Consider the following 72089-nt stretch of genomic DNA (forward strand, 5'->3'; position numbering starts at 1 on the left):
TGGTTTTCATGTTTAAATGTCCGACTACGCCACCCGTGGATTGCGGTCAGAGTGAACCGCCGCTACAGGGCAGACCACTGAGGCTGGTGTTGTGGGTGCAGCAGAGCATAGCATAACTCCCCACGGGAGGAGTATAGCCTCAGGGCAGTGTATGCGGAGGATGGGGGTGATGGTGCAGGGCAGCAGCAGTAACGACACGGAGTCAGTGATGCAGTTCAGGGCCTTTACTCACAGTTCTTATTATCCAGACCACGTCTGCAGGTAACGGCTGCCCACGTCGTACTGTGCTCACCAGGTGAGGGGCTCAGACAACTCCCAGATAACTTTGGAGCACTTCACAGGACCCCCTTTGTGTGTCCTTTGTCTGGCCTTTCTTACCAACACTTCTGTCCGGCTGCCTCGGGCCTCCTCTTGGTAAACTTGGCGCCAATTTCCCTGACCCTATGTGGTGCCTTCCTAGCGGGTGTAGCGAGGGGCTGCGCCACATAAAATGTCAGAGCCTCCGGTTTCTAGCTGAGGGTCGTTTCCTGCCTCCACTAGTTCGGGGACCGGTCTCCCCCTTTGGCCTGACCCCTCCACGCAGGTGGATTCGGGCGTGCGGTGGCGACTCGCCTGTCCGCACCCCTGGGATCCCTTCATTCCTCGTTCCTGGAGCCTTCTCCACTCCTCTTCCTTCCTTCTCCCTCTTCCAGGCCTGGGCCTCTGTTACTAGGCCCGCCTCCGGAGCAGAGCTCATGCAGAGCCCCTGCTCCCTGCCACTTCTGCTCAGACTTCTCTGCACTGAACTAAGATGGTGCCCACCTTTTATACTCCCTTCTCAATGCACCCAGGAACTGCTTCCTCCCTGCTCCTGCACTACAGGGTTCCCCTTCCTCAGTGTTCCCTCCCCCCACTCCAGCCAGGGACAGGGACTGTCGTGCCCATCTCAGGGGCATATTGGTCTCCCTGCCCCACGGCAATGTGGTGTAATGCATGCAGGTGTCGGGTCCTGATCCACACTCCATCCTTACCTGAGAGTGAGATATCACACCTCTGGGTGAGGTGCAATACGTCTGTAGCAACCGAGCCCTCAGGGTGCTACAGTTCCATTTATCTTCAGCCTAGGTGACGTATTGCGATACAGGGCCGTGATTTTGGCTATAAAAGGGTCCCCTAGACCCCTACCCCAAGCTTTTTAAGAGAATCATATATGGCGTGCCAGGAGACTCTATGGAATGCTTTCTCAGCATCCAACGAGAGTATCTAATTACAAATTTTTAACTGCATCTAGCCCAGGAAATACTTTGTGCCTAGTAGCAGTGTCTGCTAGTGAGCGGATTATCCCGGCTGTTAAGCAAGCTGCACCACCTGTAGTTTAGACACTTAATTTTTTCAAAGGAAATGCTTCGGGACCATGGGATACTTAGTGAAGAGCATCAGGAGGCACCCCAAGGCATAGGGGCTGGGACTGGCAGTAGGATGCCTTGCGGTGGACAGCCGAGCTCGATCCTTATAAAAGCTTTTTAACTGCAGCAGCTTTAGTGGACGCTACTGGAGCTGGAATTACCGCGGCTGCTGGCATGAGACTTGCCCTCCAATAGATCCTTGTAAATGGATTTAAAGTGTATTCATTCAAATTAGAGAGACAATTTAAATTAAAAAGCTTAGAGCTGCCTCCACCACAGGGGGGCTCGCTCGACCCACCAGCGGACAGGCACCAGTATTGGGAGAGGGGGGCTGGCCGTCAGGGTTCACCGCGGCTCTGGCACAAACCCGGCGACACGGAGGTGGCACGGGCAGGAGCGGACTGGCCGTGTCGGCTTCTCACTTTTTGGATTTTAGAAGGGCATGACATGCCTATATCTGTGTCTCCCCCTCCTTTTACTCCTCCACCTCTTTTATTTTCGCATGACTATATGTACTTGTCACTTTTCCATGTGTTAGTTATGTCTTCTGAGCAGTTTGTCAGCTTTTGGACACCTTTGAAGGTGTTTTCTATTTGTTTCTATGTGTTTTTGTTTGCCTGCCATTGGTTTTAACGGTGTTCGAAGGTGTTCGACGAACAGTTCGACGAACAGTTCGGAGAACACACGGGTGTTCGACGAACCGAAACGAACTCGAACACTACGGGGGTGGCTCAACACTAGTCACAAAAACACTGAACTTCAGGAGGGCAAAGTTTGATCAGCTAAGAGATGCCCTTCACCTTATAGACTGGGATAGTATCTTTAGTAATAGGAGCACGGATAGAAAATGGGAAATTTTCAAAACAGTCCTACATAGTCACTGTAGAAGGTACATACCTTATGGGAATAAAAGGGCTAGGAATAGGAGGAAGCCAATCTGGCTAAATAAGGAAGTCAAGAAGGCAATGAAAACCAAAAAACGGGCTTTTGGTAAACTTAAACAAGAAGGCAGCGAGGAAGCGCTAATATCTTATAGGGAAAAAAACGAAATCTGTAAGAAACAAATAAGAATAGCAAAAGAGGAGACAGAGAGACTAATTGCCAAGGAAAGTAAAACGAATCCCAAACTGTTCTTTAACTATATAAACAGTAAAAGGATTAAAACTGATGGAGTTGGCCCATTGAAAAATAACCTCGGTAAAATCATAGAAGGCGATGAGGGTAAAGCAAACCTACTCAATAGCTTCTTCTCCACTGTTTTCACAAAAGAAAACAATTTATCGGAGGAAATGCAGAGTGATAAAGTAAACCCTTCGCAAAATATCACCCACCTAACCCAGGAGGAAGTTCAGAAACGCCTAAATAATGTCAAAATAGACAAGTCACCAGGCCCAGATGGCATACACCCCCAGGTACTAAAAGAATTAAGTAATGTGATAGACAGACCGCTGTATCTTATATTCATGCACTCTTTATGGACAGGGACTGTCCCACTAGACAGGCGCCAAGCAAATGTGGTACCAATATTCAAAAAGGTGTGTAAAAGTGACCCTGGGAACTATAGACCAGTAAGCTTAACGTCTGTTATGGGTAAATTGTTTGAAGGATTTCTTAGAGATGCTATTGTAGAATATCTTAATGATAATAACTGTCTAACTCCATATCAACTTGGATTCATGAGGGATCGCTCCTGCCAAACAAACCTGATGGCCTTCTACGAGGAGGTGAGCTCACAGCTGGACCGGGGAGAGTCAGTGGATGTTGTATACCTTGACTTCTCCAAAGCGTTTGATACCGTGCCACACAAAAGGTTGGTATATAAAATGAGAATGCTTGGTCTGGCGGATAATGTGTGCAAGTGGGTAAATAGCTGGCTGAGTGATAGAAAGCAGAGGGTGGTTATCAATGGAGTAAGCTCAGGGTGTGTCAGGGTTACTAGCGGGGTGCCTCAAGGGTCTGTCTTGGGCCCTATATTATTTAATATATTTATTAATGATCTAGTGGAAGGGTTGCATAGTAAAATAGCAATATTTGCAGATGATACTAAACTTTGTAAAGTAGTTAATACAGATGAGGATAGGGCACAGCTACAGGAGGATTTAGATAAATTGGGGAGTTGGGCCAAAAAATGGCAAATGGGGTTCAATGCCGATAAATGTAAGGTTATGCACATGGGAATGAAAAACAGCAGTCACCCATACATATTAAATGGGAAACCGTTGGGGAAATCTGACATGGAGAAGGACCTGGGCATCTTGGTTAATAGCAAATTAAATTGGAGTGCCCAGTGTCAGGCAGCAGCTGCGAAGGCAAATAGAGTCATGGCATGCATCAGAAGAGGAATAGGGGCATATTATGAGAACATTGTTCTTCCTCTGTATAAAGCGCTGGTAAGGCCGCACTTAGAATATTGTGCACAGTTCTGGGCTCCGGTGCTCAGGAAAGACATATTGGAGCTAGAGAGGGTACAAAGGAGGGCGACTAAGGTAATAAAGGGAATGGAGGGACTAGAATACCCAGAGAGGTTGTCAAAATTAGGCCTATTTACGTTGGAAAAGAGAAGGCTTAGGGGAGACCTCATAATCATGTATAAATACATCAGGGGGCAGTACAGAGATCTCTCCCATGACCTGTTTATACCAAGGATGGTGACAAAGACGAGGGGGCACACTATGCGTCTGGAGGAAAGGAGGTTCCTGCACCAGCATAGAAGGGGATTCTTTACGGTCAGAGCCGTGAGACTCTGGAACTCTCTGGGAGAGGAAGTGGTGATGTCCAACTCACTTAATGAGTTCAAGAGAGGCCTGGACGCCTTTCTTGAGAACAATAAAATTACATCTTATGCTTAGTGATAGTTAATTAATCCAGGGATTTAATTTGACTGCCAGATTGGTGTCGGGAAGTGAATTTTTCCTCAATGATGTAAATTGGCCTATACCGCATGGTTTTTTTTTGCCTTCCCCTGGATCAACGCTGCGGAATAGCTGCAGTGCACAAGAAATAGGCTGAACTGGATGGACGCTTGTCTTTTTTCGGCCTTATAAACTATGTAACTATGTAACTATGTAGAATATTTTCAGTGAAATAAAAGAGAAAATAAAACAGTTGGCAAAATGCTCTAATAGTCATTTTTATATTTAAATATATACAATTTTAATTAACCAAAGCAAATCATGGCTACTCCTTCACAGCATATCAGTTGCCTGCAAGTGACCAATGAATGTGAACCAGCCAAAGCAGAAATAGAAAAATTGAATATTAATCACAATATCACAATACTTAAATAGTATCTCCAACATTGAAAGCTGTCAAGTTTCCATCCATTATGGATTCATTCTCCATGAAACTGCCAGAGGAAGGCAAGCGCAGGGTTCGCCTTTCTCACAGTCCCATGGGGAATGAATATAGTGGTGGCACCCATATGCATCACACGCTTCATTCACCCAAGTCTTTTCAAACCCTTGATCTTCAGATTATTATTACAGGTAAAAGCAGTTGAATCTTCTTCAATGAGAAATGTATCACATATTATGCAAAAAGATTATGTTTCAATTTTGGGAACAACGTTATTAGACAGGATATATAAGATAATATGAAATCTGCCATATAGTTTTCCTTACCTTTTATTTGATGCCAGTATTTTTTTCTGACAATCAATTAAAGAGGTTGTCTACTACTTTCACATTGATGACCTAGCCTTTGATTGACACCCGGCACCCCCGCGGATCAGCTACTATCATCAGCGGTGGAGGTGGCCACTGGCTGAAAGTACTTCTTTGCCGAGCTGCTCCGTCTTCTGGTATTGGCCGAGGCTTGGAACTACACATCGGCCTACTATTCAAATCAATAGGAGGCGAATGTGCAGTACCATGATGGCTACTATCAGAAGATTGCCAGCTACGCAAGTGAGTCACCGCCATCAACGCTCATAACAGCTGGTCGGCGGGGGTGCCGAGTGTCGGACCCCGGCCGATCAGACATTGATGACCTATCCTAAGGATCGGTCATCAATGTAAAAGTAGTGGACAACGTCTTTAATTATATGCATTTTTGATTTGCACAATTCAAAGTGACTATAATAAAGGATAACCAACAAGATATGAAATTTGCAATAAACAGTTAATAATTTAAGATATACTGTAGTTTTCAATTATCTGTTGCTAAAGCAAAACCTCCAGCAATACTGATCATACAAAGACATTGTAGAATGGGTACACTTGAAATCTGAAATGTTCCAATAGGGATAAAGCCAGAGTAAAATCCAAAAATAGAAAACACATTGGTTTCAGATTGGCAAAAGAGTGAGATGATTCTTTTTACTTCAAATGCAACGGGAGTCACAGAGTACATCAATGCAAGTATGACAGTTACCTGTTATGATTGGATTGAAAAATTCACAATAAACACCATATTCATGAAGGTCCTTCATGAATTTTACAGACACTTACATTTTTTTCACAAAGATTACAGATTTAATTTTTTTGGGGCTACAGAATTTTGTAATAAGTAATTGAAAGAGATCAAGAGCAACCAAGATGCCTTTCCTATAATGCTGCATATTCCCTTAGAAAACTCGAAATGAGTCATAATAAAGATGTTTATTCGATCCAATATTGGGCAATACAATCTTCACTGTACCATCACCTAGATCAGTATTCCACTCAGACGATATTCCTTAGTGAAGCAGCATTGGGAAAAGATAATAATATTATCAGGAGTGGTGTTAGAAAGGTCACCAATGTGGACATCTTTACTACACTCTTAGCAGAAATGAATAAAAGTTGAAAGATCTTAAATGGAAATATAAAAAGGAGATGATATGATGTAGTAAGTGAGAAACACAATTACGACAAGCACACAAAAGAAGAACCACTATGTTATAGTGAAAATATGGAGATATTTGATAACAAATACTCATAAAGCACATTCATTTCAGGAACAAAATAATCTTGGAGTGGTTGAAGTACAAAGAGAATAGAGAGCAAATGCATAACTAGATTATAAAAAATAAAAAGATTATACAAGTAATAATATTTGTCACCTGAATGTAATAAAAATAGTTTAAGAAGCACTCCCATGAATATATATTTTTTCATTAAATGTGTGAACATGTGTTGGGTGCGCAGTGTGAGTGTTTAATATACTCGCCTACCGCTGTCTTCTCCGGGATCCTGGGCAGTTTGGCTGTGATGTCACCGCCCCTCAGACTATCCAGATCACTCTTTGCTCTATGCGTGAGAAGGAAGTCTCTTTTACAATGCAAGCCTTGGAGTCTCATTCTGTCGCTCTACAGGCTTACAATGTAGAAGCCACTTCAGGTTCATGTGGAGTGCAGTGTGAACCAGCCATTCTGCAGAGCTGTGACGTCACTGAGAAGAGGAGAAGAACGGTGCTGATATTAATACACTCACACTACACACCAAACACATATGCAAACATTTAATGAAAGAAAATATCTATGGGAGTGATTCTTTAATAAATGCATCCTAAATATTTGCTTATTTTTGTATTTCATCCTTATTTCAACCAATAGTGGAATAGTCACAACAATAAAGCCACTGACATGTATTGTGAATAATATTAATAATCTTTCTGTAAAGGGTGAAATATAATAGAGAGAAAGTATACAGCCAGTTTTTAAAGAGAACCTGTCAGCTATGATAATGCTATTAACCTGCAGATATGGGGTCAATATGCTGGGTTAATCTGCAGGTTAATAGAGTTATGAAGGTGCCCGGTTGCTGTAGTGAAAGTACGTTACCCAGGAGAAAATTAAATGTATTCCTCCCAGGAGCTGCCAGCTTTCAGTCATACAAGAATGCCAGTGTGGCTTCAGGCATCAGTCACTATACTGAGTGGTGGCTATAAACACGTCCCAGCACCATGACTGACAGCTGGGGCATACTTTCAGTTGCCGCTTACAGTCACCGCTGACACTTACATGGCTAAAAACTAGTGGCTCTAGGAAGGAATAAAGTTTGCTTACTCCCTAGTCCCGCACTTTCAGTGCAGCAACCAGGTACCTTGATAATGCTATTGACCTGCAGATTAACCTTATAGCTGAAGGTTAATAGTGTTATCTGACCTGATTGGTTCCATTTAAAGTCAATGTATTAACATCATGAAAAATGGGAAACATTAAACATTAATCAGACCTAAACAATTGAGAGAGAATATCTCCAAAACAGTCTAATGAATTATTCTCGGCATGCAGTGGTATGTTGCTGCCAATATTGGTCCAAGGGAAGGCGAATTATCCATATAGTCCGATCTCACAAAAGCTAATGTAGAGTCCCCATGTTAAACACCATTCATGTCCAAAAGGGCCTAAAATTGGAAAGTTTCATCAGCATCAGATCTTGATCATGTAGCAATGTACCTAGTTAAATTACACTTCACCATCACATGGATGGCACAGTTTGTGAATAGCTTATCTGACGAAGAGATGGCATCAGTATGCAATATGGAAAGAAGGTAAGCTGGTGGAGACAGTGTGATGCTCTGAACAATGTTCAACTATTTTAACATTTCCCCATATTATTTGAAAATGAATGTATATGAATATTTTAAAATGAGCAACAGGAAAAGTTTTTGTAGTGAAAGCAGAAATAAAACAGCAAGATGTAGCATAACATCAACAGTAAAAAAAAGTACCATCAAAAATCAAATTTTTAAAAAAATAATTAGTGTAACACGCAATAAACAAAGCAATACAATGGTAAGCAGCTTTAGTTCCAACTTCTTGTAGGCAGAATGGAGGAATTACAGTAGAAGACATTTCAGAATGTACTTGTATTTTTGGATTTCCATTTTTGAAATTTGTTTTTGCAAAGTAGTTATTGATTTCAGCATAAACAAAGATGACATTCTTGATCTTAACCAGAGATGTTTTAAAGCTTTCCTGTGACATCAACATCCTGTACTGTACATAAATGTCCGGTGCTGTAAATTGTATTTGTCAGACATTGTTCAAGTGATAGAATAATGATAATAACCATCAAACATTCTACATACATTTTGCCTGAGGCAGTACATTTGACATATGCATGAAACTTCACAAAACAAACAGAATAAAGAAAAATAATGGATGCTGTACAGCAAATGCCAAATAAAAGTTTTTATCAATATTGTATTTACGCTGCTTAACTACCTTATAACTTGGTATTATAGCAGACAACCTGCGCAGATAGCGTAGAGCACCACAATGCAAAATACATTTTTCAATGAATGTTTGTTTGATGCTTGCTACGTCTATATGCACAGAATATAAATATACAATCTTTGCATATAATAAACAACTTCAGTCGATAAAATAGACTATTTCATTGTAATAGTAATGACAAACAAAAGATACATTTTCAGTTCATTGAGGTAAACAGTTCAAATAATTAAAAAGTTGTCAGGGATTCCATGAAATTTTAGAAAGTTAAAAATGTAATATATTGTCCATAACTTGCCTACCAAGTCACCCACCATTTCTATGTTACTGCTCCGATGGCCCCTTTTGGTCTTCTCTTTGGTCATGTGCTGTTCACCTTTCATGAGACTGCGCCATCTAATCACTGGTCTTAGCATTCATATGTTATACATTGTTGTACCTACAAACATCACTACTTAGACCAATGATTGACTACAGCAGTCAATTGAACTATGTATAGAACATCATCACAGCACTACCAACATGGACCAAAGGAGCGGTGGTTAGGAAACGGCAACGTATTTGAAAGGTGAGTTGTGATTATTTAGTTATTCTCACATTACTTAAAAATCTCCCAATCCACTATGTGTAAACATTATACAGTTATGTACTACAATATCATGGGTGGTGTCCATTTTTCCCATTTTAAGACATCAAAAGCTTAGAAAAAAGGCATTGCTGGAGTTCAACTGAATTTGCTTTGGCCACTTTGGTGATGCTGGACAGGGGTGTAAATGTCAAAGGCTGCAATATTTTTGTGCAACTTTGTGTTGTGCAAACATTTTTCTGACTTTTTAAAGTATTTTACATCAAGTAACTAGCATAGACCACTTTGAGTAATCAGCCCTTATCTGATTTGTCTGGCATTATCAATGATAATGATACTATCCAATCATGTGTCAAAAGCAGGAAGATAGGGTCACGGTGGTTTTCTGACAATGACAACTACTGTGAAGTCATTCTGCATTCATCTCTTTTAAAATAATCTATGCAAGAGCAGGAAGATAGGGTCAACGTTTTTAGTTATTCAGAGTAAACACTAGCATTGATAAGAAATGTAATATGAATGACTTTGACTGTAGAATTATTGTTGGTGACACTTTTGGTGGTTTGCGTGAAGTGTTGATCTAGAATTTTCATGTAAAACAGTATCTAAAAGGCTTGTAACAACACATTGGTTTACTAAAACTACATGGTGTGCCATGTATATGGATACACCTAAATTAAATGGGAATGGTTGGTGATATCAACTTCCTGTTTGTGGTATATTAGCATATGGGAGGGGGAAAACTTTTCCAAATGGGTGGTAACCATGGTGGCCATTTTGGATCCAACTTTATTTTTTTCAATGGGAAGAGGGTGATATGACACATCAAACTTATTGAGAATTTCATAAGAAAAACAATGGTGTGCTTGGTTTTAACATAACTTTATTCTTTCATGAGTTTTTTCAAGTTTTTGACCACTTATAAAATGTGTTCAAAGTGCTGCCCATTGTGTTGGATTGTCAATGCAACCCTCTTCTCCCACTCTTGACACACTGATAGCAACACCGCAGAGGAAATGCTAGCACTGGCTTCCAGTATCCGTTGTTTCAGGTGCTGCACATCTCATATCTTGATGGTATGGTGTGGTATATGGAGTACAAAGATATTGGGGCCATTCTTCATCAATGGAAACCTCAATGTCACTGGATATCTGAAATTGCTACATGATGATGTGTTGCCCTCTTTATGCACTGAAGATGGCACATTCCATGAGTTTTTACAACAAGATGGTGCACCACCACATTATGGGTGTCAGGTCCGAGCATTCCTACATGAACAGTTTCCTGGAAAGTGGATTGGTCATCGTGGGCCAGTTGAATGGCCAACATGGTCTCCCGATGTGACCCCCTAAGACTTTTATCTTTGGGGTCATCTGAAGGCAATTGTCTGTGCTGTGAAGATACGAGATGTGCAGCATCTGAAACAATGGATACTGGAAGCCTCTGATAGCATTTCTTCTGCGGTGTTGCTATCAGTGTGTCAAGAGTGGGAGAAGAGGGTAACATTGACAATCCAAAACAATGGGCAGCACTTTAAACACATTTTATAAGTGGTCATAAACTTGTAAAAAACTCACGAAACAATAAAGTTACGCTAAAACCAAGCACACCATTGTTTTTCTTATGAAATTCTCAATAAGTTTGATGTGTCAAATGACCCTCTTCCCATTGAAAAATATAAAGTTGGATCCAAAATGGCAAATTTCAAAATGGCCACCATGGTCACGACCCATCTGGAAAAGTTTTCCCCCTCCAATATACTAATGTGCCACAAATATGAAGTTGCTATCACCAACCATTCCCATTTAATTTAGGTGTATCCATATAAATGGCCCACCCTGTAGACAGTTTAACACTGAAAAGGTGATTTGGAAGAATCTGGAGTTTTTTTGCATCATGTAAATGTAAAAGTTGGTTGAACAGAATAATTGGCTCCCCCTTTTTCCCTTTTTATAGCGTCCTCAGAATAAGTTGGACATAAAGAAACATTGGCCAGCATGGTAGATAACATTAAATACACTAATTCATGTATAAAGCTTTGGTATTTTGCAATGGTAACTCAAAAGAAGTGAGGGATGTTAACATATTGGGTACCTCAATGAATGTTAGACATAAAACAAGCATATACATACACGTCACTGTTTACAATTGCAAGGCATCTTAATTGCATGCCTTCATTATACAATTTCTATACATTTAATTTCTATAAAGGTACAATCTTTAGATGCCAAAAGCACTGAAATTAATTACTCCATTCATGCTTGAATAATCCAAACAGTTTGCATATAAATATGATCGTTAAATCCATACTCTTTCGAATATATGAAAGTTATATTTGGCAAGTAAATGTAGTACTTCATGGAATAAGTGTACTTCTGAAGATCTTGTTCAGTAAGAGCATCATTTCCTAATCAAGAATTTTAAGAACTGTGAAATTTGCTGGTCCCCTAAGGCTCATCCACACTATTGTTTTGTTACACTTTGCAAAATCAATTTACTATGTCGATGAATTATATGTATGTCTAAAGGAAAAAAATCTGTGTCAACAGTGAATTAATTTACAGTTATCAAAAATCATAGTGAAAATAAACCATCTATAATAAATAAGTGGATGGATAGATGAAAGAAAGAAAGAAAGAAAGAAAGAAAGAAAGAAAGAAAGAAAGAAAGAAAGAAAGAAAGAAAATATAAATACAGGGTATACATGAGATTTCAATAAACCTCCCTTGTTATTGTAATCAATAAGTTAAGTCTTGTAGCGAGATTATTGGCATTTAAAATACTACTACAGAATGTTATGAAGTTAATTCATCTTTCTAACTCTTATTGATTCCCCTTAATAAATCCCTTAACACTAGTTACCTCATCGTTTTATATCTGCATCTTCCCTTTTTTACGATGGTTATATTTAATGTTAGTGCTGAAAATCGTGTTTTAATAAGAGCCACAAATACAGAAGTTGTTATAGTGATACATACAAGCTCTGAAATATTGTCACCACTTATTTGAATTATTGTGTTAATGTGTTTTATATATATATATATATATATATATATATATATATATATATATATATATATATATATAGTACAGACCAAAAGTTTGGACACACCTTCTCATTTAATGATTTTTCTGTAGTTTCTTGACTATGAAAATTGTACATTCACACTGAAGGCATCAAAACCATGAATTAACACATGTGGAATAATATACTTAACAAAAAAGTGTGAAACAACAGAAAATATGTCTTATATTCAAGGTTCTTCAAAGTAGCCACCTTTTGCTTTGATGACTGCTTTGCACACTCTTGGCATTCTCTTGATGAGCTTCAAGAGGTAGTCACCGCAAATGGTTTTCACTTCAAAGGTGTGCCCTGTCAGGTTTAATAAGTGGGATTTCTTGCCTTATAAATGGGGTTGGGACCATCAGTTGTGTTGTGCAGTAGTCTGGTGGATACACAGCTGAAAGTCCTACTGAAAAGACTGTTAGAATTTGTACTATGGCAAGAAAAAAGCAGCTAAGTAAAGAAAAACGAGTGGACATCATTACTTTAAGAAATGAAGGTCAGTCAGTCCGAAAAATTGGGAAAACTTAGAAAGTGTCCCCAAGTGCAGTTGCAAAAACCATCAAACCATCAAGCGCTACAAAGAAACTGGCTCACATGAGGACCGCCCCAGGAAAGGAAGACCAAGAGTCACCTCTGCTTCTTAGGATAAGTTTATCTGAGTCACCAGCCTCAGAAATCGCAGGTTAACAGTAGCTCAGATTAGAGACCAGGTCAATGCCACACAGAGTTCTAGCAGCAGACACATCTCTTCAACAACTGTTAAGAGGAGACTTTGTGCAGCAGGCCTTCATGGTAAAATAGCTGCTAGGAAACCACTGCTAATGACAGGCAACAAGCAGAAGAGACTTGTTTGGGCTAAAGAACACAAGGAATGGACATTAGACCAGTGGAAATCTGTGCTTTAGTCTGATGAGTCCAAATTTGAGATCTTTGGTTCCAACCACTGTGTCTTTGTGCGACGCAGGAAAGGTGAACTCTACATGCCTAGTTCTCACCGTGAAGCATGGAGGAGGAGGTGTGATGGTGTGGGAGCACTTTGCTGGTGACACTGTTGGGGATTTATTCAAAATTTAAGGCATACTGAGCCAGCATGGCTACCACAGCATCTTGCAGCGGCATGCTATTTCATCCGGTTTGCGTTTAGTTGGACCATCATTTATTTTTCAACAGGACAATGACCCCAAACACACCTCCAGACTGTGTAAGGGCTATTTGACCAAGGAGGAGAGTGATGGGGTGCTACTCCAGATGACCTGGCCTCCACAGTCACCAGACCTGAACCAATCGAGATGGTTTGTGGTGAGCTGGACCGCAGAGTGAAGGCAAAAGGGCCAACAAGTGCTAAGCATCTCTGGGAACTCCTTCAAGATTGTTGGAAAACCATTTCCGGTGACTACCTCTTGAAGCTCATCAAGAGAATACCAATTGTGTGCAAAGCAGTCATCAAAGCAAAAGGTGGCTACTTTCAAGAACCTAGAATATAAGACATATTTTCAGTTGTTTCACACTATTTTGTAAATTATATAATTCCACATGTGTTAATTCATAGTTTTGATGCCTTCAGTGTGAATGTACAATTTTCATAGTCATGAAAACACAGAAAAATCTTAAAATGAGAAGCTGTGTCCAAACTTTTGGTCTGTACTGATATAAAAGAAGTGTTTAATACAATTCTGTGACATAACAATTCATAAGAGAAACCAGATAAATAATTTGAAAGCAATAGCAAGGCTATGTACAGCACCGCCACATCCATGGACCAAAAAAAAAATCTTTCATTCAAAAAGGTAGAATAATGTCTATTGGAAATCTGGAAAAAAAAAGAAAAATATAACCAAACTTGCAAAAATCAATTTAACAGTTTATATACTCAATCGGGGTTTCCCATATTGCAGGATTGTGACATTGGTATCTCTGGCCTAGCTTGATAGAACATGGCAGAGGCAGTAAACAAAATGTTCAGGTACACACACCGCATTGGCGCTGACGCACTTGTTTTCTCTAAACTGGACACAGCGACTACATGATTAAGACCCAGAAGGGATCAAACATCAAAGTCTTTGTTGCCTATGATCATATACCTCCAGAGTTTGTTCTCTTTAGATTAGCAGCATAAATTAAGTTTTGCATCTTTGACCTTTGAGAGTGTGGTGGATTATTCCATAACCTTACTACTGGGACCATATCCCAATCAACGAGTGTTTCATGCTTTCACTGAGTGCACACCATTGTTTATATAAAAATAGTGATCGGGTCGGGCAGACAGCGCTCACAGTGGCCTTCTGACAATGACAACTACTGTGAAGTCATTCTGCATTTATCTCTTTTAAAATAATCTATGCAAGAGCAGGAAGCTAAATGTGGCAGCCACATATAGACAAATGTAAACTCATAGGCCCAGATTCATCAAAGTGTAATCGCCAGAACCCTGAAGTAAAATGCTTTGATAAATCGTAAAACTCTTGGTTGCGTAAACATTTTGCCACTTTTGGCATTTTCATGCCTGCTTTGCCCAGCTCCGCCAAAATGGGTGTAGCCTGAGCGTAATGGAGGCATAAAACTACAGTTCATCTAAGTCATGCCAGTTGTGGCATATCTTATGCCAGAAACCTTACTCCAGTCTCTGTTTGAATTGTTCGAATTCATCGGGTTTATCAAATTCCTAAAAATTCAAGACAAAATAATAATGATTTGACTCAAATTGATTTGCTAATCTCTAATCCCTGTTTACCAGATGAAATGTATATTGTTTTTTTTTTTATTTTAATTGACATGGGTAGTGATGAGCGAGTATGTTCGGTTAAACCTTTCGGCGAGTATGCTCGGGCGAGTACCGAGTATCTTCAGCGTACTCAGTGATATGTTTGAATGACTCCCGAGTGCATGCTTTGAGACTGTTTGACAGCTTTAATACATGTGAGGAAAGCTTAAGAAACAAGCATACGCTGAAGATACTCGGTACTCGCCCGAGCATACTCGCCAAAAGGGTTAACCGAACATAGTTGCTCATCATTAGACATGGACAAATAAGATTATACATAATTTACATATATATTACGCATTAGTCCATGTACACTCATAATTACAAGAAATAAATAGTTTCATGTTTGTACAATGTTGCCATAAATTCTATAATAATTTTTCCTTTTAAAATCCCAAACCTGCTTATAATATTAACAAAACAATAGGAGAAAATCACACATTGTAAGAATTACACAAGTAGTCCTGCTCAATGGCCTAAAGTTATTTCTCCTCTATTAAAGCACATATATTATTATAATACTTTGTCATTTAAATATATTTTGAGAGATTATGTTTATTTTCTACTATGCTAAAGAGATTCTGTCAGCACGATTTTGCAATGTAAAGTAAAGACAAGTTTGTAATGGTGCTGTAATACTGGTTATATTAATATCTTTGGTGAAGAAATCTGCTTTGTTGTTGTTCTGTAATCAGATTTGAAGTTTCTAATAATTAGGTCTTCTCCTCCCTGTCTGTGATTCTCCGGCCGCTCCACCTGCCCCCATTTTGTCAATGATAAGTCACTGAATTATCAAACAGAGACAGCTGGTCATTCATAGACCGGAGGTAGGTGGAGAGGTGAGGGAATCACAGACAGGCAGGAGAAGACCCAGTGCACAGTCCGGCCCCTGTGCACCAAAATCTAATTAGCAGAAAACTTCACATGGTGATTAAAGAAGAACAACAAAGCAGATTTCTTCACCAAAGGTATCAATTTAATTAGTATTACAGCAACATTACAGCCATGTGTTTACTTTACATTACAAAATTGTGCTGACAAGTTCTCTTTAATCTATAGACTGAAGTCCTTGAAGTATTTCAATAAAAAGCACATCAAGCCTCCTTAAAGCAGAATTCTTAGCTGACAAATCTCACCCATCACATACTGTATATCAAATGCAATATGTAAATTCTCTTTTCTCTGTAATGGTAAAAGGAATAGAAATTGTTCCTACCGTGGACTGATCTGCACAAAGGTATTTTTACAGACAGAGGCATGAAGTACAGAACAATTAAGTATAACTTACTTATTACTGTTTTGGTCTTATTAGACCTCATCAGTGCAAGATAAGGAATTTATGGCTCTATTGAGTAACTCTTAGTAAGGCCAGAGTCACATGTCTGAAGACTCTCTCATCCGAGAGAATCGGGTTGATTATGCAAATGAAACTCTGATCAAATTCTGATCAGAGTTTGATCCAAGTGTCAGCATAGCGCATAAGTGTCAAACGCTGGCCTGTTTTCAAATCTGGCCAGCAAGGTGGTTTTATTTGGCCGTAAACACCAGATCCACCACCCCTATGTGGGCCCATTATTCTGTATTGAAGACTATGTGGGGTCCATTATTCTGTATGGAGGATTATGTGGGGACCATTATACTGTATGGAAGACTATGTAGGGCCCATTATACTGTATGGAAGACTATGTGGGGTCTATTATACTGTATGGAAGACTATGTGGGGCCCATTATTCTGTATGGAGGACTATATGGTACCCATAATACTGTATGGAAGACTATGTGGAGCCCATTATTCTGTATGGAGGACTATATGGTACCCATAATACTGTATGGAAGACTATGTGGAGCCCATTATTCTGTATGGAAGACTATGTGGGGCCCATTATTCTGTATGGAGGACTATGTGGGGCCCATAATACTATATGGAAGACTATGTGGAGCCCATTATTCTGTATGGAGGACTTTGTGGGGCCCATTATACTGTTTACTGGTCAGCCCTCGAAAAAGTTTTTCATTTTGGCCCTCTGTGTGTTTGAGTTTGACATCCCTGGCATAGTGGGATCCAATTTTCTTGGATGAGATAACCATACCACATTGTAAGGAGAAGATGGAGAGCAAAATGTCTCAATCTTCGCCATTGTATGAGTCTTTGGAAATCAGACTGCACTCAGATGTCATCTGAGTGCAGTCTGATGTTTTCCAAAAACCCATAGACTTGAATGGATGAGCGGCATCAGATTTCAAAGTGAGATTGCAGCTTGCTGTGATTTTTTTCATTGACAGATTCAGTCAGTGAAAAAAATTAGTCATCAGCACTGCCCCATTAAATAACATTGGTCCGAGTGCTATCCAATAAAACATCTGACAGCACACATCCAATGTAAATTGCAATGTGAGTGAGCCCTAATTGTGATTACAAACTGCTCTGTGAATGTACATTGAGAAATGGTTATTTTATGGCATCACAGCGCCTTCTTAAAACAGAAGGTAAATGTAAAATAGTGAGTTATGTGAATAATATGGTTGAATATTAGATAAGGAGAAAAAGGTGGAGACATCACGTTAATCAAAATAAATTCAAAGTGCACCCATGCTACCGAATTATAGGCATATAAGTGTGGAGAAATTCAAAGAAATTATTAATATACAAACAGACAGATTTAATAGAAATCAAATGATTTATTTTGACATACTGATATTTACATTTTATACATGTCGAATAAAAATATTTACATGTCAGTCTGAATAGATTACTTCAAGTGAATTTACTTTGAAATTAAACATCAATTTCACTATAATGTTATATTTTTAGTTATTTAAAACAGTGTTCCTCAGTATTTCTATAAAAATATCATCACTTCTGTATTATATTTACATTAATTGTTCTCTCCCTTTTTGATAATTCCTTCTTCAATAAATTAGAATGATGGGTGATCTTATGATAGGAAACACCCTTGACATTGCTCCTCTCTGCCACATCCCTTTATGACATCAAAACATAATAAATTATCCATAATAAATAAATGGGTCTTTTAAAGCCTCGTTTTTATGGATAAGATTAATGGAACTCATCAATCAAGAAATTGTTTTATCAGATTCAACCAAGACTGTTCCAATGAGTTACTCCATATATTATAATCTCACTCTTAGCAAGTAAAATGGTTTTTATAAAGTTATAAAATGATGGTTATCTTTTTGGCAGATTGTAGCCAAAATGTTATTTTTTTAAGAATTATAGTATGTAATAAACTAGAACCAGAGCTGCACATTGATAGATATAAACACATCTGGCATTAAACACCATCCATGAACATAATGTATATATCCATATGATGAACCCAGTGGAAACTCTGCACTTACTTTCTATAGTGAAATATTTTTAGCATTTATGATGTTGTTTTCAATTTTTTTGTGTTCATTGAAGGGTATATTATTTTTTAATACTAGATCATTTTATTTTAATTTAATAAAAACATAGAAATTAATATACTTAATAATATAGAAGATAAGCTAAAAATAAAAATACCCTAATATTACAACCTAACTTTTCCACATACTTACATTAGGTAGAACTAGGTAGAACACGTGGGCCTGATGTATATGACAAGATTACAAATCAATGTACATATTTGTAATATGATGCCCATAGTGGGAATATTCTTTACCTAAAAGGGAATTAAATGGCCATTTACACACCAGTTTGGAATGATATCCGTTAGATATTTGTGTATAAAGGTAACTTTAGTCCTGTTTTATATGCTATCTTTTTCTTCTTTTTACTTGAATTAGCAAGACAAAGTATAATGCTATAATAGGTCCTCGTGAACTGTACGCTGATCGCCCACCAAGATAGTCACTACATTTATAATGTCACAGTAAGGCTACGTTCCTACAATGAGCTTTTGGTGAGTTTTTGATGTTGCAGATTTTCTACACTATTTCTGTGCCCATTAAGTAAAATATGTTATTTGCATTTTTTCAAAAAAAGGCCGTGTAAAAATCTCACCAAAAACTCACCGTGGGAACATAGCCTTAAATGTAATATGCAAATTGCCTCTTCCGAGAAAAAGAGGACTTGAACTCTATAGCGCCACCTATTTGAAGCAGCAATCCTACAAGTCACAATCAACCATTTAACGAGTCGTGCAATATGACTTAGGATAAAAGCCAAATCAGAATCTCAATTTGCAGACACGATGTTTCGGGCTGTTGGCCTTCATCAGTGCAAAGTATGAGAACTGATTTGGCTAGGTGAGAGGCTCTGGACTGAGGTCTAAGAGGTAACGTTTCTCCTTGTGGAGAGTGACACACCGGCTCTGGCACGTCAAGGTAAGAAGGCTTATTCGCCGCGCAATGCTCCTCTGGGAAATTTAAATGTAAGTATTCGGCCTGATATTCTTATCTTACTGGGATTGCATTAGCAACTAGTGATTGATGTAATTATGACTTTGGACTACTGCTTCTCTGCATGGGCAATATGTAGAAAGATTTGTTCTCAGACATTGGACTTTGCTGGCACTTAATAATACATATCAGCATAGTCTTTCATATAGATTGGGCAGACACAGACTGGTGGCAAAACTCATTAGACTTAGCCCACAAACTTTACTCTGCGGCAGCTGGCAAGAAGCACCAGTATGTAGAACCTAGATATATTTTTATTCGTTATAGCTAACCATTTTTACATTTTTGTCAGGGAAAAGACTTTATGTCAAATGGCATTTTGAATAAAGATAATACATTTAGATCATATTCGTACTTAATTTGATTAAGAATAATCTGGGGGTATGTTTTTTCTGTGATGAAGAACGTGGGAAGCATTTAGTATTGGCTCTTCATAGAGGCTACTGTAAAAAATAGTGATGCATATGTTACTTTTGACATTTTTTTCTAGGGGTTGACAACATATTAATGTAAATGTGTTGGGGACAAGATTTTGTGGCACTTACTATTATGTATTACAGGTTCAACTCCTGCACTTGTTAGTACAGATTTCCTGTTCTCAAAATGGCTGCAGATGGAGGAACATGTGACCAGACATGTCCATCAGCCTCATCCAATTGAAAAACACTGCACATCTGAAAGCTGTTTTTCAATTGCAGGAAGCTGATAGACTGGCCTCATCCCAAGGCTCTCCACAGTGGCGCAACTTGAATCTCATGGGTCTCAATAGAAAGTCTCCAATAATTATCCCAAGGTAAAATTGGTCTTTATTAGCATTGTTTTTCTCATTTGGGCTAAACAGACCTTCTGGACCCCCATGGCTCCAGCGTCTGGGTGTGACTGCAGCCACTATAGCTATGCCCATGCTCCATCAGAAGCTACTTTGAGAACAGCAATCTGTGAGAAAAGCTCTACTAGCAAGTGCGGGAGGAGGACCTTTAATACTTGCATTTTGAATTAATGACACTATTTATTAGAGAAAATTTGAAAAGAACATAGGAAATATTTATGTAGCTATTTTTATGAATTTTTATATTGTTTGATCATATTAATTATTATGCAGCTCCAAGAAATATGTCATAGACTGCCATTTCTTTTAGTATTAAATTATTTTAATAAAGAAATTATGTTAATTGTATAATTTCTATAAATATAAGGAATAATTCATTAATAGGATATCATAGAAAACAAGCGGTTAAATAGCCAAATAAACCCAAACAGAAGACATGAAATCAGGACCACTGTTTATAAGGTCAAAATGAGACAGCAGAAAAGGATTTATATCAAGAAATAAAAAAATAATTGTCATTATATTGAGAAATGCTAATAAAAGAGACAGCTGTAACAACTTTCATTCTTTTTCAAAATGTAAAATGGTTGTCACTATTAACAAGGAGTAATAGCTATCATTGAACTAAACATTATGTAGCTATAGTAGGTCACCTTGACAGATAAGCCAGAGATACAATAATAGAGGTGTAATCATGTATTTTGGGTGATGTTACGTTCCATCTAGAGTCTTTTTTAAACCATTACTCCCAATACACACTTAAAACTTTATTAAAGGGAATGTGTCATCAGAAAATGACCTTTTGTTTAAATCTGTTTTTGGTGTCACAATTTTTTTTTTCATTTGCCAATTTCATTTATTTTTTTTGCTTTTTTCATATTATAATTTTTACTAAGAAAATTATTAATCTTACAATTTTTACACTGGTCTCTGGGTCTATTATAGACTCCTATTTCCTGTCCTTTAAGGAAGTGCAGTTTCCTCATTATCAGAGACAGGCTTACAATGACTGATCCACCAATCATAATAGGCACTTTTCCAAGTAACCCTTCCCCCCTCCATTCAAAATAATCATTGCACATGCTCATTAGATGTTTCAAGACAAAGAGTAGCTTCAAAGTCAACTCCTTGTGGCTAATATACAGTACATGTGGATTTCCTGAAACAATGGAAATTATGAGTTTATAAAACATCCCAGTGGCCAGTGTAAAAATTACAAGATTTAACATTTTTATTTTTGATATAGATGTGATATGCAAAAAATACATTGTCATGAAAAAATACATTTGACATAACAACCCGATAAAAAAAAAAATAGGTCTTTTTATTATGACACATTCCCTTAAAGTGGGGTAAGGAGTCTTGACAAAGAATGCAAAATCACTTGCAGTATTTGAAAAGAGATTTAAGTTGACAATGTAATTACTGTATGTGATTTAGTTATGAATATTATTATATCTTTAGATATAAGCAAGTTTCCACTTTTCCCCATCTGGGTAATGTTTCCCACAATCTAGATATACTGTAGACTGTGGATATTTTTCCTATGTTTTTACATGACATCTAAAATTATTTTGATAATCTTTTTCACCATATAATTACAGTTTGTAAAGGCTTCAGAAACTCACACTAAGGCTATGTTCATAAAAATATGTAATTTCAAGCTTGTGTTCATTTAGCAATAATGAGGGAGAATTACCAATCCTTTCACAAGATCATAGCATAAATGGTTCCAAAAACTATCAAATTGTGCATAATTGATATAATGCAACTCGCTTGACAGACACTTACACCATCTTTTGGATTAGGTTCATAAACAATAATAATTTGCACCAAAAATGTATGTCAAAGGCAGTCATTTTACAGCTATCGAGCCCCTGAAAAGAAGGAAACTTAGGTCTAGTTGGTCCCATCCTCTTTGGTACTGGCTGGCAAGAACCTATGAAATATTTTGTCTCAAGGAAATTGGATCAAAAGTGGTCCTAAAAAAGCGCGGAGGGAAAAACAAATGCCAGACTCTTCTATTCTGGATGGTGAAACCTAGCACCATTATGGAGGGCTCATTTTTATCTTTCATATAAGACCCCTCTCTTCTAATTTTGCCATTCAACACATTTTTTATAAGTTTGGTGAATTTTAATATTCCTCTGGCAGTCACTTGAATCCTCAAAGTGATGTGAGAGATCTTCAAAGCTATTGGCCATTTTCTGTGCCTGCATCACCTACATCAAGTGATGGGGGAGCTCACCATTTTTGATGGGCAAATAAACAATGTAATCAAAGAAAATCTGACGTCTTTGTTCTAAGCTATTATATGTTAGTGTTGAACATACATTAATCACTAACCATCTAGCTATGTATCTATCACATCAGCAAAAGGTCAATGCTGCCATAGAATTTACCTTCCTGTACCCCTGAAAGTATGACTATGCAAGGTAAAGGTGTAGAGACCTTCAGGTTACTAGAATATACAAGCTTTTAGCAGATTTAGGCTTCTCAGCCGATTGACATGTAACATTGTTTCATTAATTGCATCTAAAAGCATATTCAATCTAAACAACCCAAGTTGTTCTAGAAGGCATTTTCCACACAAAAGAGTCTTCACATGCAGGAAAAAATATTGATGATATCATGCCTGGTTGTTTGTGTATGGTTTATTTTCCAGTCCATAAGCCCTCCAGAATGATAACTCAGCATTCATCTAGCAAACCACAGCTCCAGTATACAAGTGAAATAATAATGGGACTGAAACTACTCTCAGTAGGTTCCGTATTGTTCTACTTGGTGGCAGAATAGTTTGAATTCCATACCGTGGTTTCTGAGAAGAGTGATTATCGCTGCTCATTATCAACTGTAAGCAGGGGCAGACATATTATTTGTGCAACCTGTGCGGCCGCATAGGGGCCCAAGAGGTAAAGGGGCCCATTTCTACCTTCAAAGCAAGTGCAATTTAGCATTTTTAGGGCTGCAAAGGGCCAATATATTGTTCTTGCACAGGGGCTCTTTTCTGTTTGTGTCTGGCAGTGACTCAAAGAATGGTGGTTTCTACCAATGCAACCACCTGACTATAGTTCTCTACATGGAACAATTTATGCATGGATTTTTAGGCTTCATTTAGGTTGTGCTACAAGAAAACACATTTCAATTAGGGCATATAGATATTATTAGGCAATTTTATCAGCCACGGTGGAAAACCACTACAAAGGGTTGCTTTATTTAAGGAGAATAAGAGGTGGCCATGTATTATATAATCACCAATTCATTTGACTAGTCACTATTTTATACTATTACTACCATGTGCAACTTAAATTAATGCAGTTTTACCATCTGATATCAATTAATGGCCAGAGATTTCAGCTGATGGCCTGTGGATCTGCCTTCAGAGAAAGAGTTGTCTTAATGTTACGAACATTAATTAATTCAATTAAATTATTGAAACAGGCATTGTGCCAAGCCTTTAAATTTAATCTATGTGAACATGTTATGAAAAATATGTCCACACTGCTACTGTAGATCACAGGGAAGCTCTAAGGAAAACTAATATTTCTGTAAATATCTAGATAGTTAAATTGATTTTCATTATTACCATGCTTTATTATGTATAAATAGTAGGTGTTCACTGATCTTTTCATTTTTAAACCTCATTCCTCCATATCAGTCTCCCATACTGTTTCCAGTTTGGCATCATTCACACAGGCATGTCTATTTTGTGACTCCTCTCGCTCCCTCCCCCTGAAGAAAAATAAAAATGGAATGAAAGTTCCCCAAATGTTTCCAGTGAAAATCAAACAGCACACAGGTGCTAGCCCCATGCTGTCCATTTTTTTATGGACCTATTCATTTTAATGGCCGAATTTGGTTCACAAATTAGTCAGCAGGAAAACCTGCTCTAAAATATATATAATATGTTCATGTTCTGTCTGTAGAAAACATGGACAGTGAACAGATCAAAACCACCAATGTGTGAAAAAGGCCTTCCACGGAAGTTAGAAATGAGAATCCTAAAAGACTGGCACACAATGCTGTGTCCAAAATCACTGTCAATGCTTATACTTCACTGGTCCCTTGGTAGCCACCTACAAGCAACCACAGCTTTGGTTTTGACCTTCTCTACACCAGAAATCACCATCTCATAATCATGACTACTTTCATCTCTGCCTTCATTTCTGAGACATTGTGCCTCTTTCCATCTGTTCATTTCTAAATATTTTAAAAATGCTTTGAAAACATTAATTTTTGCCAACAAGTCAATCAACCTGGCCTAGTTCTCCATCAGCTGCTGGTCCATATGACAGCTACGACTTTCTCATTTTCCATCCTATTGTATTGCTTATTGATTGTAAGCTTATATGGGCAGGGTTCTTTTTCTTTCTGAGGTTAAGGCTGTATTGGGTAGTTCTTATGTGTCTTGTTTAGTATGTATATGAAGGCTCTAACGTATTACCTGTAAATACTCTACTATATAAATCAGAATGTAATACAATAATGCTAATAAAAATAAAGAATAATAGTAACATAATTGTCTGTAATATTGCTCAGTCAGCCATTTATTATAGGTCTGGGTGATAATTTGATATGTGTTCCTTTAATATAAAGGGTATATAGTAGCTTTATTACATGCAGAATTCAATGTTGCTGTAATGGGTATATGCCATACAGTACTTCACCTGATGACTGTAATTCTATAGATATGGATAAATGCCCTTGCTCTAGCTTACTGAGAGGTATAACATTGTTAAGTGTTAGGAAAAAAAATCGGTGCCATATATCACAATACTCTCACGGATGATATAAATCTGTAAGAGCAGTAAATATAATGAATTCTCACTTGGATACCCAAATGTGGATGTCTAATTCATTGCATGGGTTGTCAGAAGATTGCATCAGTTCCTCCCATGTCTGAAATCAAAAGCTGCAGATATGTCAGTTAGTGGCAAATCGATGGGATCTATCTATTGTAGGTGTGCTCAATACATTTACAGTATCACATAGATGTCTGACAACATTGACTGCATATAATGCCTTATCAGGTTGAACCATACATAAGCACTGCAATAAAACAAACAAGCCTTAGTAGAAAACGTTTGTACACACAGTAATTCAATAGTTAATATCAATAGCCGACCAAACGCTCTTCTTTAATATAAATATATATTGTATGTGTTCTATATTGCTTCACCAGGGGTGCAAAATATCCATATTGTATCAAGATGCAATTGATAACACAGCCATTTATTCACAAATCCTGTTGCAATGTTAAAATCCACTGGGGATTTTTCTTCCACTAATTAGTTTTCAAATTTCCTACAGAAGCTGATGCTAAATTGTCTGCAGACAAGACTGTCAGTCATTTGTGCTGCATCTGGGCTCGAACTGCTGACGATTCAAATCTGGAATCAGCTTAATGAGTCCGCTCTATGGCGAGTCAATTACATGAATATCAGACGAGCGTCCCCAAATGCAGCATCTGCATTGCCCAAACTGACTTCTAATTTACCGAAGGATTAGGTGGCACATAAAAAATACATGCATCCTTGAGCAGCAGATTTAACCACCTACCACCCCCAAAGCCAATTAATAACATCTCCCTACACACAGGAATCCAAAGACAACTGATATTTGGAAACATTTCACTTTAATACTGAAAAATATGCCATTATAAAAAATTTTGAATATACCGAATTTTCAACGTTATCCTTTCTTTTTTTTGTCATGATAACCTCCATACTTAATTTTAGGTTGATTATTTCCTCCACCCTATGCATTAGGATGACAATAATTCGTCATGCTTATCTGCATCTGATTACCTCTGAATGTTTACACTGTAATCATAATAAAAAAAATAAGAATAATTAGAATAAGAATAATAACAACTGATAATCATTATACATTCAGAATGGAAATGCATATGTAGATACTGGATGTTGGAAAATGAAACACAGGGCAGTTTGCATAAAATTAAAAAGAAAGGAATAATGGAACTATTCATGCAAACACATATTAAATAAAACAGTACAATTATTATTTTTCTCTTTTTCTTTTTCCCCACAGTAAACTTATGGTCTGTACTGCGTTATCCATTACAAAAGATAGAGCAATGGCACTTTAAGTATACCGAGACTGTATAGAGAGATTTGGAGAAGATGAGACTTATGGGTGGCTCAGGCTAGATCTCCAGTTCACTTGAGCACCCCAGGGGTACGTTGTATCCATGCGAGCCATGCAGCACTTGGTTTCACTAGTCACTTATTTACATTACATTCATGCCTTCGTGCAATGTTCCCACTTCTGCACCAACACAGCAGGAACAGACGCTGCATGATTAGTATCCCCCCATTACACCAGCCTTGTTCCTCCTGGAACACAACCCCAGTCAAGGAATGGCTGGTTACCCCATCAACTTCTCAGGTAGCACAGCTGGCAACTGGTACTGGATATGTCTTTTACCCAATGTTTTCATTATTCATGGACATCGTTGTTGCTTCACAATAAGGTAGCTTTGAAACAAATCCTATTTATGGGAAATGGCACATTTGTAGCGAATGATACAGCAATGCACAACATTTTTGTGTCCTTTGTGTTTGGAATATGAGATACCTCCGGGTTGCAGTATTTTTTTGCATTTAATAAACCCTCCTCCCACCCCCACCCCTTTCCCATTCTAACACATCTAGTCTGACAGTGAATGAGACCCACAATCATATACTCTATGAGTGCCATCTGCATTGTAGGGGCCATTATGCCAGTAAGAAGAATCGCATACTGTCTGCAAGGAATTGATTTCTGAAGCAGATGAGTTGGCATCCCTTCTCTTCGATCTTTTCCTGTTTCTAAGGATAAATACGAGCATGCCAACTACTGTGAAGGCAGAGGTGACAAACACCAACAAAAGCCCTGGTACTAGCACAGAAATAGATACCCGGCTGGTTTCTAGGTAGGAATTAGGATGAGTATTAGTCTCTGCAAGGCCAGTACTATTTTTACTAAGAGCATTGAGAGTTGGGGAAATTTTTGCATACAGCAGTGGACACATCATGTCATTAGAAAGAAATCTGAAGTCTTTTCCCCAGAATTCTTCTGGGAAATAACATTTGAGATCACTTACAATTACCTCGGGGCCAAGACGTTCTGCCCATTGTTTGAAAGGCACATTATTGCAGGAGCAGTCCCACTGGTTGCCATGAAGATCTATCTGTATAATAGAGGTGAGCTGATCCAGTACCCCTGCCACTGGAAGGTACATAAAGTAATTATTGTGAAGACTTAATTTGGAAAGACTGACACCAGCAAACACATCCACAGGTAGAGACTTTAGAAGGTTGTTGTTGAGGATCAGAATCCTGAGGCTGGGCATAGGATTGAATGTGTTTGGTAGGATCAATTGAATAAAGTTAAATTCCAGATTGAGATATTCCAAGCTTTGCAAGCCAGTGAATTTATCCGGGGTCAGGGTGTCTATACAGTTTTTATCCATGTACAGCCATCTTAGATCAGTTAAATTCTGAAAGGTGTTATTCTCTACCATGCCTATGTTGTTATTTCCTAGATCCAGTAAAGTTAAATTCCCATATTCCAGAAAGTTGGATTTTTTAATGGTGTGGATTTTATTCTCTCTCAGGAACAATTCTTGCACATTAGGTGGTTTGGGCTCCAAATCAGAAAGGCTCTTGACGTTTTTGTTACTGCAGTCTACTTTTAATCCAGTGCCAATGATTTGCCTACCGCAACTGCAGGCAGCTGGACATGCAATGGTTAGGTTTGGTTTATCATTCAAATTTGCTTCCGATACAACAGCTGTAGGTCGTGTTTTTAGCTGCCAGTTCCCTGGTATCTTAGTTCCTCCGCTTACTGAGGAACCCTGGGTGGCAGAGTCATCTTGGCCACTGACTTTAAAAGGGGTTGGGATTGGACCAGGATCACAGGTCTCATCTTGGGCAGGAGGGGCAGCAAGACTAGAATCAACTGCATTTTTTAGGGGGCACAACTCTTGCTCTGAGGTCTCATTTAAATCATTGCCCTGCAATCTAGTGGGAGCTTCACAAATAATCCTACCGATCAATGCATTCTTTGGGATATTTTCTAGCCACTCCTTTAGAGATAACAGATCACAACTGCAGTCCCAAGGGTTATCCTCCAGAAGGATTTCAGCTATGCCTGGGATCTGTTCCAACACCCCCTCATAGGGCAAGGTCTTAACTCTGTTTCCCCGGAGGTCCAGATGTGTGATTGGCACATACTGGAACACATTAGTAGGTAATGTGCTAATGAGGTTGTCATTTAAAATTAAAACCTCTAGCTTGTTCAGGTCCCTAAATGCTCCTGGGTCAATGTCTCTTAACAGGTTAAAATCAGCTTGAAGATATTCCAGATCATCCAGTCCAAGGAATGTGTGTCTTCTGAATGATTTGATCTTGTTGTTATTAATGTGCAGGCGTTTTACCAGTTGCAAGCCCAGAAAAGAACCAGGGACAATCTCATGCAAGCCATTGTTCTCCATGTGTAGGCTGACTGCATTGTAAAAGTTCGCAAACTCATTAGGGAAAAGCCTCGTTAAAGAATTCCCATGCAAAAATAGATGATAGAACTGTGAAGTGGGAGCAGAGAAATGCTGGAGGTTGGTGAATCCTTTCTTTTCGCAGTCTACGTGCAGATCGCCTTCTACCTCGTTACAAGAACAAATCCTTTCCTTACACACGTCTCTTGTAACGTTTCCAGCAGCCAAACAAAGAGATATCTCCAGCAGCAGGATCCAAAGCAGCATTTTTAATCAGAGCAATGCATTCCCGTTCTCATCGCAATGTGTTAACAATCCATCTCCAACAGAGATCTCAGTTACTGAGCAGCTAAAGAAAGCAGCAATAAAATACCTGATCTGAAGATGCTGGCTCTCCCCTCGTCTCCTCCACTGCAATAATCCCAGACGCCAGTCAATAATAATAATATATCCACAGATTAGAGTCAGGTAGGATAGAGCACGTATGCAGCAGCAAACATCCAAAGGTTGGAAATCAGGCTTGTCTAAGTGTGCGGTGCCCTGTTCCAGTCCTCAGCCATGCCATGCTGCAGCCAGACAGGCAGGGAGGTATAGCAGAGGCTCAGGCAGATTCCTCCCCTAGCAGCCTTCTTATGCTGTGATTTAGGATTTTTAGATTTGTCTGCTGCTTTCTTCTCTTCCACTGTAGGTAACATTCATCCCCGGTGTGCGCTGTCCACAGCTTGACGGTGCTGAAATCACGCCCCAGCCTAGCTCTGCACGTCGAGCCAATGGCGCTGCAAAATTTCCGCAATCTCTGCGTTTTTCCAGCTTTTCTTTCGTCTCTGTATTACCATCCACACTGCTGCTGCTGTGTGTGTGCGTCTATGTCTATGTGAATGTGTCTGTGTCTGAGGGAACCAGTCAGTTGCTAAGAGGCTCTGTTCGTTCCAGCCTGGTGCACTCTGAAAGATCTGACACCCTCTGCTGAGCTGCAGTGGCAAAAATCCATTTGCTGAGGGAATGCTGGAAAAAATCAATCAACGCACAGGGCAAGCGTTAAAAATGTTGGTATTAAAGACCGGCGATCTAGTGACACGGCGGGCGGAGAAGTTTAGAGACTGACTATCTTCTCCGGATTCCATGTGATGTCACATACACGCACACACTGGCGCGCACACTGGCTGTATACCTCTGCACAGAAACCCATCTCATTGTGTATTGTGTACGTATGCATAGATACACACTATGCACATATGTCATCCATGTGCACAAAATACATTTACCACATATCAATGTTGCATAAATAATATAGGGCACAATGTATATTATTGTAAATATTATGGTGATTATTATTGACCAAAAATATGTAGGTTGTGTTTTATTCATTGATCTGTTGCTATTAATTGGATCCTCTTTATTGTTTTTTTCTATAGCGTGAGTCATAGATTGTGGTGGATCACTAGTGAGGGGGAGTGGTTTTTGATGCGGTAGATATTTCATGGAAGCTGTTTAGATGTAGAACTGCCATTAGGCTTCCTGTTTGGCTGCAGTGTTTCACCCTGGTTCTTGCCTTTTGTTTCTATGTGCCGTGCAAATAAATGTTTTCCCCCCTAAATATTCATGCGGCAGCAGACTGGAAAGGAAGACAGTCTGATGTTGAGAGAGCTCAGTGTGATGTGCAATGGAAGGGGACTAGATCAAAGAAATTAAAATAAAAAAATAGAGAAAAATAGGGAAAAAAAAAAACTTGCTGCTCCAAAAAGTCAAGAAATGATGCGCGGAAGTTGTAAATTCAAAGGATAACTTTATTCGCACATCAGGCAACACGTTTTAGCATCGTACGGATGTGTTCATCAGGTCAACAATGTGCGACCAGACATGGTACAGGTGAAGGCAAATACATAAAAGAGCCGAACAAAACTATGAGAGGTGACATCATAAGTTCAAATGTTTGGAGGTTGGAAAATTTTAATACGACATATATGAAATCGCAGAAGACTAAAATGCAGAGAGAGGTGGAGGATGGAAAATGCACATTAGATGCAGAAACAGGACTGAGGAAAGCTGGGTACTGAAGAGAGGGTGGGAGTCAGGAGAACAGAGAAAAACAGAAAAGTGAAACAGGAGGATGGCGGGAAAAATAAAAAATAAGGGATGAGCAATCGTGTGTGAACAAGTTGCCAAGCAGTTGGGTAGAGAAATCGCTCAAGTAATCACTGAGACAAGCAGTGGTCAAGGCAGAGAGAGTCTGAAGTGTAGGTGATGAGGGTGATGGAGGGGGGAAAAGAGAATGATTGTGTGTCACAGCTGGGAAATATAAGCTGATCAGTAATAGGAGCAAGGAGAAAGGTTGGAGACAATGCCGGGACAAAGTATAGGCAGACATAGGCACCTGCCTGGGGCACTACCTGAGGAGAAGCAGGAAGGGATGCAATTTGAAAGAAAAAATCATATTGTTGCAGTGCAGCACAGATGCCACTTATCTCTACTGGTAACTGTTATGGAGTAGTACAGCATCGGAGTGCAGTCATGCTGCACTGGCTGGTTTGTGCGCTGCTTGTCAATCTGAGGATACACTGGACTGGTAGAGCGGGAATCCCAGTTCTGCCTCAGATTGACAAGCAGCGCAGAAGTCTGCACCCCATGTGGGGCTAAACTACTATTGTACTGATGTGAGCACTGGTTGGCACTTAATGGTCTTGTAGGGATACGCAATGGAGACTGTCGCTTATTCCTTGCACTGCTGATGTGGCCCGCCAGTTACATTTCCATTCCTCAACATTTAAATTGAAACAACAAAATGGAAAGATCATAGCATTATGGAAATCACAGAATCGTTACACATGTCAATGATATGTGTTATGCACACGCCCGGACTGACTGGCGTGTGCGGGTGTTGTGGTTCCACTGGACCGTGCCGGAGAGTGAATGCCTGGAGGGGCTTAACTAGGTATTCACCCGATCCGACCAGGGTCGCACGACGGCATACGACGCCAGTGCACCAAGGAGGAACCGAGCAGAGGGACCAGGTGCTACTCCAGGACAGACCCCGGACACGGCTGTTGACCCACACAGGGGAATACAGGAACAGACTGGTAGGCTGGCACACAGACTGGTGGGTATAGGCAGGCACGACTGGTATGCAGGCAGGCGGGTATGCAGGCAGGGGGGTACAGGCAAGCACAGCTAGAGTGCAGACAGGGAGGCACTAGCAGGTAGGAACACAGGCGGGATAGGACCCAGTACACACTGGGACTCAGGAACAATACAGGCAGAGGGGTACAGGCAAGCACAGCTAGAGTGCAGACAGGGAGGCACTAGCAGGTAGGGACACTGGCAGGATAGGACCCAGTACACACTGGGACTCAGGAACAGAACCACAGATGTGGCGGACAAACACAGCAGAGTGAGGCCGCCCAGAGAGGTGAGCGAGAACAGGGCAGGACAAGGCCGCCTGGAGCAGTGAGCAAGAGTAGAGCAGGACAAGGCCGCCAGGAGCGGTGAACAAAGGATCAGAGCTGAGCGAGACTGCAGGAGCAGTGAGCAAGAGTAAAGCAGGACGAGGCCGCCTGGAGCGGTGAGCAAGAGTGGAGCGAGAGTGCCGGAGCAGCGAGCAAAAGGGTCAGAGCGGAGCAAGGCTGCCGGAGCAGCGAGCAAAGGAGTCAGAGCAGGCTAGAACCGCCGGAGCGGTAAGCAAAGGAGTCAGAGCAGACTAGAACCGCCGGAGCGGTGAGCAAAGGAGTCAGAGCAGGCTAGAACCGCCGGAGCGGTGAGCAAAGGAGTCAGAGCAGGCTAGAACCGCCGGAGCGGTGAGCAAAGGAGTCTGAGCAGGCTAGAACCGCCGGAGCGGTGAGCAAAGGAGTCAGAGCAGGCTAGAACCGCCGGAGCGGTGAGCAAAGGAGTCAGAGCAGGCAAGGCTGAGTAGGGGGGACAGGGCTCTGTTCACACGGAACAGACAGGAAGGGAAAGGCAGAGCCAGACACCCACAGGGTACTTGCAGTGAAGTAGCGAGTGGACCACAAACTCACAAACGGGAGTACAGAGACAACAGGCAGGAGTTAGGTACGAGTTCAGACTCTGCAGAAAAAGGAAAGGAACGGACATAGAGAAAAGACAGATGAAAGATAGGAGAGAGTACAGACTGGAACTGAGTGTACGGACGAGACCGACACTGCATCGGGACACAGGAGCGGGTCTGGGAATACGGCCCCCAGAGAGGCGGGACGAACAGGCAAGGAGCGTGTTCAGACAGGACAGACAAGATACAGGAACGGATCTAGGTAATCGGCCCCTAGAAGGCGGGAGGAACAGGCTAGGAGCGTGTTCAGACAGGCCTGGAAATACAGCCTCCAGGAAAGGCAGCAGGCAAGAGTACACAGACAGGACTCAGTTCAGACACGGGAACTGATACCGCAAGGCAGGAGACAAAGACAGGACTCAGCTCAGACACGGGAACTGATACCGCAAGGCAGGAGACATAGACAGGACTCAGTTCAGACACGGGAACTGATACCGCAAGGCAGGAGACATAGACAGGACTCAGTTCAGACACGGGAACTGATACCGCAAGACAGGAGACAAAGAACGGGACCTGGCACCTTCAGAGTGAAAGCACACACTGAATGAAACACTGCTCAGGCCGGAATAGATGGGAGCAGCTGAGCTATATACCAGGTGACAGACAGCAATAGGCTGAGGACGCACAAGGGGTGTGACCCACAGCAGGTACAAAAAGCAGGAAGAGATCGGGCGCCGCCCTTAAGCAGCAGAAACAGACACAAACAGACAGCATGGAGGGAAGCCAGAGAGACATTCTGGACTGGAGATCAAGTGCGCGCTCTTGCACAGTGGGAGATGGACCACCATGCAAGGACGCCGCCAGGTATGTTACAATATGCAAATGATGAAAAAATGGAAACAAAATTTTCAAAACATTTCAATTTATTTTGTAAAGAGTATGAGCGCTACACGCAGAAATACACGCCCAGCGTGCCATCAATGAGGTTATTAATACCTGTCTGTGGAATGTTCTGCGATGCTAAATGCACTTAAATCAACAAACCCAGAGACATTACAGTCCATAGTAGCACATTTAGGCCATACAGTCTACTCACAGTTGAGGAAGCAACATGCCGCTTGGTGTTGTTGTATTGAAAAATGGTTCCTGGGACACTTTGGAGAATTGGTTGTACCACTGGTTCTACAACTGATTCATTTTCTACTGCAACTGAAATTCAATGTCACATATGAAGCCTAAATCATTAAACAGGGACTACACAAACAATCGGAAGGCGTTTGCACAACATTGGGCTATGAGAAAGACGACCAGCTACAGGAGTTCCATTGACCTCATGCCATTGCTCTCAAAAGCTGTCATGGTGCAAATCAAGAAGGGAATGAAGGTCTATGCTCTTCAGCGATGGGTCCTGCTTTTGCCTTAGATGCAATAATAGCCGGAGATTGGTTTGGAGACCCTGAGGGCAATACCACAAAGAGGCCTTCACAAGGGAATATAACACTGGTCTTACTTACGGGAATATGGTGTGGGGTGGCATAATGCACAGCAACTGGACCTCTAAGCTTTTGTGGCATCAATGTGCTATCATGGCCTGTAGTATTCCCGGACTTTTCTTCTGGGATGCCATTGGTCAGTATTTGCAAAGAAAGCTAACCTCACTGATGGCAGCCAGGCATGTAAATGAGTGTATTCATCTGCAAGGAGTTTGTATGTTCTCCCCGTGTCTGTGTGGGTTTCCTCCTGAGTTCTCTGGTTTCCTCCAACACTTCAAAGTCATACTGATAGGGAATCTAGATTGTGAGCCCCAATGTGGACAGTGCCCATAATGTCTGTATAGCGTTGTGGAATTAATGGTGCTATATAAGTGAGTAAAATAAATAAAAATATTTCTGTGCGTAGTGCTCATACTCGATACTGAAAAAACGTAATTACAAAACGTTTCCTTATTAGTGTTGCAGTATTCAGTAATGTATATACAGTATCTCCAAAGGCAGGCTGCAGTAATGGGTTTGGGTTGTGCCCAAATGGGCTGGTACAGTATTAGAGCTTTAGGGCCGGAATGAATGATTATATAGTTCATCATTATATCATGACCAGGTTCCCAAGGGACTGACTGCCCAGGTGAAGCAGAGGTAGCTTGAGGCTGCCACAGCTCAGCTCTCACTATGCTCCTGGAAAAGGAGGGGATTTCATTTGGGCTTCCTGGCCAGATCCTGTGTATCCCAGCCATACTATCTGTGATGCAGATGCAGTGCACACATGGTCCAGCCAGTGTATGTATGCAGAGCTCTGTATCCTCCTCTGCCTCATGTCTTCTATCTGCCTCCTCCTTCTCCAGGCTGGCAGCTAGCAGTGACTCCAGAGGCTGACACTCAGCACAGAACAACAAGCTTCTATAATATACAGGGCAGAGAGAGAGCTGACTGCTCTGCAGAAGATGGGGTTAATGCTTCCTGCTGTGCTGTGAGCATAGCTGATAAGTGACTACTGTGGTGGGGGAGGAGGGTGAGCAGACACTGGGGGCATGCCTGCACTGACTGCACTTGTATAACTGTGGTGGAGCCCAGTATATTCACTGGGTATCTAAGCTGAGCTGAGAACTGAGTGTTTAATAAGAGATAAAGTGATAGTATTCCTCTTATCTATTTAAGCTTTAGGAGCTGACTGCGCCTGTTAAACCAACGCTGGTTGGCTAGAAACAAGTGGATCAGAGGTAATTTAATAGTCTGATTAGGCAGGCTGTCCATTATTTTATCCTCACGCTCATACCGTTATTATGATTGTTCTCTGCACATATAATATAACTAGCTATTGAACCCGGAGTGATGAGCATTTTTATTGGTATCCTGTTATGTGCTGCCCCCATCCTGCGCCCCTATCCTGTTATGTGCTGCCCCCATCCTGTTATGTGTTGCCCTCATCCTGCACCCCTATACTCTTAAATGCTGCCCCATCCTGCTCCCCATCCTCTTGTGTGTCCTCCCCTTTCTTTTTTGTGCTGCCCCCATCCTGTGCTCCCATCCTGTTATGTGCTGTCCCCATCCTGCGCCCCCATCCTGTTATGTGTTCCCCCCATCCTTTTTTGTGCTGCCCCCATCCTGAGCCCCCATCCTGTTATGTTCTGCCCTCATCCTGCGCCCCCATCCTCTTAAATGCTGCCCCCATCCTGTTATGTGCTGCCCCCATGCTGCAACACCATCCTGTTATGTGCTGCCCACATCCTGTTATGTGCTGCCCTAATCCTGTAATGTGCTTCCCCATCCTGTTATGTGCTGCCCCCATCCTGTTATGTGCTGCATTATCCTGTTATGTGCTGCCCCATCCTGTTATGTGCTGCCCCATCCTGTTAAGTGCTGCACTATCCTGTTATGTGCTGCCCCATCCTGTGCCCCCATCCTGTTATGTGCTGCCCCTTCCTGTTATGTGCTGCCCCATCCTGTGCCCCCATCCTGTTATGTGCCGCCCCCCTCCTGTTATGTGCTGCCCTATCCTGTTATGTGCTGCCCCCATCCTGTTATGTGCTGCCCCCATCCTACGCCCCTATCCTGTTATATGCTGCCCCCATCCTGCTCCCCAATCCTGCTATGCACTGCCCCATCCTGCACCCCATCCTGTTATCTGCTGCCCCATCCTGTTATGTGCAGCCCCCATCCTGTTATGTGCTCCCCATCCTGTTATGCGCTGCCCCCATCCTGTTATGTGCTGCCCCCATCCTATTATGTGCTGCCCCCATCCTATTATGTGCTGCCCCCAACCTGTTATGTGCTCCCCATCCTGTTATGTGCTCCCCATCCTGTTATGTGCTGCCCCATCCTGTGCCCCTATCCTGTTATGTGCTGCCCTTTCCTGTTATGTGCTGCCCCATCCTGTGCCCCCATCCTGTTATGTGCTGTCCCCCTCCTGTTATGTGCTGCCCGCATCCTGTGCCCCCATCCTGTTATGTGCTGCCCTATCCTGTTATGTGCTGCCCCCATTCTGTTATGTGCTGCCCCATCCTGTTATGTGCTGCCCCATCCTGTGCCCCCATACTGTTATGCTGCCCTATCCTGTAATGTGCTGCCCCCATCCGGTTATGTGCTGCCCCCATCCTGTTATGTGCTGCCCCATCCTGTGCCCCTATCCTGTTATGTGCTGCCCTATCCTGTTATGTGATGCCCTATCCTGTTATGTGCTGTCCCCATCCTGTTATCTGCTGCCCTATCCTGTTATGTGCTGCCCCCATCCTGCGCCCCCATCCTGTTACATGCTTCCCCCATCCTGTTATGTGCTGTCCCCATCCTATTATGTTCTGCCCCATCCTGCGCCCCCATCCTGTTATGTGCTGTCCCCATCCTTTTATTTGCTGCCCCCATCCTGCTCCCCAATCATGGTATGTTCTGCCCCCATCCTGCACACCCCTCCTGTTATGTGCTCCCCCCCCTCCTGTTATGTGCTGCCCCCATCCTGTTATGTGCACCCTTATCCTATTTTGTGCACCCTTATCCTATTTTGTGCACCCCCATCCTATTATGTGCACCCCCATCCTGTTATATGCTGCCCGCATCCTGATATGTGCTGTCCCATCCTGTTATGTGCTCCCCATCCTGTTATGTGCTGCCCCCATCCTGCGTCCCCATCCTGTTATGTTCTGCCTCCATCCTGCACCCCCATCCTGTTATGTGCTGCCCCATCCTGTTATGTGCTGCCCCATCCTGCGCCCCATCTTGTTATTTGCTGCCCCCATCCTGTTATGTGCTGCCCCCATCCTGCGCCCCATTCTGTTATATGCACCCCCATCCTGTTATGTGCTGCCCCCATCCTGTGCCCTCATCCTGTTATGTGCTGGCCCCATCCTGCTTCCCATCCTGTTATCTGCTGCCCCCCATCCTGCGCCCCCATCCTGTTATGTGCTGCCCCCATCCTGCGCCCCCATCCTGTTATGTGCTGGCCCCATCCTTCGCCCCCATCCTGTTATGTGCTCCTCTACTCTACTCCCCTTCCTGTTATTTGCCTCCCCCATCCTGTTATGTGCTGCCCCAATATTGTTATGTGCTGCCCCAATATTGTTATGTGCTGCCCACATTCTGTTATGTGCTGCCCCCGTTCTGTGCACCATCCTGTTATTTGCTGCTCCATCCTGTGCCCCTATCCCGTTATGTGCTGCCCCATCCTGTTATGTGCTGCCCCAATCCTGCGCCCCAATTCTGTATTGTGCTGCCCCAATCCTGCACCCCAATCCTGTTATGTGCTGCCCCTATCCTCCTCCACAGTCCTGTTATGTGCCACCCCCTACCTTTGCCCCATCCTATTATGTGCTCCCCCATCCTTTTTTGTGCTCCCCCATCAAGTTATGTGCACCCCCATCATGTTATGTGCATGTCCATCCTGTTATGTGCACCCCCCATCATGTTATGTGCTGCCCCCATCCTGTTATGCGCTGCCCCCATCCTGTTATGCGCTGCCCCCATCATGTTATGTGCTGCCGCATTCTGTTATTTGCTCCCCATCTTGTTTTGTGCTGCCTCCATCCTGCGTCCCCATCCTGGTCCTCCATCCTGTTTTGTGCAGCCCCCATCCTGCGCCCCCATCCTGTTTTGTGCTGCCCCCATCCTGGTCCCCCATCCGGTTTTGTACAGCCCCAATCCTGCTCCCCCATTCGGCACCCCCATCCTGCTCCCCCTTCCTGGTATTTGCACCCCCATCATGGTCCATGCTCCCCCATCCTCCTATTTGTGCTCCCATCCTGTTTCCCCATCCTCGTATTTGTGCCCCCATTCGGGTCCCCCATCCTGGTATTTGTGTTTCTACATCCTGGTATTTATGCTCCCCCATTATGGTAAACAAAACACTCCTACTCACTTTTTCCCCTCTCCCTTGCAGCGCGTCCTCAATCTCCGGAAGTCTGGAGGAGGAGTGTGGTCCCGGAGTTCGCGCCTGCGCATACTGCGATCTCCGGCGCCAGTTTGTTGATGACAAATTTGCACACTGTCTTCAACAAAATGGCGCCGAAGATCACGCTACGCGCATGTGCAAGCTCCGGCGCCACACTCCTCCTGTAGACTCGCCAGAGATCGAGATATATGTCCTAATGGCACCGGAAATAGCAGTATGCGGTCACAAATACCGCATTCTCCGGCACCACAGTCCTTCATCCTCATCCTCCTCCCTCTCACCTGTAACGGCCGATGTTTTCTTTTGTCTCTGGCCAGACTGCGCAGGCGTGTTGTGCTTGCGCAGTCTATAGAGGCTTCGGACAGACGGACACATCTCCTGTTATATTATAGATACTTATTGGCAGAATATGTCTTGTTAACACAGGACGATGTGTGGCCGAGAGCGATGATTTTCATGCTGGAATGAGCAATCCAATTTGCTGATGAACGAACCTTTCTAACTATGGCCACTATCAGTATTTGTGAATATAATAATTTGGCACTCATGTGACTCAGAGACCGGAAGTGACGTCACGGTGACATTGCCAGGTCCTGCGGCTTGCTGGTGGGTCACATGACAGGAAGTATTCCACCATCGGTTCTACGCATTCCACTGCGGGGTGAAAGCGGACCGCACCAATCGGGCACCTGCCTTATATACCCCCTTGCCAAACTATACTGGTATGTTGTATCTTTCTCTTCTTTCCTTCCCATGTACCTCCTCATCCTCCTTCCCACTAACCCCCCCTCCTTGTTGTTGTTTACCCTACCTTATGTGCAATACATGATTATTTTGTACGACTTACACTTTTATGTATAATTACAGGTATGATATTTACTCTTGTTATTGTCTTTGTAGTACATCGATGAAGGTCTGCAGTGACCGAAACATCTGTTTTTTGTACTTCATCATTTTTCCCATTAAATATATAAAAATATATTCTCTGAGTCCCATGAGTGCCAAATTATTATATTCATAATTACGCGTCTGGACCCTGCTTTTTTGCTTACTATCAGTATTTGGTCAGTATTGGGTCAGTATTTTTTCTCAGGAGAGGGAGACAAAACCAGATGAGGGACAATCAGAGAAAAGGTATAATAGAAACAAGTCACCAATTCTGCATTTATCACTCACTCCTGGTTTTGGCTCCCACTCCTGAGAAAAAATACTGACCGAATACTGACCAAATATTGATAGTGGGGCCGTGTCCTTATAATAATTCTCAAAGTCTCTACTTACACCTGTGTTTCTCTATTGCATTCTAGAAGCAGAGGAATGGAATTCATGTAGAAAACAGATCTTTTAGAAAACTGACAGACTGATTGTATTAGGGTCTGTCTTATTTACATTTTGCATTCATTTTTTGGACTGTTCAAAAAGTTCAGCATGATTTCAAGAATGGACTTTAAACAGACATCAAATTCACCACATTATAACCAATAAGGCCCTTCCGCTTCTGTTTGTATCCATTCTGTAACTAAAAATCATTTACAAAACGTAATGGGTTAAGAAGTGTAATTTACTAGGCAGATGAAATGCCCAAACAGTATTTGTACTTAAGTGTTTGTCCACACTTTGCATTTTTGTTGCAGATTTTATTGCAGAAAGTTCTACAACTGTCCCATTCAAATTAAATAACCCCATTCAGATGAATGCAACCAATTTTCAGTTGCCAATATTCTTTTGAAGCTCCCACCACACATCCCGAGTTTCCGTATGGCGACCTCCACCCTAGAACACTAAGGACTAATACAAGAAAATTCATGAAAATGGGGATGAACACCATAATTACAGAAAAAAAGTCGAAGTTCCAGTGGATTGATTGACCAAACTATTGAAGGCGAACTCAGCCAGACATAAAGAGATCAGTCCTCTTACTGAGCCGCAACAAAACACTAGAGATGAGCGGTGTTCGACTAGAACTGTTCGCCAATCTCAAATTCGAGCTGTTTTGGGCGGTGTTCGAGTCATTCGACAAACGCAAACGATTTGCAAAAAATTCAGCTGTTCGAGGTTATGTTCGATAACTGTTCATGCACCAAAAGCGTAACTGGATTTTTTCACATCATGCAGGGATTGTCTGCCACTCACTGTAATGTCACAGCCATGGTGGTTGTGGCATTACAGTGATTGCCCAAATCGATGGGAACAGTGCTCATAGAGAAACATGAAAAGCCGGCAATTCAGCAGCGGCATACACCGGTACCCGACAATTTAGACCAGAAAGATGTTGAATTGCCGGCCGGCTTTTTTAAAGAGAGTCTCTTCTGAGCAGTTTGTCAGCTTTTGGACACCTTTGAAGGTGTTTTCTATGTGTTTTTATTTGCCTGCCATTGGTTTTAATGGTGTTCAATGGGGTTTGACAGTGTTCTAAGGTGTTCGACGAACAGTTCCACGAACATCCCGGTGTTCGACAAACCGAACCCGAACACTACGGGGGTGGCTCAACACTACAAAACACCTTAAAATTTGTTCCAAATATTGATTTGTCCTTTCCGTCTGACTGTTTGTTTCAGGATGGTAGGCAGAGGAAAATGACAAGTCAATCCCCAGTCTATTACAAAAAGCTCTCCAGAATTTGGAGACAAATTGTACTCCTCTATCAGACACAATGTTAAGAGAAATTTCATGCAATCTCACAATATGACAGATAAATAACCTGGAGAGTGTCTCTGCATTAGGTAATCCTGACAAAGGAACAAAATGAGCAAGTTTGCTGAATCGGTAAACCACCAACCAATTAACAACCTCGACCTATAAGCTCATTATATAGGTGCGGGATGAGTGGCAGTGGGTATGTTTTCATTTTTTCCTCAGTTCTCAGAAATTGAGGTATGGACGGAGGCCAACATCTTTCTTTTTTACTAAGAAAAATCCAGCAGATACAGGGGAGGAAGAAGGACGGATATGACCTTTTAGTAAACTTCCGTTATCCAAATCAAAACAGGAGATTGATTCAGAGTGAAGTGCTCCCATTTGGAGCATGAATTCCACTGTTACTCGTTTGACAAAATTCTGAAGTACGGAGTCTTGTCAATGGCAAAAATTTGAATAAGGCTTTCCAAACTAACTGTCCTTAATCCTAATTTCAGAAACAGTCCCAAATCAATAAAGTTAGCCGCAGACCCGCAGTCAATGAAAGTCAATGCTGTTAACACCTGGTTCCTGAAGGATAGAACCATTAAGTAGTATTTTATCATAGGAGAAAAAGGGTAACTGTCTGAGTCTGAGTGGCCCCCTTGACAATCACTCAGACTTAGGCATTTCCTGACGCTTGCTTGAGAGCAAGTTGAACAGTCCTTTACAAAGTGCCCAGCGAGATCACAGTAGAGACAGAGTCCAAAATTGTGCTAATGTTTCCTGTCCATGGCACAACTTTTAGCTCCAACTTCCATCTGCTCCACTTCAGGTAATGCTCAGAAGAAGAATAAAAGCCCCCCTGTTGCTCACCATGTCTCTCACGAATCCTGCGGTCCATCCATATGACCTGGGACATGGCCTCCATCATATAACAAGGGGAGCATGAAGAGCCAGAGCATCTTTAAGTGCATTGGAAAGGCCCCTACGGAATTGGCACCTGAGGGCTGAATCCTTCCACTAAACTTCGAAGGACCATTGCCTGAGTTCAGTACTGTAATTCTCAGTGGTGCAGTTCCCCTGTGCCAGGTTCATGATCTTAGCCTCAACGATCTGGATTCTGTCAGGTTCATCATAGATAAAAGCTTACGCATCAAAGAAAGCATCAACAAAAACCCATTTTGGGGCTTGTGGGGGCAAAGAAAATGCCCAGATCTCGCCAGATAGACATAATTATTCCTACCTGCTGGGGTCATCCCTAGAAGACCGAGGTCACAGGGTAAAAAATAACTAACAGCTCTCACTGGACATGCTAAACTGATCTTTCTCTCCCGAAAATTTACCAGGAAGGGCCACTACAGGTTCGGGAGAAACCAACTGCACGTCTGAGATTACAGAAATTACAGCCGCAGCGAAGATCTATAGGAAACTTTCATCAAGCTAGACACCTGACTCTGCAACTGGAACTAAGGTGATTCAAAGCTCGGGTGCTATTTAGCCAGATCCTGAATCATTTGAGACAGATTCGCTACCTGATCACAAAGTGTAAGAATGGGATCCATACTGGCGAAAAATGTATCATGCCAGTTGTAATGTGATGCTGGCTAGTCACTTCTCACAGATGAGCCAAGAGACTGAGGAGTAAAGAAGTCTGTGGACAAATACCAGGAGTGTACGTCAAAGGCAAAGGAGCAATACAAACGAATAGTCAGAAGGCAAAGTCTGAGGTCAGGCAACGAAGATCAAAATACCAGAACACAGAACATTAGCAACACACACTACCAAGCAAAGCTATGACTGGCAATGGTCAATAGTGATGTACAATGTGTTATAGTAATTGTGGATACACGAGGATCAATGGGTGCTCTCGTCCGCTGGCCTGGCTGTCTTTAGAAAGACCGAATGGACCAGGGCTCATCCCACTGAACTCCCGCTCTCATTTCCCATGGGCAGAATACTACTCAGACAGCACAGGGTGAGGGTAAAATTGTGAGGCGACACTTTATTGAACCACCAACAGGCAATAACATGTAGTACAGTCCCAGCAAAAACACAAGATGATGCAAATTACAGAGTTTTACCTTTCCGCTGGCTCGCTGGGATTAGAGCAGCTGCGATTTCGGGGTTTCCCTGGCCGATTACCCCAACCAGTGACATCCCACTTAGGGGGGCACCCACAGAGAGGGCATAGCAGCAAGCTTAGGAATTTGATAGTCCATTGAGATACGTGACCAGGTGACCTGATTGTCCTAATCTGGCTTCTCCAAACGTCTCCATGGGTTCAGTGATGGTCAATGGAGCAGATCTGTATCCCTCCAACTGGGGCCGTGGTTCCTTAAGCTGGCGTCCTATAGAGTGTCTCAAATCTGTATTCCTCCAGTTGGAGCCATGGTGCCTTGGCTACTGTCATGTGGAGTCTCAAATATGTATTGCTTTGGTTGGAGCCATGATTCCCTGGCTGTAGAATCTCACTTCAGAAGGATAGAGGTCCCTTTTTACACCCACGTCTATCCTCCAGGCCATCATCCACTGGTCGGGGGATGGTGGAATGAGGTCATCTCTCATTGTTCGAGTGTTCAAACAATCTGCATAGTTTGTCTTTCAATGTTTGCAGGTCAACAAGCTGCATGGACTGATGCAATGGGTAATCAACATATTTGCAAACATCAATTGTTCAATTACCCTGCGTCCCGGTCCTCCAAAAATAGCAGCACAATAAACTGCAACAAACATCAATTCAAGAGTCAACATTCAGGCTCATATAAACAATGTCTTATGTCTCTTGACCTACTGAAAAATTTGTCTGGCATAATAAGGATAAATGCTGTGTCGTCACAGTAATGTTCACCAGATAAGTCATGTAAAGTGTTCATGTACAATGTGAGTAGTGTATAGTGCAAGGTAAGCATAGGACTAGCTTTAGGATAGCATAAGTGCGGTTTATATAGTAAGTGGTTTAGCACCAGCTTAGGACATAGGATAAGAGCAATAGGTTTAATCTACAGGACAGGAAATAGTTAATGACAGAACTAGCCCAGTTGGTGGTAACTAGTGTTAATAAAAGGGGGGCACTCCCTGATAGTGAGTGGTTAGAAGTGCAGTGTCAAGGTCAATTTCAAGTGCAGTGGGCTGCTGGGGCAGCGTGGGCCAATCGTTCGAGGCAGTACCAAAATCTCTGATGGACATTCCTGTAAAGTTTGGAGCCTTTGGTCGGGTCCCAAGGACCGGGTCTGGTCTTCTGACATCTTGAGGTCTGTGGATGTGGCATTCCCTGGGTTGCTGGTCTCCAATCCCGGGAGCACTGCCGAAGTGGATGAAGAATCCCTGAAGCTGATGGAGTCAGCGGGGTTAGGTGTAGTCAAAGACAACGAGTGGCAGGACTGAAGAGGTACTGTACTAAGGACGGAAGAAACGTGAAATGATGTGCCCTATCCCACCTGTCACCACCTGATGAGCTTGAACTTTCTAGTAAACATTTGCTTGTTGTAAAAAACTTGGTGTCCCCTGAATTGTGTGCAGCAGTTCCTGAGGATGATACCCTAGAAGCAGTGGAGGCCTGCGGCCTACAAGTGAGCGTGATGCACCACACACCCAACAGCACACTTGGACTGGGACACCATTTATCTATAAACTGCCATAACTGGATAGCAGCTCGGTTATAACTACTGCTATCGCATACTTTACATAATCATTTTTTCATCAACTAATTTGAGTAAAACTGAAGATCTTGTAATGAAAGTTTTATTATTAAACTTACTTTCATGGTATGGATTAAAAAAGTTCTATGGATCTCATAATAGTCAATATTTTGAAAATTGATCTTGTGTTTAGAGAGATATTGATTTAATTCTTACTTTTCAAAGAGGATGTACTTATTTTTACTGATCGCTATATATATTTTGGTAGATCGACTCACTCTGCTCTTGAAAATGTAGTCACCGGAACACTTTCTGTCTAAGTTTTCAACTTGTTTATTAAAAAATCGTACTGCATAAACCAGTCCAACATTAGGAAAAACAAACACGGCCTTTCTGGCATAATGGGAAAGAAAAACAAGATGGCATACAGTACAGTCTGTGTGGCTCAGGGGAACAAAAACAAGTTCAGTTTCTCTTTAACACGAGCACAGCTATGGAGTTGTCATCTTCAGACACAACGAACAACTGAATAAGTCTGAAGGCTCCACATTTACTTTCTGGACCACACCCTGGGGTGGAGATATGGTGAACAGCATCTCACCCACTCCTCAGATGTTCACTTAGTATGGCCGATTAACCCCTCTAAGCACATAGTGTGCTGGAGCATTTTTCTAAGTTCATATAACTCAAGCTAACATCCTCAGTGACACATATCTCCCCTCCAGTATTTTACCAGTGACCGTCTCATAATATATAGCGAGAGAGCGAGACATCATCAATGATCATCTGTCACAACACAGTTGTTGGGTGACCAGGGATCAGGGGTTCCTACCCTGACACCAAAACTAAGGGGTGCCCTAACTCGCCCTATTCCCCAGGATACCTCTGAAAGTGAGGATGCTGAGGCCTCCGCCCTCTCCCTAACTTCTGAGTTAGCCCTCTGCAAGTTCTCCTCCCCCACCCGGGGAAAAAAGGCGCTACTGTGCACTGAAATACACCCACCCGACAAACAATGCAACACAGACAGGGCTAAGCAGAAAACTCGAGGCACACAAAATATTCTCTCACATATAACAGAGGGAAGCACCGGGGTGTGTAGGTAGGGGGAATAAACCAAAATGGAGAAGGATAAGGAATAACCACGCATACAAACCAGACGCCAGTCACAAGTTATTCCTCCCAAATTCCTTCTCATAGAACTCTTCATTCTCCTTAGCCATGCAGCAAATGCTAGCTCTGACAAGTATTAGAGCCCAGGTTATAAAGGAAAGGGAGTGGCTAACCGAGCTCAGCTGTGAGCACAGGGAAATCCAACATGGCCGCTTAACCCCTGTTCTGCTGGAAGAAATAAATACATTTAAAATGACGGAGAAGTGCTTCTTCTCAGAGTTGGAGCAGGAGCCCTCCGGCGCTGAGGTCTCCTGCTCCAACCTGTCGCGGTAACCCCATGACATCATCAATAATCACAAAAGTTCAAGAAATCTATTTATCTCTGAACTTAAAGGGAATCTGTCAGCAGGTTTTTGCTAAGTAATCTGAGGTAGGGGTTAAAACACATAATTCAATGATGTACCACTTATCTGGTTGTGTGCTGTTGTTTACTTATACTGAAGGTTTTATCGCTAGGACATGATCATTGCTGTGACTAGCTATGCTTCCTGGTCTAAAGCCCCCGTCTCACATAGCGAGATCGCTAGCGAGATCGCTACTATGTCACGGTTTTGGTGACGCAACAGCGACCTCACTAGCAATGTCGCTATGTGTGACACTTTGCAGCGATCAGGCCCCTGCTGTGAGGTCGCTGATCGCTGCAGAATGTCCTGGACCTTTTTTTGGTCATTGCCCTCCCGCTGGTCAGCACACATTGCTGTGTGTGACCAGCGGGAGCAGCGATCAGGCTGGTAACCATGATAAACATCGGATTACTAGGGGCACACGCGCACCTAGTAACCCACTGTTTATCATGGTTACGAGCCTGCTAAAGTGAGCGGTAACCTCCCGCTCACCGTAGCAGAGTGGTGACCATGATAAACAGCGTGTTACTAGGTGCGCGTGTGCCCCTAGTAACCCGATGTTTTCCATGGTTACCAGCCTGCTCCTGCTTCAGCAGGCTGGTAACCAGGAGCAGGACATCGTGGAAAGATTCTTTCCACGATGTCGCTGCTCCCCTGATCGTTGGTGAGCCTGCCTGTTTGACAGCTCACCAGCGACCACATAGCGACGCAGCAACGATCCCTGACAGGTCTTATCGTTGTCGGGATCATTGCAGCGTCGCTAAGTGTGACGGGGCCTTAACTTTGCCTCCTCTGATAAGCAGCTCACTATCAATAGACAATTTACATACTGTAAGGCGGCGGTGTTCACACCGTGCAGTAACTGAGGCAGTGACCCAAGCAAGTCCAACATGCCTTCCCTGGCTTGGGCTCAGCTACACACAGTCCCCCCAAGCTTTTCTGCTATGCTCCTAGCAGGTTCCAACACTGAACAACACTAATCATTAATGCAGGGTTTTTAAAGAACCTGTGGCAAGAGCCACTGAAAAACCCGTGCTGGAGAGAGGAGGCCACCCCACTGCCTTCCTGCAGCCTCTTCCAAGAAATGAAGGCCCTGCCGGGTTTTACTTAATCTGCCTTAGCCAGAAAGCCTGACCAGGTCAATGCTCACCTTCAACGGGTTTAATAGGTCTCTGTCCACATTCTAGGGGATATATAACGTCCCTCGTATATGATCCCAGTCACTGCCTCACAATACAGATACCTCAAACATCAGTATTCAAAAAAACAGGCAGCAATTGCCAAAGAAATAATTTTATTAACATTGAAATATACAGTACATCCAATAAGGATGAAAACAACACTAGCCAAATGGACAATGTAAAAATGACTAAAAAGAAAGAGAGGATTGTACATTTGAGGAATGTACATATATACCCTGCTATGGGCGGGGTTAGCTTTCTCAGCTCTTCTGCATTCTACATCTAAAATCTCTAATTGTGTCAGAACTGCTGTACCTAGTAAACTAAGTGATACATCGTGGGAGTCAAGGTTTTTTTCTCTACATCATCCTGCTCACATGCTTGCAAAAACCTGCTGACAGATTCCCATTAAAGGTAACTGTACACAACCACCGTCTAAACAGAACAAATAAAACTAACGGCTAATACCTCTCTGGAGATTGAAGGCAGAATGAAAAAATATCAATTGTCATTTTCTAAAAATATTATACCTACATGCCTAAAATAATGTAGTGTCCTCTCTTCACAAATAACTCTTTTGTTATCAATGACTGGCTTACACACTTCAAGTCTTGTTACTTTAATATCATTAAACGTATCAATCTCAAGAACCATATTCAAATCCATTGAAGCCTTTAAGGGGTTGTCCAGTACTTTTATATTGATGGCTTAACCTTAGGATAGGTCATCAAGATTAGATCAGTTTCCAGTGCTGGTGATGGAATTATAGAGGACACAGCAGGGTACTGCAGATCCGCTTCTATTGATTCCAATGAGGCAGATGACCATTACCCAGCCACAGCCACTATACAGTTGATGGAGCTCAACTGTGCAGCTATGAATTGATCATGTCTGCCTGCTGATGGCTCCAGGTGTCAAGCACCCACTGGTCTGATCTTTATTCCCCTGACACTTTCTATATCGGCTATGGAATGCGTAAAGAAATGTAAATATGAAACCTTTTTCAAAAAGACCAAGTACTGCACAGTTATCGTACTACCCTTTCCAACCAGCACTACATCAATTGGCACTCACAACACACCACCAATACACCACTCTGGAAGGTCGGTCCCAGAGTGGCGTCTGGTCCACCTGCCCGGTCCATCCCTGGTTCACGGAGTCGACTGAGCCACCGTGTGATCTGGGTCAGTCCGAGTAGGCACTTTGTTACGCCCCTCTAGTCCCTCCTTCCACCGCAGCGCAGAGGTTCCACCACCCGGACCCGTAACAAAAACATTTCATCAACAATAAGCTCTTCCTTCATAAAATGTTACTATACTGACAGCACACTGATAATTTCATCTTCCTATGAAATGGCACCAAAACAGAATCCATAATTTCATTCATCAACTCAACAACAATAACTGCTCCGCCGAAAGCATAGAATTCCATGATCTTCTAATCTCATTGGACCAAAGCAATGGAATACCAACCTGCACGTATTTAAAAAAAAAAAGTTTGTGTCAACCTTAATTACAGCAGTTCCCACTACCCATCATGGCTCAAATATATACCTTCTGGCTATTTCAAAGGAAAACATAAAACTGCTTAAACCTTACTATAATTCTGAAAAAAGCAAAACATTTTAAAAATAAACTTTGAAGCAAAAAAGGATATGCTAATACATACATTAATATTAATATTATTATTTATTGTTATAGCGCCATTTATTCCAAGGCGCTTTACATGTGAAAAAGTGGTATACATACAAAGACAGTTACAATAATCTTGAACAAAACGTGACGGCGACTGGTACAGGAGGAGAGAGGACCCTGCCAACGAGGGCTCACAATCTGTATATAAAATAATATATAATATAATAAAGCAACTACAAGAAGCTGTGGAAAACAGCCAAGCATGGTGAGAACTAGCTTACACAATATCCAAGGGTTTGGTACAACTAAATGGACTGAATTAGTATTACCTACTGTAAGTACAATGACCTTTCCATGAGACCAAGCTCAATGCCTAGCACAAAATTCCTCAACATCCACCTCTCCAGATTTTGCCTTCATCATGACATACTGTAGAATTTTTCACTGGACATGATATAATCAGAAAGATCTTTTCTCATCATTGGCACATCTTATGCAACGATCCTATTTTGAAAGACCACCTACAAAAAAAAAACATTTAGGAGGTCCATCCAGAGCATGCAGAAAAATTTCATGGTAAATGTTATGACTGCTACGTTCAGTGGTCAGAGGACCACTGCAGTTTGTCATCAGCAGCACTGGTCAGGTGACTAGAAGGGTTCATTATCAGATGTTTCTCTGATAACATGCTCTTCTAGTCACCCAACCATTGTCAGGCTAGCCAATCACAGGCTGCAGCATTCTCTGACTTTTGAATAGAGCAGGCATCGCTTCTGGGGCCAGCGCCGGTTCTGTGGTGGCACTAGGGGTTCAGTATGCTCCAATTTTTATTTCAAGCGCATCCATGCCTGAATTCTTTTTTTCTATATCAAGCACTCCTTTACTAAACATTGTACCAAAGTTATGAATGGCTTCCTCTAGCATAGTGTTTCTAAACACGGCTGTGACATTCACCACTGAAACGTTGGCGCGCTTAGCATAATGCCGACTGGGCAGATCTCTGAGGATTCTCCAAATGTACTGCAAAACTGAACAGCGCAAAGCATTCTGGATTTACGAACTGCCATGTTTATATCCGGATGCTTTCTATGGGATTGTTGACTATGACTTTTAGCCTTTTTGAGCCTTTTCTGTCATTTCTATAATGCTTTTACATTTCTGCAGTGCTCACTATAGTTTGTATTTGTTAACTTCTACATATTTTTATGTTGAATGTTAGATAATATATCTTATTTGTTGATGTATTTATCCATCTATTTATTTCTGTTGCTCAATTGCACATTTATTATTTTAGACACATTCATATCATTCTATTACTCCATTACCCTATTCTCTGTCTCTTCTTCATTCGCTCTTCTTTCATTTGCTCATTATTTCTTTTTTATCCTTTCTACTTTACAGTCCTCTCTTCTAGCCCATTAGCGGATGAGATGATATCCTCACCACTGCAACATCTTCTGCCCTTCACCCTCACATTGTTCATCTCCTGCCCCCTCCAGTCTCCCACTCTCTGACCCCCAGCCCCTTTCCCTTCTCCCACTACTCTCCCTTCTGCAGACCAGCTGACACACACTATAGTTCTCTGTTCCCCACCATCCCCCTCTTCACCTACACTTCAGTCTCTCTCTGCCTTGACCACTGCTTGTCTCAGTGATTGCTTGTATTTGCAGGGATTGCTCTGCCCAGCTGTTCAGCAGCTTGTTCACACACCATTGCTCATCCCTGCTTTTTATCTCTCCCTCCATCCTCCTGTTTCTTTCTTTCCTCTGTTCCTACAGATTTACCCTCCTCAGTACTCAGCTTTCCTTAGTCCAGTTTCTGCATCTACTGTGCATTTTCCTTCCTACATCTCTCCCTGCCCCCCACTGCACTCTTTACAGATCCTTGCTCTGCTGGCATCGGGTCGGGCGGGCAATAGCATCATATTTACTCATTGAAAGGGATTCTGTTAAACTTTTAGTGCTCTAATCGCAGTCTCCGTTCTGCAGCAGCTGAAGATTAATCAAATATGGTAATTAGGTGCTTGGTACTTTCTAGGTGTGGCCAAGAGGCTCATTGCACCCTTCTGCCCTCTGGTTGTGCATGCCCTGAATTCCCTCACTGGTGATTGACAGCACTGACTCACCAGGAGGGGCAAATCAGCGCTTTCCATCATCACCAGTGAGGGAGGAGAAGGAACTGATGCATTGAGCATCTTAGCCACAGAATGGATGCACTGATCTCTCTAATTAACATAATAGATTGCAGGAGAATGGAGGCAACAATTTGAACACCAAAGGTGTCATTTTTTATTTATAACCTGCAAAGCTTTGCGCTAAGTTTATATTGTTAGTCTGGGCTGACAGACTCCTTTTTAAGTTGACCTGTCACAAAGTCCAAAGTGGCCAGTTTTTGCTTTTGTTATATTCCTGCTCCTCCCTTGAAAAATCAATTTTTTTAAATCCACCATTTGGCATAGGGGCCTTTTTATTTGGTGCTCATTTTATAGTCTTTATCGAGGGGGTGTAGCTGACATGATTCTCTAGGGTGTAGCTTACATGATTCTTTATGTTTAAGGCTGTGTGCCCACGATGCATTTTTTAAGCGTTTCCGCAGCGACAAAAACGCTGCAGAAATGCTTAAAAAACGCTTGGTAGAAGGTCTGCCATGTCCCCCAATGATAATCTGCATGTACTGTGCACATGCTGTGGAAATTTCCGCTGCGGGTTATAATTGCGAAAAAAAACGCAGCACTACCAATTATTTTGCGGACGCGCTGTGTTTTTGCTGCCATTGACTTGCATTGGAACGCTTGGATTCCGCATCACTGCATCTGTACATGCGGAATCCATGTGTTTCAATGTGCGGATGGTACCCGAGTGTGGAGGACAGGAGACTCTCCTCTGGACCTGGGTACCATAGAACCTGTTAAAAAAAGAATAAAATAAAAAATAAATATTATATTTACCTTCAGACTGCCCCCGGTATCCTTGTCTTCGCTTGCCGGCAGATCGCGGTGGACTGAAGTACCTGCGCTGACGTCATAGTCACGTGACGGCAGGTCCTTCAGTGTAGTGTACCGCGAGCTGCCGGCAAGCCAGGACGGAGCGAAGAAAGACACCGGGGGCCATCAGAAGGTAAGTATAATATTTATTTTTTACCATTCTTTAAGGTCACAGTATATAAATCCAGGTCGTTTGCATGGATTTATATAGTGTGATCAAGTTGTCAAGCACTTTCCAAGTGATGCTAAAATCGCTTGGAAAACGCTTGTCAACCAGCATGCGGAAATGCATGTGAAGAACGCTTCACATCCGCTTGTCCCTGGCAGGAAAAACGCATGTACAATCCGCATGTACAATCCGCAAGCGTTTTTTTTGCCAGGGAGATGCAGAAACGCTGAGGAAAAAAACCTGAGCATTTCTGCATCGTGGGCACATAGCCTAAGGCTGCTGTACATGATTACCCTGTGTGCACAGCCCCCTTTGGTAAAAAACATTAAATTGTAACAGTTGTTTTAATTTTTATTTAAAAAATCAATAGTGCACATGAAAATAAGAAACTTTGTAATGTATCTTATCAGAGAAATCTGCTTCTTTCTGTGGCAGAACTGACTATTCATTCTCAATATTGTCAATTCATTGGTAAAATCTGTATTCGGTGAAGACAGACTTTCCCATTACTGAGATAGGAGATGGCAGCTGCTGCTGATGAGATTCTATGTAGATAGGAGGAAGGGGGAGGAGCTTTGTCTCTAGCTCCTCCCTCCTCCTATTTACATAGAAGTGTATCCGTAGCTATTACCATCTCCTATCTCAGTAATGGGAAAGTCTGTTTTCACCGAATACAGATTTTACCTCAGAATTGAAAATATTGATAAAGACTGATTCATTTTGGCAGAGAAAGAAGAAAATGTCTCTGATAAGATATAATCCAAAGTAGCCTATTTTCATGTGTACTATTGATTTATGAAATAAAACTTAAAACAACGGTTAAGCTTAGATAAAAAGGCCCATACCTCTGGATCCGTATGGCAGATTTTTAAAAAATAAAATAAACCAGAATGCTCAGTGGAGCAGTGGGAATACGACAATAACAATCTTATCACTTTTGACCTGGTGACAGGTCCACTTTATTTTGTTCTCATTTTTTTTTCTGTACCTATATTAGCTTTATACCATGTTTTGTCAAACATTGTGTGGTCTAATGAAGATGTCAATCTTGAAAAGTGTTGCCTGATGTACGACTACATTTTTCTTTCGGATTTACAACTTCCTCAGCAATCTTTACTGACTTTTCAGCTCAGTAGCTCTTCTCGAGATTTTTTCCCAATTTTCCATTTTCTTTTTAATCCGAATTGCATGTGTTGCGGAGGCTTCACATGCCGTCCGCACAGAGGGAAAAACAGCAGCATCTGAATACTTTAACGTAGAGACTTCTTATATAAGGGGGTCCTCTGCAGTATCATCATTTAAACAGAAGATTTTTTTGGAGACCCCTACAAGATGGAGCTCCCTGTTTTTTTCTGGTCTATTTCAGATGTTCATAGAAATAGTACAGTATGGAGGCTCAGTATGTGACTGTGCAGGGATGTGACAGAGTGACAATGTGAAAGAATTCAGATAAAACGCTTTTCATGGATGATGCAGAAAGCCTTTTGGGAACTTTCAGTCATTACCAGGGGCTTAACTACAGTACTACGCTTCAGGGATAAGAAAGACACAGAAGGGGGTGGAGAGAAGGCTGGTCCTAAAGTCTATATATAGAATAAAGTCAGCCTAAACCATAAGGAATGTTCAGCTGAATGTCCCTCATGAATACTAATAAGCTTGGGCTTTCACAGTCTGCAGTTGTTAAAACAAATGAGACATCCTACCAATCCTACCAAGTGACCTTATCAAAGTAAATTAATTAAGATTTTACAGAGTGCTCAGCAGCAGCAGAAGCCACTACAGATCTCCTTTCTTGCAGTCTCTTTGATTCTAACTATGTCGTATTAAATACCTTAGATGTCTAGAAGTAGCATTTGATTACAGGTGAAGACATTATTTACAGAAATGTAACAGGACTGATAGCTGTAATATGCTAAAGCGGGCTAGCCACTATAAAGTGATCAATCGTTTGATGAGGGAGCAGAATTATTGTCTGATGCAGCATCCTAAATTAGCCGTTCATACTAGAGATTGGTAATCAATTGCCTAATATAAAGGTTCTTATTTTCCAAGGAATTTAGTTATGAAAACAAGATAATGAGGGCACTCATTGGTAAGCACTCTGAACGGTGACATTAGTCAACATTATGGAAATGTACATTACTTTCATTAAATATAACGATAAATATCCTGGTAATTGGTTAGCTACAGATTAAAGCTGGGTTTACACCAGCCGACTGGAGGCACTAAACACCCGCTGGTCAGCTATTTGTTTGATGACCGGTCGTCATTTAATAGCTTTTTCAGGCATGCAGAAAACATTTAATTCGTGTGGAGAACAATCAGAGATACATCGTTCTGTGAACATAGGCTGTCATTGTTCTCGGCAGCACATATCATGGTATACACAGTGCCATGCTTTTAAGAATGACAAACTTTTAAAAGGAATCTGTCAGCAGGTTTTTGCTATGTAATCTGAAGACAGCAGTAGATAGAGGCTGAAACATAGAATTGAAGGATGTATCACTTGTCACAGTGCGTGCTGTTGCTCTCTAGCTGTGAAGATTTTATCACTAAAAAATTGACATTACAGGACTAGTCCTTTAGCAACGCCCCCTCCTGCGATAAGTGTCTCACTGTCTATGGACTTTGTCCAAGGAGGGCTTGGTATGGGCGGGGGCAGGTTTCTCAGCTCTGCTTCATTTTACATACAGTACAGACCAAAAGTTTGGACACACCTTCTCATTTAAAGATTTTTCTGTATTTTCATGACTTTGAAAATTGTACATTCACACTGAAGGCATCAAAACTATGAATTACCACATGTGGAATTATATACTTAACAAAAAAGAGTGAAACAACTGAAAATAAGTCTTATATTCTAGGTTCTTCAAAGTAGCCACCTTTTGCTTTGATGACTGCTTTGCACACTCTTGGCATTCTCTTGATGAGCTTCAAGAGGTAGTCACCGGAAATGGTTTTTACTTCACAGGTGTGCCCTGTCAGGTTTAATAAGTGGGATTTCTTGCCTTATAAATGGGGTTGGGACCATCAGTTGTGTTGTGCAGAAGTCAGGTGGATACACAGCTGATAGTCCAACTGAATAGATTGTTAGAATTTGTATTATGGCAAGAAAAAAGCAGCTAAGTAAAGAAAAACGAGTGGCCATCATTACTTTAAGAAATGAAGGTCAGTCAGTCCGAAAAATTGGGAAAACTTTGAAAGTGTCCCCAAGTGCAGTTGCAAAAACCATCAAGCGCTACAGAGAAACTGGCTCACATGAGGACCGCCCCAGGAAAGGAAGACCAAGGGTCACCTCTGCTTCTGAGGATAAGTTTATCTGAGTCACCAGCCTCAGAAATCGCAGGTTAACAGCAGCTCAGATTATAGACCAGGTCAATGCCACACAGAGTTCTAGCAGCAGACACATCTCTTCAACAACTGTTAAGAGGAGACTTTGAGCAGCAGGCCTTCATGGTAAAATAGCTGCTAGGAAACCACTGCTAAGGACAGGCAACAAGCAGAAGAGACTGGTTTGGGCTAAAGAACACAAGGAATGGACATTAGACCAGTAGAAATCTGTGCTTTGGTCTGATGAGTCCATATTTGAGATCTTTGGTTCCAACCACCGTGTCTTTGTGCGACGCAGAAAAGGTGAACGGATGGACTCTACATACCTGGTTCCCACCGTGAAGCATGAAGGAGGAGGTGTGATGGTGTGAGGGTACTTTGCTGGTGACACTGTTGGGAATTTATTCAAAATTGAAGGCATACTGAACCAGCATGTCTTCCACAGCATCTTGCAGCGGCATGCTATTCCATCCGGTTTGCGTTTAGTTGGACCATCATTTATTTTTCAACAGGACAATGACCCCAAACACACCTCCAGGCTGTGTAAGGGCTATTTGACCAAGAAAGAGAGTGATAAGGTGCTACGCCAGATGACCTGGCCTCCACAGTCACCAGACCTGAACCCAATCGAGATGGTTTGGGGTGAGCTGGACCGCAGAGTGAAGGCAAAAGAGCCAACAAGTGCTAAGCATCTCTGGGAACTCCTTCAAGATTGTTGGAAGACCATTTCTGGTGACTACCTCTTGAAGCTCATCAACAGAATGCCAAGAGTGTGCAAAGCAGTCATCAAAGCAAAAGGTGGCTACTTTGAAGAACCTAGAATATAAGACATATTTTCAGTTGTTTTACACTTTTTTGTTAAGTATATAATTCCACACGTGTTAATCCATAGTTTTTATGCCTTCAGTGTGAATGTACAATTTTGATAGTCAAGAAAGTACAAAAAAATCTTTTAATGAGAAGGTGTGTCCAAACTTTTGGTCTGTACTGTATAAAAACTCAGATTGTGTCAGAACAGCTGCACCCAATAAACTACATGATATATCATTGAATTCAGCTTCTCTTTGCTTACATTATACTTCTCTCAGATGAGGCAGCAGAAATCTGGTGACAGATTCCGTTTAAGCAAAGAAAAAGATCATTTCATCTGATATTCATTAGTTTATGGTTTGGTGGGATTTGATCCCAGGATCTCAGTGCTGCAAAGCAACAGGGCTAACCACTGAGCCTCCATGCTGCCCATATACTATGTGCATGTTCACATGTCATTTTTTTTTTTGCTTTTTTTTGCACTAATTGTCCACCACAAATATAGAAATCTTGATTCGATTTGCCAATCAAAATTGCCCATTCAAGTCTTTCAGTCAGTGAAAAAAAAATTGACAGCACATGGATGCCATATGACCTTTTTTTGTGTCTCGTAAAAATGAAAATATGGGCCAAAAGTTGGATAAAAATAGGATCAAAACACTGATCAATTACAATTTTTAGCATGCCCCCCCAAAAAAAATTACTTGTGAATGACCCCTTAGTTGCATGTGACTACACATTTTACAGGCAGAATCCACATGGAAACCACTTCATTTGTTTTACTAAATTCATTGTAGAGGTTTTTACATCTGCATCAAAAAGATCTGCTGTCATATATATGAACATATTTCCAATTTAAAACAACTAGGGATGATTTGTGGACAGTTTAAACACCAATTACTGAGTGTCATAGACTCCAAAACCTCTGAGTGAACCTACCATTACTTTCCATCACTAACATAGGAAATTAAATGAACGAATAGTCATATTCAGTATTCCATGGTCGCCAGATCGGAGCCCTGTGAGCCGCCTCCTGCCTGCTGACATTCCCAGGGCCTCTCTTGATTAGTTGGCTTGGTGCAATGTTGTGTGTCACACCGCATCAATAACATTGCGTCACACAAACGAATCAAAAGAGGAGTTGGGTATGTAGGCAGGTAGGAGTCGGTTCATAGGGCTCTTGTCCAGAAGTCACAGACTACTGAAGTGGCCCCGCAATCAGGTTCCTGCAATCAATTCACCCATCTCTATAGGAAAGTCATTATAAGAACATAACTGTTCATTCAATGTGCCACAGAGAGCTGTGTAACAACTTTATTACATGTATTTATGTTTCAGCGCTGAGATCAATCATAAGGCTTACTACATGCAAGAAAACAACACTTACCAGTTAAGCAACCAATCAACTAATTCTTGCTCAAAACCCAAGAGGTTTAATTGCTGTTTTCAATTAAAGATTCCACCCAAAAGAAAAAGAAACTGCTTTAACCACTGTATTATCCTTTGTCATGGGCAATGAATACAAGCTTTGCTCTTCTTTAAATCAGCTGTCGTTGAGGTATAATGTCTATCCACGTTACATGGGTTTCTTGTCTTACACAGTTAAATTCTGCCATTTTATAATGGTTATAGTACAAACATGAAGGCCCCTATTCATTAAGACTGGCATTTCATACACCAGTCATAATTAAGAGCTCACAGCAATAAGATGCATCAAATTCATTAATTCACACCACCTTAGGAATTTGGCACATCTCTTAGTGACATGCGCTTCTGTGCACCACAGAAAAAATTCTGACTCAAGAATCGCCGCCAGTTTTGAATAATTTGATGGACTGGTGTAGCCATGCTCTGTCCTATCCAGGCTTATATCCCCATATTATATTTGTTGGACACCTTTTTGACTTTTGCCCTTTTTACGCCAGTTTTGGGCAGCTCAGCCAAAATGGAACTGCCTGACATTGTTATTAAAATGACAACAGTCATAAAACTTATTAACCATATATAATATGACTTCAAATAATTTACATTTGATAAAAAGATAAAATATACTGTAATTTAATTTAAAGATAGTTTCAAACTAACATAATGATTTAATAAGGGTCCAATTTTCTGGACCGTGTTGATCCATACAATGAGGGAAATGCAGAAATAGTTAAAGGAAACCAGCCAGCAGGATTTAGCCCTAAGAAGTAAAGGGATGGCTATAATGGTGTTGTGATGCTGATAAATATTATACCTGATGTGAAGGGATCTGCTCAGTGGTTGTTTAATTCTCCCCTTTTGAAGTTTTCAGAAAATGACATCTTCTGTGCTCCAGTGTGCTTCATGGTGGGGCATGGTGGGAGGGTCATCTTCTCGTTCTCTGCCCCCTCTACCAGTCTCCTCTGTTCCTGTTCCTTTTTAAATTCAGCGCCGCTGCCGCCATCATTGTGTAGGCGTCATGTGCATAGTGGGAGCCGGCGTCCTGTGTACAGGACTTCAATAAAATGGCGCCTGAGGTGGCGCATGCGTAGATCAAGATTTCGCCTCTGAACTGACTCAAAATCTCGATCTGTGCATGCGTCACCTCCGGCGCCATTTTAAATGACGTCCTGCACACAGGACGCCGGCTCCCAGCGCTGAATTTTAAAAGGCGACTGTTAGAACCTTGCTGTTAGGTTTTTTTCCTTTGCTGGTCACATGACCTTGTTGGCCTATTTAATCCTGCTCCGCCCTTCTGGCTTTGCTGGACTTCATTGTATATCTACTTTCTAGCTAGCCTGTGCTCTGTATCTAACTCTGTTAGTTTGCTTGGTCTACGGACCTCTAGGTTCTATCTATTTTGTTTGTTCGTCTGTCTGCTGCTATTTCTGTTAGGAGGTGTCCCATATTCCTCCCAGTCCTTAGTACTTGTAGGGACTCCCTCCCCAAATCTATAGGTCTCCGTACAGACTAGATTAGGACTTTAGCAGGTCTGATCGCAGGATCAGGTTCCCTGTTACATCGTAGGGATTCAGCTGAGTCTTATAGTAGGGACAGATCTCCTCTCTTTCCTTAGCTTTGGTAGCAGAACATAACAGTAAGTCCAGCCTGTAAATTCTCTAAGGAAAGATTTTTTTTTTGTTCCATCATGGTGTCGGTTCAGGATTTGGCTAAACACCTGCAGGGACTCTCTCTGGAAGTGGCCGAGCTCCGTCAGCACGTGAGTAACTGTCCTGGAGCATATTTCTTGGAGCCTAAGGTATGTTTGCCGGATTTATTTTTTGGTGAACATCGAGAATTTTTTTCATTTAAAAATGCTTGCTTATTGTATTTTCGTTTGAGACCCAAGTCCTCTGGGGATGAATCCCAGCGCGTAGGGTTCATAATGTCACTTTTGCGCAAAGAGCCTCAGGAGTGGGCCTTTTCTTTGCAACCTAGTGATACATGCTTCAGATCAGTGGATAGTTTTTTTTCTGCTTTAGGACTATTATATGATGATCCTGACCGTGTGGCATCAGCTGAGACTGAGTTGAGACGTTTAAAACAAGGATCAGGTAATATGGAAAAATATTGTACACATTTTCGTCGTTGGTCCACTCAAACAGGGTGGAACGATTCTGCTCTGAAAAGTCTATTTCTTGCTGGGCTCAGTGAAAAGGTTAAAGACCTGCTAATTGCTTATCCTACACCTGAGGATTTGCAACAGGCTATGCAATTAGCTATACGGGTGGACAGAAGACTGCGTGCTAGGGTTAATGAGAGCAAATCCTCTGCTATGTCAGTTTCTGGTTATGATAATGTGTGTACTAACAGTGGTGAACCGATGGAGATTGGATCGGTGGCACCTCGCTCTCAAGAAAAACACCGTCGTTTTTCAGAAGGCTTGTGTTTCTATTGTGGAAAATCTGGTCATTTGATTAAAGGCTGTGAGCTTCGTATGAAGAAAGAAAAAAAAAATGGTCAGTCACGCCCGTATTGCCTGTTTAAATTCCAAGGGTATATTTTTAGCTGCTTCCACGATTGCTCAGGAAAAATTAATGGAATTTCGGGTGTTTGTTGATTGCGGGTCTACACTGAATGTTATTGATGGGGGATTCGTGGAAAAACTCAATTTAAAACCTGAACCTTTATCATCCCCCATTGCTGTGGTTTCTGTGGATGGCTCCCCTTTGAAGAATATTACTCTCAAGGTCAGTGAATTTCCTCTCACTATTAATGGTGTTCACCATGAGAAATTGGATTTGGTAGTGTTGAATAACTTGCCTTCTCCAGTAATATTGGGTTTGCCCTGGTTAAAATTTCACAATCCTGTACTGGATTGGTCTACCAGTGAAATTAAATCCTGGAGCCATAAATGTTATGACAAGTGTTGTAACGGGCGTATTGCAGCTTTGGATAGGGGAGAATTGCCTGTTCCTATTCAGGATTTTTGGAGAGTTTTTTCTGAGAAAGAATCGCAGGTTTTGCCTCCCCATAGAGACTATGATTGTTCTATTGAATTTGTCCCTGGAGCGACTCTTCCTAAAAGTCGTTTATTTAACCTTACTATTCCTGAGAGGAAGGCTTTGGAGGAATACATACAGACAAGTTTGGCCGCCGGTCACATTAGGCCCTCTAAGTCTCCTGTGGCGGTTGGATTTTTTTTTGTAAAAAAAAAGGACGGCGGTTTACGTCCTTGTCTGGATTTTCGTGAGATTAACAAAATTACGGTACGCAATCCTTACCCACTGCCATTGATTCCTGATCTGTTTAACCAGTTATTGGGGGCCAAGTGGTTCTCTAAAATTGACCTTAAGGGGGCATACAATCTGTTGCGCATGAAGGAGGGTGATGAATGGAAGACTGCTTTTAACACTCCTGTGGGTCATTTTGAGAATCTGGTTATGCCTTTTGGTCTTACTAATGCTCCTGCATTTTTTCAGAATCTGATTAATGACATCCTTAGACCTTTGATCGGTAAAAATGTGGTTGTGTATTTGGATGACATTTTGATTTATTCGCCAGATCTGGAGTCTCATTGGCGGAGCGTGCGTGAGGTATTACAGTTATTAATGGACAATTCGCTTTTTGCTAAGCTGGAGAAATGTGAGTTCGCTGTACAGAGAATTAGTTTTTTGGGCTACATTATCTCCAGCAAAGGTTTTGAGATGGATCCGGTTAAGGTTCAGGCTGTGCAGGAATGGCCTAGGCCTATTGGTTTGAAATCAATACAGAGGTTTTTGGGTTTCGCCAATTACTATAGAAAATTCATAAAAATTTTTTCTAGTATTGTCAAACCTCTGACTGATCTCACCAGGAAAGGTGCTGATGCGGTTCAGTGGTCTTCTGAGGCCATTGAAGCTTTTGTGTATCTCAAGGAGAGGTTCACCTCTGCTCCCATCCTTATGCAGCCTGATGTTACTAGGCCGTTTTTGGTTGAGGTTGATGCTTCCTCTGTGGGGGTTGGCGCAGTATTGTCTCAGGATAACGGGGATGGATTACATCCCTGTGCATTTTTTTCAAAAAAATTTTCGGAGACTGAATTGAATTACGATATTGGTAATCGGGAATTATTGGCTATTAAACTCGCATTTGAACACTGGCGCCACTTCTTGGAAGGTGCGGAATTTCCCGTTCAGGTTCTTACGGATCATAAAAATCTGATATATCTTGACGCTGCCAAGCGCCTGAATGCCCGTCAGGCTAGGTGGGCACTGTTTTTCTCGCGGTTTAATTTCTCCGTTACTTACATCCCTGGTACTAAGAATGTTAAGGCGGATGCCTTGTCTCGCAGTTTTTCTCCCATAGTCGGTGCTGAGAAAGAGGAAAACATTTTACAAGAAGGTGTTGTGATAGCTGCTTTAGACTCCGTTTTGGAAGATGAGATTCTTAAAGCTCAGGAGAATGCCCCATCTAACACTCCTCATGGGAGGTTGTTTGTGCCTGGGACCTTTAGGAGAGATTTGTTTGTTGAGTGTCACGAATCTCGGTTGGCAGGTCATCCCGGAATCTCTGAGACCAAGAGACTGGTGGGTCGCAGTTTTTGGTGGCCTGGATGGCAGAAGGAAGTCATTAAGTGGGTGCGCCAATGTACTATATGTGCTAGATCTAAGTCCTCACATACTCCTGCTGCGGGGTTGCTTTGTCCTTTGGAGGTCCCCAGTGCTCCTTGGACACATTTGGCTATGGACTTTATAACTGACCTTCCCCCCTCTGAGGGTTTTACTGTCATCTGGGTGGTCGTGGACCGTTTTAGCAAGATGTGTCACTTGGTTCCCTTCGTCAAACTGCCCTGCGCTAAAACTCTCGCTAAGGCCTTTGTCAAGGAAATTGTCAGACTTCATGGCGTTCCTACTGACATTGTTTCTGATAGGGGTCCTCAGTTCGTGGCTCGTTTTTGGCGTGCCTTTTGTGACAGGTTGGGAATTCATTTGTCGTTTTCGTCCGGATATCATCCTGAATCTAATGGCCAGACAGAAAGGAAAAACCAGGATGTTGAGCAGTTCTTGCGTTGTTTTGTGGCAGACAATCAAGAGGGGTGGTCTGAGTTTCTGCCACTTGCCGAATTTGCTCTGAACAATCATACATCTTCTTCTGCTGGTTGTTCGCCTTTTTTTTGTTGTTCTGGGAGACATCCGTCGTTTGGGTCGTTCTCCAAGTTGGGATCTGCCGTGCCTGAGGAGGAGAATTTTTCCGGTGATTTGGAAAGAGTTTGGACGGATGTGCGTGGTAATCTTCAGGAGGCCAACAGAAAATCTAAAGACTACTTTGATAGGAAACGACAGGAGGTTTTGTTCGCTGTTGGTGACATGGTTTGGTTGTCCTCTAGGAATCTGCGGTTGAGGATTCCTTCTAAGAAATTGGGTCCCAAGTTTGTAGGGCCCTTTAAGGTGCTTCAGGTTGTCAACCAATCTGCTGTTAGGTTGGAGGTTCCTACCTCCTGGAGAATTAATCCGGTCTTTCATGTCTCTCTGTTAAAAAAAGCTGTTGTGTCGGATGGTGACGCCTCTGCCTCTGTTCCTCCGGTGGTGGAGGACGGGGAATATGAAATTTCTCGCATCCTTGACTCTAGACGGTATAGAGGTAGTTTGCAGTATCTTGTGGCCTGGAAAGGTTTCGGACCCGAGGATAACTCTTGGGTGAGGTCAGATGATGTTTCCGCGTCCAGACTTATCAGAGCGTTTCACAGGAGATTTCCTGATAAGCCTGGTCCTAGGGGATCCGGAGGATCCTCTTAGAAGGGGGGGTACTGTTAGAACCTTGCTGTTAGGTTTTTTTTCCTTTGCTGGTCACATGACCTTGTTGGCCTATTTAATCCTGCTCCGCCCTTCTGGCTTTGCTGGACTTCATTATATATCTACTTTCTAGCTAGCCTGTGCTCTGTATCTAACTCTGTTAGTTTGCTTGGTCTACGGACCTCTAGGTTCTATCTATTTTGTTTGTTCGTCTGTCTGCTGCTATTTCTGTTAGGAGGTGTCCCATATTCCTCCCAGTCCTTAGTACTTGTAGGGATTCCCTCCCCAAATCTATAGGTCTCCGTACAGACTAGATTAGGACTTTAGCAGGTCTGATCGCAGGATCAGGTTCCCTGTTACATCGTAGGGATTCAGCTGAGTCTTATAGTAGGGACAGATCTCCTCTCTTTCCTTAGCTTTGGTAGCAGAACATAACAGCGACAGGTCACCAATAATCAGTGACCTGCAGAAGAAACAGAGGATGCTGGTGGGTGTAGGGCTGAAAAGCAACCTATCCCACGTCCCACCCCAAAGTACACAAGATGTCAATTTCTGAAAACTTCATGAGTATTAACCCCTTTACTCCCCAAGGTGGTTTGAACGTTAATGACCAGGCCAATTTTTACAATTTTGACCACTGTCACTTTATGAGGTAATTACTCTGTAACGCTTCAGCGAATCCCCTTGATTGTGAGATGGTTTTTTCATGACATATTGTACTTTATGATTGTAGTAAAATTTCTTCGATATCACTTGCGTTTATTTGTGAAAAAAATGGAAAATTGATGAAAATTTTTCAAATTTTGCAATTTTCACATTTTTTATTTTTATGCCCTTAAATCTGAGAGGTATATCACACAAAATAGTTAATAAATAACATTTCCTACATGTCTACTTTACATCAGCACAATTTTGGAACCAAATTTTTTTTTTTATTAGGGAACTATAAGGGTTAAAAGTTGACCAGCGATTTCTCATTTTTCCAACAAAATTTACAAAACTATTTTTTTAGGGACCACATCACATTTGAAGTCACAATGAGGGGTCTTTATGACAGAAAACACCCAAAACTGACACCATTCTAAAAACTGCACCCCTCCAGGTGCTGAAAACCACATTCAACAACTTTATTAACCCTTTAGGTGCTTCACAGGAATTTTTGGAATATGGAAGAAAAAAATTAACATTTAACTTTTTTCACAAAAATGTTACTTTAGACCCAATTTTTTTTATTTTTGCATGGGTTACAGAAAAAAATGGACCCAAAAATTAATTGTGCATTTTCCCCTGAGCACGCGGGTACCCAACATGTGGGGAAAAACCACTGTGCACATGGCAGGGTTTGGAAGAGAAGAAGCGCCATTTGACTTTTTGAATGTATATTTGCTTGAATAATTAGCAGACGCCATGTTGCGTTTGGGGAGCGCCTGATGTGCCTAAACAGTGGAAACCCCCCACAAGTGACACCATTTTGGAAACTAGACCCCTCAGGAAATGTGTCTAGATGTGTGGTGAGAACCTTGAACCCCAAGATGCTTCACAGAAGTTTAGAACATTGAGCTGTACAAATAAAATTTTAACATTTTGTCCCACAAAAATGTTTTTAAGCCTCTAATTTTGCATTTTTATGAGGGTAACAGGAGAAATTGCACCATGCAATTTGTTGTGCTATTCCTCCAGAGCACTCCAATACCCCATATATGGGGAAAAACCACTGTTTGGGTGCACGGCAGTGCTTGGAAGGGAAGGAGCGCCATTTACATTTTTGAATGTAAAGTTTGCTTGAATAATTAGTGGATGCCATGTTGCGTTTGGAGAGCCCCTGATGTGCCTAAACAGTGGAAACCCCCACAAGTGACACCATTTTGGAAACTAGACCCCTCAGGGAACTTATCTAAATATGTGGTAAGCACCTTGAGCCCCCAGGTGCTTCACATAAGTTTAGAACATTGAGCCATAAAACTAAAATTTTCACATTTTTGCAACAAAAATGTTTTTCAGCCTCCAATTTTGCATTTTCATGAGGATAACAGGAGAAATTGCACCATGAAATTTGTTGTGTAATTCCTTCTGAGCACACCGATACCCCATATGTGGAGGAAAACCCCTGTTTGGGCACACGGCAGGGCTCGGAAGGGAAGGAGCACCATTTGAATTTTTGAATGTAAAATTTGCTTGAATAATTATCGGACGCCATGTTGATTTGGAGTGCCCCTGATGTGCCTAAACAGTGGAACTCCACACAAGTGACACCATTTTGGAAATGAGACCCCTCAGGGAACTTATCTAGATGTGTTGTGAGCACCTTGAACCCCCAGGTGCTTCACAGAAATTTATAACATGGAGCCGTGAAAATAAAATTTTCACATATTTCCCACAAAAATGTTATTCAGCCACCAGTTTTTCATTTTCATAAGGGTAACAAGAGAAATTGCACCATGCAGCTTGTTGTGCAATCTCTCCTGAGTAAGCAGATACCCCATATGTGGGGGTAATCCACTGCTTGGGCATACGGCAAGGTTCGGAAGGGAAGGAGCGCCATTTGACTTTTTGAATGTAAAGTTTGCTTGAATACTTAGCGGATGTGTCCCTGATGTGCCTAAACAGTGGAAAACCCCCACAAATGACACCATTTTGGAAACTATACCCCTCAGGAAACTTATCTAGATGTGTGGTGAGCACCCTGAACCCCCAAGTGCTTTACAGAAGTTTATAACATGGAGCCGTGAAAATAAAAAAATCAAACTTTTTCCACAAAAATTATGTTTTAGCCCCAATTTTTTTTTTCACAAGGTTAAGAGGAGAAAATGAACCCCAAAAACTTTTGAGAAATTTCTCCTGAGTACACCAATACCCAATATGTGGGGAAAATACAGTGTTTAGGGGCACGGAAGAGTTCAGAAGGGAAGGAGCACTGTGTGACTTTTTGAACGCAAAATTGGCTGGAATTGAGAGCGGATGCCATGTCGCGTTTGGAGAGCCACTGATGTGCCTAAATAGTGGAAACCCCCCACAAGTGACCCCATTTTGGAAAATACACCCCTCAAGGATTTTATCAAGGGGTATAGTGAACAATTTGAACCCAGAGGTACGACACAGAATTTGATAACATTAGGTCATCATATTGAATAAGTTGTCATTAGTCTTGAGTGCAAGTGCTCGCTACTTGAGTTTGCATCGGGTACTCAGGTATGCACCATGTATCGCGCATGCTCAAGTGACATGCCCGAGTGACATGCTCGAGTCCCCGTCCGCATGTTTCACGGTTATTAGACACCCAAAAAAAACCATGTGGGAATCGTTCATGCATGGCAGGCAATCCCTGCGAGGTTTTTTTGGCCGCGAAGCATATGGGGCGGAGACTCGAGCATGTCACTCGAGCACTTGCGATACTCAGTGCATACCTGAACACCCAATGCAAACTCAAGAAGCAAGCACTTGCACTCAACACTAGTCGCCATATCGTCATCTTATTTTTTTTTACTTTTGAAAAAAATCCCAACCCTAACCCCAACCCTAATATAACCCCAACCCTAACCCTAGCCCAACCCTAACCCCAACCCCAACCCCAACCCTAACCCTAGCCCAACCCTAACCCTAACCCTAGAGTTTATTTTTTACGCCGTTCCTCGTGCGGTATAAGTGATTCGACGACTTTATTCTTTTGGTTGGTGCGATTACAGCGATACCAGAATCATATCAGGTTTTTATGATTGACAGCTGTCACACACTAAAAGACGCTTTTTTTTGTAAAATCTAGTTTTTGCATTGCCATATTTGGAGAGCTATAATTTTTCCATATTTTGGCCGACAGAGTCATGTGATGGCTTGTTTTTTGCGGGACAAGTTGACGTTTTTATAGGTACCATTTTCAGGCATGTGCCATTTTTTGATCGCTTTCTATTCCGATTTTTAGGAGGCAGAAAAAACAAAAACCTACAATTCAGGAATTGTTTTTTTTTTTTTAATTTTTATGCTGTTCCGCGAGTGTTAAAATTGATAAGGCAGCTTTATTCTTCGGGTCAGTACGTTTACAGAGTTACCACATTTATATAGTTTTTCTATGTTTTGGCGCTTTTACACAGTAAAAGCTATTTTATAGAAAAAAATATTTTTTTGCATTGCTTTATTCTAAGAGCTATAACTTTTTTATTTTTCAGCTCATGGAGCTATATGGCGGTTTTATTTTGGGGGAAAAGATGATGTTTTCAGCGGTACCATTTTTATTTATATTCGTCTTTTTGATCGCGTGTTATTCCATTTTTTGTTTGGCGGTATGATGATAAAGCATTGTTTTTTGCTTCGTTTTATATTTATTTTTTTTACCGCGTTCACTAAAGGGGTTAAATAGTGGGACAGTTTAAGGCTATGTGCCCACGATGCAAAAATGCTGCATATTTTTTCAGCTTCTCCCTGGCAGGAAAACGCATGCGGATTTTACATGCGTTTTTCCCACCAGGTAGAAGCGTTTGTCAAGTGTTTTTGCATGCATTTCTGCTTGCGGGTTATCAAGCGCTTTTCCAAGCAATTTTAGCATCACTTGGAAAAGTGCTTGACAACTTGGTCACACAATATAAATCCATGCAACCGGCATGGATTCATATAGTGTGACCAAGGAATAGTTAAAAAAAAAAGAATAAGAATGGTGAAAAATAAAAAATAAAGATTATACTTATCTTCCGATGGCCCGCGGTCTCCTTCTCCGAAGTGTCCGGTCTCCCCGGTGTCTCGCGGTTGTGTAAATGGACCCGCCATGACGTCATTAAGTCATGTGACAGGTCAATGACGTCATGTCAGGACCTCACACCACCGTGAGCCGCGCAACACACCGCACGAATCGCTGAGGAGGACGGGGGACATCGGAAGGTTAGTATAATCTTTATTTTTTATTTTTAATTCTTTTTTTTTACAGATACCATGGTACCCGGGTCTCGATGAGAGTCTCCTCTTCTCCAGGCCTGGGTACCATCCCTACATTGAATCTCTTCATATCCGCGTGTGCACATGTAGTGATGCAGATATCTAGCGTTTCAATGCAAGTCAATGGCGGCAATTAAGCTGCGTGTCCACAAAATTAATGGACATGCATAATTTTCCGCAATGATAATCCGCAGCGGAAATTTCCGCAGCATGTGCACAGCACATGCGGATTATTGTTGGGGACCATGGGGCACGTATTACCAAGCATTTTTTAAGCGTTTTCGCTGTGGAAATTCCGCAGCAAGAACGCTTGAAAAACGCATAGTGGGCACGCAGCCTTATAGGTCAGGTCGTTCCAGATGCGGCGATACCAAATATGTGTACTTTTATTGGTATTTTTTTTTTTTTTTCAGAATAATATATATTGATGGGTATATTATATTTTTATTTTTGGTGGATTATTTTTTGTTTTATTTTTTTTATATTTTTACAATTTTTTTTTTGCATTTTTTAACACTTTTTTTACTTTTATACTTTGTCCCACTATGGGACTTTCACTTTTTTTACTCTGATTGCCTGTATAGCATAGGGATGCTCCATCCCTGTGCTATACAGGCTGTCAGCGCTGCAGATGCAGAAGAAACTTTGGTCATCCACTGCCCATGACCAAAGTATCTTCCTGCTGCCAGGTGACCCAAATGTTGTCATGATGACATCAGGTTGTCATGGCAACATCAGGGAAGCCGCAGCAGACAGCGTTGGACGCCGGCAGGAGAGGCCCCCGCAATGCTGCAATCGACTTCGACCGCTCCCAGCACATAGCACCGGGTATCAGCTGTGACAATCAGCTGACACCTGGCGGTGATCACGCCCACACAGCCTGTGTGCGGGCAAAATCAACAGGGCGTACTAATACGTACATGCCTCTTAATGCCCAGGGCGCAGGTACATATTAGTACACCTTGGGCTTTTAAGGGGTTAAACAACCACTGAGCAGATCCCTTCACATCAGGTATCATATTAATCAGCATCGCAGCACCATTATAGCCATGCCTTTTTGTTTATAGGGCTAAATCCTGCTGACAGATTTCCTTTAAGCCATAAACTGTACAGGCAATTGCAGCACCGTCCGATTCACAAATTCAAAATGGAGGTTTGATGCAATTTTTTGCACAGCAGGTGACTCAAAGTGCCAGCAATGCTGGGAAAATTACAAAAGGACTCCATTACATCTTTTCTCCAGACCACTGGAGGTTGGCTCCTCTAGATCACTATGTTATGACAGGATGGGAATACCTATCTAAGTACAGACCGTAGTAAAACTAATAGTAAAAATCTTTGCCCATGTTTTAAAACTGAAGGAGAACATCATGCCTGCGCTGTAGATCTGAGACCATTTTATCTTCATACCAGAGACATGTGCCTCCTACTTTCCTCCCGATATAGAGAGCGGCTGACTCCACACAAACCAGTCATACAGAAATTACAGCACTTCACTCTTTTAGATGGTTTATCTGCTAACAGATGTTTATTTGTTCAATTGCTGCTCATTTTTCCGCTCCCTTGCTTTTTATTTATATTGCTTTCAAAATGTATAGACTTTGTACTTTCTTCAGTCATTATCATAATGTCATTTGTCGTCTGCCATTTCTTAATTTATTTTAACACATGGACAGAGTTATACCTCTGCTCCACAGCTGGTATTTGCACTTATTTGTTTGCTTGCAACATCGTTCATGGCTCCAGGTGAAACCCTACACTTCTTCTAGGCCGTGTTTTAGACCTCACAATTCTATTGTCAACTGTTCAATAGGAGACTACTCTGACGGCTGTGAATAGCTCATACCTCCACAATGGGGTAAAGAGTGAAGGCAAAATCTCACTCACACTCTGCAAAACCAGTTAGCCATAAGCTAAATCCTCTGGCAACCTAAAGTTTCCACCATCTTTGATATCATAGTCAAAAATGACAGCAGGGACAGAAGATAAATGGTTAAATAAAGGGATGACAGAGCACATTCTAATTTTTTTTTATTAAAGAAGCACTGGCATGAATATTTTTTTCAATAACTCTGTCTTATGTATATGTAGTGTGTGTGTGTGTGTGTTAATATACTCACTTACCACCGCTCTCTCTGTGATCCAGCATTGTTCTGCGCCTGTCCTGAGTGTCATTCCTGCTCTTCGGACTCTCCAGGTCATGCTGCCCTCTGAGTGATCCAGAAGTGGTTTTTACAATGTAAGCCTATAGAGCGTCAGAACAAGGCCCCATAGGCTTACATAGTAAAAGAGACTTTCGGGTCCCATAGAGCGTAGTGTGAGCCGGCAAGTCTGATGAGTAATGACCTTACTCAGAAGAGGGACAGAATGGTGCTGGACACCGGAGAAAGCAGTGGTAGGTGAGTATATTAATACACTTATGCTACAGACCATACACAATGTAGAGAATGCTACTCACTTGGGTGTCATTGGGAGGCAAAACAGGAAGCATTTCCATTTAAATGTCCATGTCGGTTTATTGCTGCTTCATAAACCGTCCATAAGCAAAAGGAAAAAAAAAGCCTTCAGTGCAGGCAAAACAAAGAAAACAGTCCTTTGGCAAAGACTCTGGTTAGCCAGTCCTGGTCACACAGGCTGAATAGCATCCAGTACCCTGGCTTAGTCTGGATAAACCACAAAAGATGCCTTCTCCCACCATACACAGACAATGTGTCAAACAACGGACTCCATTTTAACCTCTTACCCTCATGGGCAATAATGAAACTAACACCTACACCTCATTCTGCATTATGGCGTTTGCTCATCTTATGTTATTAAAGTCACATTCATTAGGCCTCTTTATTGTCCTGTCTCTCCTTTTAATTTTCTGGTCTCTCCGCTTTATTTTCCTCTCTCTCCTCTTTATTGTCCTGTCTCTCCTTTTGACCCTTCTCTTTTCACTATGTTAATTTATACAAACCTCTTCAATGGCTATTGTATTTTATATTCCCTTCCCCCAGAACATTGCAGCATGGGAAATAGTAAAACACATAAAGATGTAGATTGTGGCAGAACTAAAAGAAGAAGAGAATGCTATCGGCACACGACCACCCTGATGAGTACCTAGAGTATGAAACAGAGCAGAAGCCTAAGGTTAAGTTTTCACAAGCATATTTAAAAAAAGTTGCCCAATTTTGATCATGAATAAAATGAACGTACTTTTATCTGTAATGTCATCTATATGCAATCCAGTTGGCATTTGTATGGTATCTGTTTACTTTGTTAAAAAATTGCCATGTATCCATTAAAATCAGATGATGTACGATTAATCTATACAGCATACAATTTTGAAGAATCCATAGACTTGAATAGGCGAGTCTCATTAGAAATATGGAAGAGACTAATGCATGCTAGGAATTTTTTTATGAGGACATTCAGGCTGTGAAAAAAATTAGTCAGCTGAGCAGCCCTTTTGAATAGCAATGGTCCGAGTGTGGTCAGTTTTTTTCACAGATAGCACTCGGGCTGAAAAAATAGTCATGTGAACATAGCCTAACAGTGAGTACGCTGCACATTAT

The 72089-nt window shown here is 41.8% G+C and overlaps 1 protein-coding gene across 1 annotated transcript; it reads right to left on the reverse strand.

The window, feature by feature from the left end:
* Positions 1-17646: 17646 nt before the first annotated feature.
* On the reverse strand, positions 17647-29869 carry SLITRK1 (SLIT and NTRK like family member 1). Its single transcript, XM_073664097.1, has one exon. The coding sequence runs from the start codon at positions 28950-28952 to the stop codon at positions 26862-26864; it is 2091 nt and encodes a 696-aa protein (XP_073520198.1). The 5' UTR covers positions 28953-29869; the 3' UTR covers positions 17647-26861.
* Positions 29870-72089: the final 42220 nt, after the last annotated feature.

This window comes from Phyllobates terribilis, unplaced genomic scaffold (assembly GCF_046119375.1).
Source record: "Phyllobates terribilis strain yellow unplaced genomic scaffold, ASM4611937v1 Scaffold_2__4_contigs__length_985480577, whole genome shotgun sequence".
NCBI classification, from domain to species: Eukaryota; Metazoa; Chordata; class Amphibia; order Anura; family Dendrobatidae; genus Phyllobates; species Phyllobates terribilis.

Bases quoted from the DNA above. Each gene is read 5' to 3' on its own strand.
- SLITRK1 (XM_073664097.1), bottom strand. From the start codon at position 28,952: ATGCTGCTTTGGATCCTGCTGCTGGAGATATCTCTTTGTTTGGCTGCT.